The following is a 72,089-nucleotide window of genomic DNA, read 5'->3' on the forward strand; positions in this document are numbered from 1 at the left end:
GCTGTTCCATCACATAAGGGATGCTGCTATTTCGCATGACGTACGCGTCATGCACTGACCCTGGGAACTTGGCATTTAAATGGGAGATGTACTGGTCAGCCAAACAGACCACCTGGACATTCATCGAATGATAACTTTTTCGGTTCCTGTACACCTGCTCATTGTCTTTTGGGGGGACCAAAGCCACATGGGTACCATCAATGGCACCAATGATATTGGGAATGTGTTCAAGGGCATAGAAATCACCCTTCATTGTAGGCAAGTCACCCACCTCAGGGAAAATGATGTAGCTCCGCATGTATTTCATCAGGGCAGACAACACTCTGGACATTACCCTTGAAAACATAGGCTGAGACATCCCAGATGAAATGGCCACTGTAGTTTGAAATGATCCACTAGCCAAAAAATGGAGTACTGACAGCACCTGCACTAGAGGCGGAATCCCTGTGGGTTGGCGGATGGGTGACATCAGGTCTGGCTCCAGCTGGGCACACAGTTCCTGTATAGTGGCACTGTTGAGTCTGTAGGTGAGTATGACATGTCGTTCTTCCATTGTCGACAGGTCCACCAGCGGTCTGTACACGGGAACATTCCTCCATCTCCTCGCAAGTCCCAGCGGACGGTGCCTAGGAAGGACAACATGGAGCACAGAGTCAATCAACCCACAGGTAAGTTCCCACAGCCTGCACAGTACACGAATCTCTCTGGATTGAATGGCTTGTATGAGTGTCGATGCAAGGCCTAGCCATGTGTGACGCAGTAGGAATTAAGCCATGTGGGCCCTTGAAATGGCGGCTGCCTGACCTGTGAAGTGTGACAATGTGAAGGGAGGTCATTGCGCTGGCGTGGCACGCCGTGGCGGTAGGCGGTCGGAGACCGCGGCGCAAAGCAGCATTGGTTAACATTGAACCCTATGGGTTTCAAGAGCCAATGACGATGTGCGCCAGCGGTCGCGGTACGCACCGCTGCGGTACGCACCGCCGCGGGCGTGACCGCCATTTTCTCTCTGCTTAATCACACGAGACCTGAGCATCCACAGGAGAGGACCTATACTGCAAGTGCTGCTGTGACCTCGGTCTGGAAGTGACAATGGCTGCTGCGACTGGGGAAAGGCCCCGCCTTCAGTTCCGAAGAGTTGGAGAAGCTCGTGGACGGGGTCCTCCCCCAGTATGCGCTACTCTACGGTCCTCCAGACCAACAGGTGAGTACACGGGGGCCAATGCATAGTGGGCAATGCCTGTGATGAGTGGGGTGGATGTACGATGGAGGGGAGCGAATTACGAATGCATGGCACGACAGATGAGAGCATGTGCCACATGGCAAGTTTGGGGAGGGGGGGCCACTCACATCGAGCATGCAGAAAAGTGATGATGTTTCTTTTCCCCCCCTGTACATGTCACATAGGTCAGCGCCCATCAGAAGATCGATATTTGGCGTGCCATCGCCAAGGACGTCCGGGCCCTGGGGGTCCACAACAGACGGGGCACCCACTGCCGCAAGAGGTGGGAGGACATCCGCCGCGGGAGCAGGAAGACCGCCGAGGCTCTGCTGGGGATGGCCTCCCAACCTAGGAGGGGTGCCAGTCGTACCTTGACCCCCCTGATGTCCCGGATCCTGGCGGTGGCCTACCCCGATTTAGATGGGCGCTTGAGGACATCACAGCAGACACAAGGGGGTGAGTACCAGCACATTCAGCTATATTTGCGCGCAGTGGAGGTGCCTGGGTGGGGGAGGAGGGCTGTGGGTATCCCTAGGCCAGGGCGATTTCTGTAGGCTAGGCCCCTCTGTGAGGTATGGTCCTGTGCCCCCGCCCCCCACCTCTGTAGGGTGCCTAGTAACGCTATTCATGGACCTGTGTATTCTGTGTGGGCAGTTGTCGACCATAGGCTTGTAGGGCATGTCCCAGTGAATGAGTAGTGTACCCCAAGTGCGCAGCGTAGTGCAGGGGGCTTCTGTGTCTGTCCTCTCCGCCAACGGTGTCCCCAATGCATGCACTCAACTTGTCTTTATTTCTCCACCCCCCCCCATTTTCTTTGTTTTTCTGTGAATGTGTGCATTAGCATCATCAGGCGGAGGAGAAGTGGCATCGGCGCAAGAGGGAGCTGCATCTCACATGGCCCCGGAGGGCCATGCAACGGACTCCGACATGACCAGTGAGACGGAGGGCGAGGGGGGCTCCACCACGGGGACCCGTGCAAACGTCAGTGACACCGACACGTCCTCGGATGGGAGCTCCCTTGCGGTGGCGGCAACATCCGTGCCCACCGAAACTACAGGTACAGCGCACCAGCTCCGCCCTCCCAGCAGCCCCTCGACCTTCGGCCCGTGCCCGCACGGCCAGGAAGGCGGCCATCTCCTTCGCCCCAGGCACCTCAGGCCCTGCCCCAGTCACCCCTGCTGCCCTCAGTGAGGAGGTCATTGACCTCCTGAGGACCATCATTGTTGGGCAGTCTACCCTTTTGAATGCCATCCAGGGTGTGGAGAGGGAGGTGCATCAAAGCAATGCATACCTGGAGGGCCTTCATTCGGGTCAGGCTGCCCAGCAGCGATCGTTCAACGCTCTGGCCTCAGCACTGACGGCAGCGATTGTCCCTGTCTCCAGCCTCCCTCTTCTAACTCCCTCCACCCACTCCCACTCCCCTGTTCCTCTGCCTAACCCATCCACACCTACAGACCAGCCTGCACACACCTCAACACCCAAGGGAAGCTCATCCAGACATAAGCACCACAGAACACACAAGCATTCACACAAGCAACATACAGATGCAGACATGCCAACAGCCACTACCTCCTCTGTGTCCCCCACCTCCTCGTCTCCCTCCTCCCTCCCTGTGACGTCTACACTCACACCTGCATGCACACCACCATCAGCCAGTACACCCATCACCAGCACACCCTCCAGCCCAGTCCGCACACGTGCAGTCACCACCCCCACTGCCATGTACACGTCCCCTGTGTCCTCTCCCAGTGTGTCTGTCACCCCCGCTTCCAAACCACACAAACGCAGGCAGGCACCCAACCAACAGCCATCCACCTCACGTCAGCCTCCAGCCCAAGCACCTGCACCCAAAGACACCAGACTTGACTCTCTTACAACCACATCCTCTTCCTCCACTCCCATACCCACTCCAGGTACCCTTCCCATTGCTCCTAAAAAACTATTCCTCTCTAAAGTGAACCTCTTTTCCTCACCTGACCCACCCCCTCCATCTCGTAAGAGTTCCAAAAACACCTCAGCCACCACCAGCCCAGCAACTCCCAAGAACGTCGTGCCTGGTTTTTGGAGTCCGCCCTTTCCTTGGGCAGGGACATCGGTCAGCAGCAAAGGCACAGCCAGCCCCCCCCCCCCGGGAAGAGGAGCAAAAAACTGAAGGGCAGGTGCGAGAGGCCTGATACGCCTGCCCCCAAGGAGGGTAGCCTTGCACCGTCACCTGCCACATCGGGTAAGGGAGCCAAGGGCCACGGAGAGTCTGCCAAGGAGGGCAAGGGCAGCAAAGCGCAAAAGGCAGGGAGCAGCCGACCTGGCCATGAGGGCCCCACCAGCCCCATTCCGGGGGTATCGGAGGAGACCCAGGGCCCCAGGACTCCATCACAGGAGGGCCCGCAACGGAAAGGTCCAATGCTGACTGAGCAGGAAGTATTGGCCAGGTGTGGTTCACTCGAAACACAAGACAGGCACTGCTGAACAGGGCCCCGCCGTGAGGAGCACCGCTGAACAGGGCCCCGCCAAGACAGGCACCGCTGAACAGGGCCCGCCGTGAGAAGCACCGCTGAACAGGGCCCGCCGTGAGGAGCACCGCTGAACAGGGCCCGCCGTGAGGAGCACCGCTGAACAGGGCCCGCCGTGAGAAGCACCGCTGAACAGGGCCCGCCGTGAGAAGCACCGCTGAACAGGGCCCCGCCAAGACAGGCACCGCTGAACAGGGCCCTCCTGTCAAGCACCGCTCCGCTGGGCCCTCCTGTCAAGCACCGCTCCGCTGGGCCCTCATCTCAAGCACCGCTCCGCTGGGCCCTCCTGTCAAGCACCGCTCCGCTGGGCCCTCATCTCAAGCACCGCTCCGCTGGGCCCTCATCTCAAGCACCGCTCCGCTGGGCCCTCCTGTCAAGCACCGCTCCGCTGGGCCCTCATCTCAAGCACCGCTCCGCTGGGCCCTCCTGTCAAGCACCGCTCCGCTGGGCCCTCATCTCAAGCACCACTCCGCTGGGCCCTCCTGTCAAGCACCGCTCCGCTGGGCCCTCCTGTCAAGCACCGCTCCGCTGGGCCCTCCTGTCAAGCACCGCTCCGCTGGGCCCTCATCTCAAGCACCGCTCTGCTGGGCCCTCCTGTCAAGCACCGCTGGACCACTGGCAGGCCCAGTTCTGTGTCGGGCAGGGCTTCACAAGGCACTCTGCCCACCATGCCTCCTCCATGACCAGTGGACTCTGTAATCCACCTGATGGACTGTGGCTTTCACTCCCCAGGATGGCACAGTGGGCAATCCACCCACTGTAGAGACTTGAGAGACTGTGGCTTTGCACTCCCCAGGATGGCACAGTGGGCAATCCACCCACTGTAGAGACTTGAGAGACTGTGGCTTTGCACTCCCCAGGATGGCACAGTGGGCATGGAGGCTCTTCGTGGATCTGGCGTCGTGGACTCATGTGGCTGAGGTGCCCCCCTTCCCTTCCACCTGAGGTGCCAGTATTTTATTTTTGTGATGCCCCAGCAGTGTTCTCTCCAATGGACTCGATCTCGTGTGTGGGCTTTGCCCATGTGTTGCTGCACATTGGCCCACGGACATTTGAACTTTGCAAAACTGTGCCGGACTTTTGCTACTTGTATATATATAGTTCTAGATGTGTAATAATTCTTTATATATTGCTAAGTTCGCTATACTTAATTATTGCTATAATATAGTTCTATTTTTACAATCATTGCCTTTTGTCTTTGCATTTTTGTTTTGGGGGTTTGGGGGTGTCACTCTGACTTTTTAATCTGCATTGGTGTGTAGGTATTTCGGTGGGGGTGAGGGTGGGGGTGGGGGTGGGTGTGTGGCGTATGTGTGTGCCCGTAACCTTTCCTCCTCCCCCCTCCCCTGTGTCGTAGGTGCAGTACTCACCGTTGTCGTCTGCGGCGACGTTCGTGATCCTGGAAGAAGAGCAGGAAGGCAATGGCTGGGAGGATGTGGAGTTCCGGTTCCATGCTGTTCTGATTCCGCGTGGAGTGTGTCGAGGTGAGCGTTTTCCATTGGAAATGTCTGTTTCCGCTGTGTTTTTATCGGCGGGGCTCCCGCCCCGGAAAAGGTGGGGGATTGGTGAGTCGTGATAGGGTGGGTGGTACATTGTCTGCCGCCTGGCTGTTGGCGGTGACCGCCACGCTGTTTGTTTGTGCCGCCGTGGCGGTCGGAGTGTTAAAGCGGCGGCCTGTGTTGGCGGTTCCCGCCAGGGTCAGAATTCCATTTTTTGGACCACCAGCCTGTTGGCGGGTTGGCCGCCGCTTTAACACTGACCGCCAGGGTCGGAATGACCCCCTATATCTCCACTGTGGAGCAGTCCCCGCCAGAGGGCTTTAGGATGGTAAATATTTGTATTGGTTAAGCACGACCCAAAATATTTTGATTGGTTCTTTGTATATGACTTTTTATTTATTATTGCAAGCAGTATTGTACAAACTAGGCCGTTTTAAAATTTACAAATGGTGCCTTTCCGCGCACCACTATTCAGCAACTGTTGACCATCTTTCTGATTTGATCAACTAGTTGTATAACTGCCCTAAAATAATTTCAGGTGACTGCAACACACAAGTACAGGCAGGGGCCCCTCTGTCAACTATTTTGGATGAGGCATATGTGTTTCGGGCGGCAAATTCTGCTGATGTGGATACACCCCATAAACAGTCTATGGTTGAGGAATAAATTGCTGATCTGACGACATCGCAGGGGCTTAGACCCACGAATGACTGCACTCCTTCCGACTATGCCCCCTGCCCACTGCACCCCGACCCCCTCCCTCCAAGCCAACTTTCAAATGAGGCCTTTACAGAAGTAGCATTGATTTATACCTTTTTGGATGCTAAAGGTTGGCCTTACATGGCTGATATAGAGGTGCTCCCTAGGATGGATGGTGACCACGATGTGCTTAGTGCCCAACTGCAAGCCAGGCTTTTCATAAACTCATGGCAGCTGCTGAATGCTAATCTACATATCGTCGTAACGACTAACAGCAAAAGAAACGTCAAATGGTCCTCAATTGCAGAGAACACTTTGATATTATCCCAAATTAATCATCCATTTGTGGAAATATTGAGCCCATATGAGCTCATATATAGGAAGCTGACTGATTTTGAAGGTACCCATTGTGAATTGATGAACCAGTTGAAAACAGTACTTTACTAGAGAAGTTTGAACAGGTCAGGCACAGCGGAGTAACCCTAGATGGTACACGGGCGAATGTAGATCACCCTAAACAGCTCTTCTCGAAGCAGTGAACAATGGCGAACGAAGTGATATCCTTGAGGCGAGAAGCGGCAATAAAGAAATTATGATTAAATGTAAATGTCATTGGGAGGAGGCACAGTGGGATGAGCTCACAGAATCTCTATCTAATAGGAACATGAAGGTCTTCTGGAGAACGTAGCTAGCGGGAACTGCCTTATTGATAATCATTTAGAGGCGATGGGACAACCCAAAGCATGGTTTGCCCACTTTTCTGAATTATACGGCCAGTGGCCCAATGATTCTCCCTACTGTAATGGCGCCTCTAAAGCCCTATGTGTAGAATCTGCTCTGAAGCTGAAGTTAGCATCAACTTATAATTTGGACTGGCAAAAATAGCTCAAGCCCTCCACATAGTGAAGAGGGAGAAAGCACCAGGCCCAGATGGGGTCCCAGGTGGTTTATTTTTATCCCAACCTGAAATATGGATTCCTTATTTTAACAAACTGAACAATGCTGTCATGAGCGGGTAGGACATCCCATCTTCCTGGTGACGTTCCATCATAGTTCCATCCTATACGAAGGGAAGGCGGGATGTCCCTGCCAATTACAGACCGATCAGCTTGAGCAATATTAGCCAAAAATTACAATAGTGGTAGTAAGTGGCATTCATTAGTCAATTAAAGCCATATACTTTGCTGAAAACATAGAAATAAAAAACACAATGATGTACAATAAATCATGAGAAAGTCAGTCATCAGGTTTTACCACGTGCAAATTGTGCTAAAGTGCAAATGGCTTCATGTCTAATATACTTGGGTGGCACCCACCTATGTAATGTGCAAATACGCAAAACATGCAACAAATACTAGCATACCATCCTATAAAGCATAAAAAAACAACTATAACAAATATAATATTTAAGTGGCAGGATAGAGAGCCAGACAATTTCAGGGTCCCTAGCAGCCCACTGTAACTAACGGTCTATACAACAGAGAACAATTGTGTAAAAATGCTAACATTGTTATCCTTAACGTACAAAAGCTGGCACAACCTATATAGTGGGAAAAGGGACCCACACCAGTCAACTGATGCTGATATTTAATCAGGTGAATGATCCAAGATAGGCAAACTAAATACAAAAAATGGGTGGATAGGGTTCCAACCAAGCTACAAAGCCCCTGTCAGCCCACCATAACCTAATATGTGTTTCAGAAAGGTCAAAATCTTAACATTCAACTCAATCTGCCCTATGATAATGGTTCTACTTTAATCAGGGATTTAAAAATGTCCATAAACTGTATCAATCGAATATTAAGCAGTATATTTCTTGGATCTAAGGACTCAGTTTTAGCTGATCTACAGGACCTGACCCCCAGTGCATTAAATTCCTTTTTCAACAAGCTTCTTCATTGTTGACCGAGAACAGGACAGATGCAAATTATATGCTGCAATGTCTCGTCTACTTGATGACATAAATGACATTTCCAGTCATCTCTTGGTTTGTCCTTTCTCTACTTTGGCAGAAATTCTAAAGCTGGAATATCACCAAGCTTAAAACTAGAAATGTCTGTTTCATCTTCAGAGGCTATGTGGCTCCCATGGCAATATCCTCTCCGACTGTCAGAGGGGATTCACCGGTAAGGTTAGTACTGTGGACCAGGTGTTACACTTCAGGACGATATGCTGGAAGTATGTCATCCTGACGCGTGAACTCCGGTTTGTGGCCTACATGGACTTGATGTCTGCTTTTGACCTGGTCCCTAGGGACAGTCTATGAAAAGTGCTGGAGAGTTATAACATCCCTGGAGATCTTGTAAGAATACTGAGCATTGCATTGTGAGACCTTTGCACAAGTTAGATGGCACATGGAGGGGGACCTTGCGCCTAGGTTACCAATGAATCACGGCCTGAGGCAAGGATGTGTGCTCGGCCCGCACTATTCAGCCTATACATTTTTGGGGTTGCAGAGTGGTTTGCAGACTGCAAGCATGATGCACCAAAATCCACAGCTCTTAGTACTCCAATCCTCATGTTTACTGATGACACACTCCTCTCTAGAACCCCGATGGCACTCCAATCCTTATAAGATCAGTTTTCCTCTATAAAATCAAAATTCATGGCATGAGATTCACTCTGTTCCTTTAGAGGTAAGATGATGGTGCAAGGGGCATATCTGGAACAAGTGATAAACTTTGATTACTTGGGTGTCAGATTGACAGATAATCTTGGACCCCTCAGTTAGAAAAAAGCAGAGTTCTATTGCACTAAAGGGCATCCGTTGTGGTAAAGAAACATACTCTTACCTCTAGCAGAGCAGTTTTCCTGGCCCTTGAAGTCTACAGAGTCACTGCAGTGGCAGGGACTACATACGGGGCTGAAATCTGGGGCTGTGCTAATCCGTCTCAGCTAGTTCAAGCTGAAAACTAATTTAATAAGTCTCTGCTCTGCTTGCCTATAAATACACCTCTTATATCAATATGTATGGGTCCGGCAATAAAAGGGGGGCACTCAGTAGCTTTGTTGAAATCTCTGACATACTGAATACTCCTATGGTCCACTCCAGAATTGGCGATCTATAGAAATGCCCTAGAGGAACTCCTCATTTTAGGCAAAAATTTATGCATACTGTGAATCAATAAGATTAAATCTTTCTGTGTTGTGCTTAAATCAGAGGAATTATGGAACTCACAATCAGAAGTGTGCAAAAATACAGCTAATAAGTTAAACTAACTGCCTGAAACTCGATTCCAAAAAGACAGAAGTCCTGATCTTCCAGAAAAACACCTCCACATGGGACCATAGCTGGTGACCAGCTGAACTCGAAACCATGCCTACAGACCACGCTTGCAACCTTGGAATCATTTTCAACAGTAAGCTGACCATGAATCAGCAGATCAATGCAGTCGCCTCCTCCTGCTTCCACACCATCCACATGCTCAGCAGAATCTTCAGATTGATCCCAGCCAGGAACCTTCACCCAGATCCTCATCACAAGCCAACTCGACTACGGTAACATTCTCTATGCCGGCATGTCCTCCCAGCTCCTAAAGAGACTCCAGACAATACAGAACACTGCCACTAGACTCCTAGACTCATCCTGGACATTCCCAAGCACACTCACATCATCCCCAACTCAGAAACCTCCACTGGCTCCTCGTCCAGAAGAAATGCCATTTCAAGCTCCTCACGCACACCTACAAAGCCCTATACGATCAAGGAGCGGACTCCATTGACCACTTTCTACACTTCCCCCAACACACCAGACACCTGCACTCTTCTTCTCTGGCCCTCGCTCACACACCCAGAATCTGGTGCTACTGCAGCAGAAGCCGATGTTTTTCCTACATCGCTGCCAAGGCCTGGAACGACCTCCCCCTCCCCCTCCCCCTCTGAACTGCACCCCCACTGGCAGACTTCAGGAAGAGACTCAAGATGTGGCTCTTCGACAGAGACATCACACCCCAGTGCCCAGATAACCCTAGGAGTGACAGTGACACACTCTACAAATGACTGACTGATTGAAGGAGGCTCTTTGGGAATTCATACTACTCAAAACATGAAATGACCAAAAAAGAATGGGAGCATTAATGAAAATGTCTTACAAGTTAAATATGGCCCCTCCTTTGAGCCCTGTTTGGACAGGATTAGGCCTTGGCAAGCAAAAAGCTTGTACATCAAATATAGAATAAGTAGCCTTCCCTTAAGGTCTTTCACAAGCCAGTGGGACAAAACTCTTCCTCAAAAACACCCAGTTGCCCTTTTTGTCCGCTGCTAATTGAGTCTGCAGAACATTTTCTTTTCTTCTGCCCTGGCTACACCTTACCTCGCAATAGGTGAATTATAGTAGTGTGTAAACTGATGGGCACATCCTACTACTGGGAGGCATATGCACTCCTCAGTTGGGATACAACAGTATTAATTGTTTTCTCCACCTTCAGGTTTATTTTATGGGTCATGAAGACTCAAATTTAAAAAGATTATACCCGATGTCTACAGGACTCGCTGATGAGGATTTTCTGCGTTAAAGGCTTTATATCTTTTGATATAGTTTTGATTTGCTATTAAGTTATTTTAAACTTACTTACTTAAACTTGCTTACTTAAACTTATTTAAAGTACAATGTATGCTTACCCCTAATCTTAGTGCTGGAATTTTTGCTCATCACTTTTTTTTGGGCCAAACATTTGGACACCATCGGAGCAATCCTAACATGCTTTAAATTATAACAGTGGAATACTGGTACAGCACTGATCTTGAGGAATGAGATTTATGATTTCCATTCGGTAACCAAACATAAAATTATGAAAGAGTAGGATTGCTTTGCAGTTATTTAGCTATGATAACAGAGTAGGATCTAATAGTGAGTGTCTTAGTGGGCAGGCAAATATTTTAATGGTCCAAGTTGCATTGCAATTGCACTTATGCACTTTGTAGTCTCAGTACTTCATTCTCAGCAATGTTCTTCCAGGTGAATGTTTAATGAATGCATCTGTAAATGTAAGGCACTGCTGGAAGTAGGTATTTAAAATGTCTTTCTAACTATATTTACATACTCTGCAGCTTTAGTCACTTAGGTTTGTTTCAATCTTATGGACTGTAATACTTGGGAAATTCTAAAGTACTCTTTTATATATTTTTAACTTATTTGTATTCCATCATGTTCAGTAGTGACAACAAGTAATGAGTTTTATCATCTTACTGTTACATTTATGTGTGACTAATGGTGGAGATAATTTGGACAAAAGATCTTGAACAACATTTCCCCCAGATATGGCAGACCATTTTAGGTTTTTGTCTATGGTAATGTTCTTTTGTGCTTAAATGCTGAACCGATTTGGCAGTAAAGAGTCACTTTTGGTCATTTTACCATAAGCAATTACAGTGTCTTGTACAATATGAAGATAATGAATGTGTACTTTTTAACCTATTTGTTGTGTAAACTGTTATGGTCTATGGCTGAAATAAAGTTTAATTTGAGCTTGAACTGCCCTGTCGACCTGGCAAAATAAACCCTCTGCCAGGTCTAGTCCTTCCCTTTTTATACATATGTCACCCCTAGGGTAGGCCCTGATCCGCCATGAGGGCAGGGTGCAAGGAGGGACAGGTACCTTTAAATAAACCTTCTGCTAAGTCCAATCCGTCCCTTTTTATACGCATGTCACCCCTTTTGGAGGTCCTGAACCGTCCAGAGGGCAGGGTGTAATGTATTTAAAAGGTAGGACAGGTAACATTTAATATGTGCTGGTAGTGAAAAACTCTTAAATTCGTTTTTTACTTCTGCAAGACCAACCTCTCTGATATACTAACACTGGAATTACCTTATTGCATTTAATATGCTGTAATTTCCAAATAGGACCAAGCGACCATCTCATATTTGGTATCTTTGGAATTGTAATCAAAAATCAAAAATCCTAACTCATAAGCAGGATTTTAAATTGCAATTCTGAAAATGCCACTTTTAGAATGTTGGCATTTTCCTGCCTTGGCCATTTAGTGTTTGTAGGCTGTACGTGAGTCACATGATTGGGTGCAATTGACACTTGAGCTTTATGTATTCCTCCCAGACAGCCACACACAATAGAAAGCTTTGGATGGGCCATCACTGACAGGATGGGCGGGAGGAGCTGGGCACAGCCCCAATTACACTTGAAAAGGCTGACTCCTGCCTGTACACAAAGAGCTACACACCCCGGTAGTTAGTCTGGACCTAGGGCAGGGGAGGCAGGATGCTTGGTGACTTCAAAGGGAAACCTCTAAAAGGTTTCCCCCCACTTCTGAGGCACAACTGGGTATAAATGCTAGACCTCAGGCATGAGAACTTAAGGATTCTTCTGGACCTGTGGATACTCAGCCAGGAAGAAGGACTGCTGTCCTCTTAAAGGACTGCCACTGTGCTAGACTGCTCTCTGCTGGACTACTGCCTTGCTGTTCTGCCGCCTTGCTATGCTGCCCTTCTGCTTGGGTGAGAAGGGCTGGACCTGCATCTCTTGAACACAGGGTAGCCTCATAGTGACTGCAAGTTATAGTTGGCTGGCCTTATGACTTGAGCCTTAGGGACAGATAGCTCCAACAACCTTGCACCTGCACCTGGACTCTGCCATCTGTGAGTCTACCTAGCCAAATGGGGCTGTTCCAGTCCTGGACCCTTGGAAGTAGGCCTAAGGTGCTCTGCCAGCCTTTGTGGATGGAGCATAACCAACATACCTTCTCTTCTGCGTTTGGCAACCCAGAGGAGAACCACCGCTTCACCTCTGCTGGATGGATTGGAGCCACTGCAAACATTGCATCATAGTTTGTCAACGCATCAGCACCACATCCTTGGAGCAGGTCCTCGCATCCCTCATTGACAGCAGCTTCAACAACAACGCCGGACTCCGCATTGTAGCTTCCCAGCTTCTTGGGACCAATGCAATGCCCCGACCGTGCGACGCATCCAACAATGTGGACTTCACATTACAATTTTTCATCGACTGGATCTTCAGTGACAGTATAACAGGACCTCGCAATACAGTTGCACCTCATCTCGGAACAGTGGCATCGCTTTGGCGGTGCAACACATCTTCAGCACAGATCCTCTCAATGCTCTGCAAACCAGGATTGAAGTAACTTTGTTCAACAGGCCATAATGGGTCCCTGTAAGTGGCCTGCGCTCCATCGGCCTGCACTAAAGCTTTGTCCCAGTCCGGCATGACCAGATATCCACATTGGAGGCTTTGCACCTTTTGGCACTATTTATATTTAAAGTTGAATAACTCCAGTACTATTAATTGGATTTTTGTCATTTTGCTCTTGTTTTATGTATTAAAAAATATTATATTTTTCTAATTTGGTTAGGGTCTTCTTTTGTGGTGATTTTCCACTTTGCTACTGTTTGAAGTGTTGCACACATACTTCACACATTACCACTGAGTTAAACCTCACTGCTTTGTACCAAGCTGTCCGAGGGTGGAGCACAGGTTAACTTAGGGTTTGTTTGTGTTTCCACTCTAAGAAGAATTGTGCCTGCTTGAGAATGGTTTCACCCCCTCAACCAGTAAACCAATTTTTATTTAGAGTTTACCTCTTCACTATGCTTTTCCTCTCACACCCTGGATTCTCTTAGTTCCATGGAAGACGTATCAGGACTGGGTTCAACACATTTTTAGCAGCCAGGTCTGTCCAGAAAGGTGTGTTTTGTAGCCCTTACCTATCTATCAGGTTGGACCTTCTTGCCCAATTGGAGGGGCAGGACCAGCAACTTAACCTTTAGAACCTCCGCATTCATGTCTGGAGCTTGAGAGGGGCATTAAAGCTCCTTCCAGCTGACACTGGAAGTGGTCAATGTTATTTTGTTGCCTGTGCATATAGTTGGTCTACTTTGAAAGGTGACACACATTTGTTGTCTAGTGTACGTAGCAGAATATAGATTCTTTGAAAGGCATACCTATCAGACGTCCTCCATTTTGCTTTGGTGCTGGACCAGCAGAGTTGTGCAGTGGGTACCTGTGAAGAGCGACAAGGGGGAAAAAAAGCGTACCTGATGAAAACATAATTGATCCCACAACATCATTCCTCATGCAAAGAGACGACCTGAAAATGAAAAAAAAAATCTTATTCTGACAGGAGCAGGGAGGAGCTTCAGACAGAAAAGATGGGGAGGAACCAGGAAGAGGGAGAAAGGAAGAGGACAGCTTGAGGAGAAAGTAGAATCCAATGTGATGAAAGCAAGGGTAAGAAATACCAAGCAGAGAAAAAGAATTGGAGAAACTATCCCCACAAAGTACAGCATTGTAGCAGTAGAGGAAGACACAGGAGGCGAGGAGGGAGACACCTGGCTGAAGAGTAATGAATGCCACTAACGGTGCCATATGTCTCGACACAGCCCAGGAGGGTTGTAGCAACTGGTTGAGTTATTATATGTTGCGAGATGGCCCTGGAACGACGCATAGTCACAGCTGTTATAAATGGAGTCTCTAGTTGGCAGTGGTTTGCATCCTGTCCAAGAAGGGACCCTCACCCTAGTCAGTGTAGAGGGATCACATAGCTAAGATAACCCCTGCTCACCCCCTTGGTAGCTTGGCTTGAGCAGTCAGGCTCATCTTAGAGGCAATGTGTAAACTATTGGTACACACACAATAACACAATGAAAACACCACAAAAGTACTCAACACCAGTTTAGGAAAATAGCTGATATTTATCTGCGTAAAACAAGACCAAAACAACAAAAATCCAACATACACATGTAAAGATACGAATTTTCAAAGATTAAATGTTAGTAAAGCGCTTAGAAATACAATAGCTCCAACTGGGCTTGAGTTGTTCCCAAAAGAGCAACGCCACTCGTGAGGGAGTGCGGGCCAGTCCTGGAGTCACATGGACCCCAGGTACAGTACCTCAGAAAATGATGATGAATCAACGGCATTGCAGTCGGGGAGGTGAGGCGTCGCTGGAGCCGGTTTGGGGTTGGTTCCTTACTGTTACCAGGGAGGTGAGGCATTGGTTCCTTGCTGCTAGGCAGGGGAGGTGAGGAGTTGGTTCCTCATGGTTGCAGGGGAAGTGATGTGGCATCGGTGGCGAGGCGTCAGTTCCTTCCGGCAAGGCGGGGTCAATGAATCCAGCAGGTCAAGATGCAAGGTGTGGACTTTGCAGTGTTGCAATCACACTACGGTGCCTCAAGTGCTGCAGCGGAGTCACAGTTGATTGTCACAGATGTTGGTGACATGGCACTCAGGACTCACGCAGAGGGGCTGCGGCGGCATCGGGACTGTGTTGCAGGTCACAGTCGTTGGCACCCAGGGGGACCACAGCTCCGTTGCAGGTGGCAGGTGTGGCGTCAGAGAGAGGTGCCAGTTTCGAAGTCGCTCTGGAGTAGATGTGCTTAGTTTCTTCTTAGTTGCACCAGAGCTCACTTCCAAGGGCCCAGGAACTGGATGTGGCGGCACCACTTAGCAGGTCAGGACTCTCAGCAAGATTCCAGGCACTGGCAAATAAAGACTTTGATGTCCCTGAGACTTCTCAGCAGGAGGCAAGCTCAGTTCAATCCCTTGGAGAACCTTAGAAAGCAGGGTGTAGAAAGCAAAGTCCAGTCCTTTCACTCCCAGGACAGAATCAGCAAGCAGCAGGCCAGCACAACAAAGCAACAGGCAGAGTGGCTGTCCTTCCTACAGTGTCCTGCTCTTCTTCCTGGCAGAATGTCCTCAGTCCAGGAGTGTTCTTACTATTTGGGGGTCAGGGGTCCAGAACTTATACCCATTTCAGTCTTTGAAGTAAGCAAACTACAAAGAGAAGTCTTTGTAGTGCACACAATCCTGCCTTTCCTCACCCTGGCCACAGACACACTCCAGGGGGTTGGAGACTGCTTTTTGTGGGGACAGACAGAGCCCTATTCAGGTGCATCAGCTCTTACCTCCACTCTAGCTCAGGAAGGCGCATCAGCCTGGTGATGGGCCATCAGGATATGCAGGGCACACCTCAGCCCCCTTTGTGTGACTGTCTAGAGCAGGGGTCTTCTAATTGGGGGGTGGCCCGCCTGGGGAGGGGGGCGCCAGGTTCTGGCCAAAAGAAGCATTATGAAGATAAAAGTGCTTTGTTTTAAGCAGAAAAACATTTATTGCATTTTTAAAAAGGTAACAGAATTGAACTGCAATGTTTAAATAGGTCTAGACATATTTAAACATTGGCAACTTAACATAATAATTGTGAAACAATCTGGGTGGGGGGCGATGAATTTGTTCTTCCACTGGGGGGCGCAGCATTAAAATGTTTGAAAACCACTGGTCTAGAGTGAATTCAGAAACAACCCAATTGTCATCCTGTCCCAGACATGTATTTAGCAGACTGGCAGAGGAATAGAATGGTTAAGCAAGAAAATGTTCACTTTCTAAAAGTGGCATTTTCAAACTTAAAATTCAAAAAACAACTTCACCAAAAGATGTTTTTTTTAAATTGTCATTTCAGAGACCCCCCAAACTCCATGTCCCTATCTGCTCCCAATGGGAAATGCCACTTAAAGATATTTCAATGCAATCCCTAGGTAAGCCTATGGGAGAGCAGGGCCTTGCAATAGTGAAAAACAAAGTTAGCCATATTTAACTATCAGGACATGTAAAACACATCATTACATTACGTCCTACCTTTTAAAAACCCTGAACCCTGCCCATGGGGCCACCTTGGGCCTACCTTTGTGGTAACTTACATGCAATAAAAGGGAAGACCTGCACCTGGCAAGTGGATGCATTTGCCAGGTCGACATTGCAATAAAAAACTGCACACATGCACTGCACTGGCAGGTCTGAGACATGCTTGCAGGGCTACTCATGTGGGTGGCACAAACAGTGCTGCAGGCCCACTAATAGCATTTGATTTATAGGCCTTGGATACATATGGTGCACTATAATAAGGACTTGCTAGTAAATCAAATATGCCAATAATGGATAAACAAATACAATTTAGACAAAGAGCACTTGCACTTTAGCATTGGTCAGCAATGGCAACGTACCCAGAGTCCTAAAGCCAGCAAAAATGAAATTCAGCATAGAATCAAAAATAGGAAGTCAAAAGCAAAAAACACAGGGGAAACCACACAAATAGCTGACTTGTCTAGCAACAGTTTTATGTTATTCCCCTCACTTTCTTTCGCAAACAGGCTAGAAAAAGGTTCACTAACTCGGAAATGCATGAATGACTTGTCGTGTTTTCCTTTTTGTGGATAAAGAATCTATCCTTTGATGCATAAACTTAAAGATTTTGTGAGAAGGGTTCAGCTCAGCTTATGTTCTCCTTATATAGTGACTTTAGGAAAAAAGGATTTATGTTTTTTCCTATTCCTTTAGAGATACAGGAGTTTTCCTTTTTCTCTCATTTAAATCTCCCTGATTTCCCCCCCCCTCACCTCACAACCTGATTTCCTCTCCACTAAGTTTTAGAGGTTCTCTTGGGAGAGTTAGCGTTTTGACTTACAAGGAGGAAAAGATTATGAAAAAAGTATTGAAAAAGTCAAGGACTTTTGGATGGACGGGATAATCCATGTTTTAGACCTATACTTAACCGGGAACCTCTTTCCTTTTCTTGAGGGACTTTGATGGCAAGACCACAAAGATCCTAGAGAGGATAAAAGGCAAGAGTGTTATGACTGGTTGCAACTCACGAGTGACAACAATTCTGTGGGGAATAACATTTTGTTCTGTGTGACAAAAAGAGAACATAGAATTGTTTTTATAGTTGTAAAAAGATTAAAATCAAAATTGGAAAAACTGCAATAACCAAGCCTCCATAGCCTTATTTCAGCTCATCCGCCCAAAAGAAAACATTGCTGCCCTGTCAATATTTCTTTGCTTTCCACATCAGCCATATATTTTCCAATCACCAATCTATTCAGATTTTGGAAAGGACTAAGAAATATATTTCCATCTGCTCCCTTTACTTTACCACAGTGGGATTTGAACCTTGGTTTTGCATTTCTGATGGGTGGTCATTTTGAGGCCTTTCACAGATGACGGGTATGGTTATTGATATTCAACACTGTTTTCTTGTTGTCATTACTTCAGTGAGGATCATCAGAGAGTTACAGGCACTAAGCGTATGGCCACCCTCTACACGCTTTGTCTGGTCAAATTATTCCTCATAACTAAATCTCCAGTCCTTCCCTTGGTAATGACCCCTTTCACCAGACTCTGTCACCCTTCAACCCACCAAGGGAGAGGACAGATTACACCCGCTAAACCCCCAAAGAGTGCTCGATTTTATTTTTTTATATATTGACCATACAGAGGAGATCGGGTCTGAAGACCACCTATTTGTGGAATGTAGAAGCTGTGAAAAAGAGCACAGCTGCCCATAATAGGACCTTATCACAATGGATCCTTTTGGGCATCAAAAATGAACTAACAGGAAATCTGTTCTCAGTCCCCCAGAGCAGAGTCCTCCACATCTTCACTTGACAGATGTATTCTTTGTCTGGGATTATAGTTGCTATGAAATATTGCATAGATTCAGAGGCAAGGAGGGATGGTCATTTCACATATCCAGTGCTTCAGGGTAACCTCACCTGACCACTTTTTCAGGCCCACCACCTAGAAGAGGTACTGCTTAGGAATGTCTTCAACAGACGAGGAATTAGTAGGATGAGTTATCCATCAGAACAATCGTTCTAATAAACATCTGCAGATTCTTCATTAATCCCACCCACCTCCCTGTTCTGAGGATGGTAATAGATCATAAATGATAAGGTTCCAGTTATATTTCTGTGCTACACTGCCTAAATATGATCTGTCACTTTCTAGTTGCTATTTCTAGGAGCACAGCAAAATGGATGGGGAAAATGATGGCAGTGTGCTGGGATGAATGAATGAATGAATCAATCAATCAGCACATTTGTAGAGCGCGCAACTCACCTGCGAGGGTCTCAAGGTGCTTGGGGGGGTGGGGTAGGGGGAGTGCTACTGCTCGAACAGCCAGGCCTTGAGGTGTCTCTTGAAGGTCAGCAGGTCCTTGGTCTGCCATAAGTGGATGGGGAGGGTGTTCCAGGTCTTGGTGGCGAGGTAGGAGAATGATCTGCCGCCGGTTGTAGTCCTGTGGATGCGTGGAATGGTGGCGAGGGCTAGGTCGGCGGAGCTGTCGGTTCGGGGTGTAGAAGGTGAGCCGTTCATTGAGGTATGCTGGTCCGGCTTTGTGGAGTGCTTTTTGGGCATGGGTGAGGAGCTTGAAGGTGATCCTCTTGTGTAGGTCTCTCAGGTGGGCTGTGATGTGGCTGCAGCGGGGGATGTCGAGGATGAGGCGTGTATGCATTGCCATCTTTCCTGGAGATTGCCCGTGGTTACCGCATAGAAAGCATTGCGTTAGTCCAGTCTGCTGCTGACGAGGGCCTGGGTGACCATCCTTCTGGTTTCGATGGGGATCCACCTGTAGATCTTGTGGAGCATGCAGAGGGTGTTGAAGCAGGAGGATGAGACGGCGTTGACTTGTTGGGTCATGGAGAGCGATGAGTCTAGGATGAAACCCAGATTGCATGCGTAATTGGTGGGGATCCGTGCGGCTCCCAGTGTTGTTGGCCACCAGGAGTCGTCCCAGGCGGAGGGAGTGGGGCCTAGGATGAGAACCTCTGTCTTGGCCAAGTTCAGTTTTAGGCGACTGTTCTCCATCCAGTTGGCGACAGCCTTCATTCCTTCATGGAGGTTGGTTTTAGTGGTGGCGGGTCCTTGGTGAGAGAGAAGATCAGCTGGGTGTTGTCGGCGTATGAGACGATGTTGAGGTTGTGAGATCGGACGATGTTGGCGAGCGGTGCCATGTAGACGTTGAAGAGGGTCGGGCTGAGGGAAGATCCTTGGGGTACACCGCAGATGGTCTTGGTGGCTTCAGAACGGAAAGGAGAGAGGCGGACTCTCTGGCTTCTGCCGGTGAGGAAGGAAGTGATCCAGTCCAGGGCTTTGTCGCGGATCCCTCCTTCGTGGAGGCGTGTGTGTAAGGTGTGGTGGCGGACGGTGTCAAAGGCGGCTGAGAGGTGCAGGAAGATGAGGGCCACGGTTTCACCTTTGTCCAGTAGGGTCCTGATGTCATCAGTGGGCGGTCTCTGTGCTGTGGTTGCTGCGAAAACCGGATTGGGACGGGTCCAGAGTGTTGTTTTCCTCAAGGAGGTGGGTCAGTTGCCCTATATTCCTCCTGTGACATCATGCCAGCTTTGCTTCTGGCATGAGATGAAACCAGCACCCCCTACCATTGCAGAAGAGCTGTGTAAATGATTCCAGATCCAGCCAGGTGCCAGGGGACATTCAACAAGTCAGTAATCCGCAGGTAGGTTCCACCGGAGAGATCATTAACAAAGGTAAGTAGGGCAATTCTTCTCATGGAAGGCTCCTTGTGTTAAAGAATTACCTTTTAAACCATCACCGTATGCCAGATTGAAGTATGTAGAGAAGTCTCATCCATACACTTTTCACCCTTCGTGACACTCCTGACATCCTGAGGAAATACATGCTGGCTGAGTTGTTTGAAATCTGAATACAAGCTCAGCCAGTAGTAATTTTGCAGAGCAGCGGGGTGACACACTGAGTGAAGGAATCAATGCCCAGTGCCCCATCTGTTGCCCTGTCTTTCGGTTCTGTGGTGTAAGTGCTCTTGCTCAATCCTATAAAGTTTCCCTGGCGTAACAGGACTTCAGTGTTCATGTAATGCTTTCTTTCCATCCTCTTAGTCACTGACAGCATATTTCAAATAGTAACTTTGCCTTTGTTCATAAACTCTTAGCATTTTACAGACAACAGTATTCCTGGGTGATCAGTGGAGCCAGGTTAGGTGTGCAGACACAATATTCACGAAAAGGGGCTTGGTATATTGATTTCTAGAGCAGGAACCTGTTGTATTCTATGCTCTAGTCTGAGAGAGGCAGTTGGCCGACAGTAGCAGTTGGCCACGAGTGGCTAATTTTAGATTACCACAGAGGACCAAGTTAAGCACTGAGAACCTCATTATGAGTATGGCGGTGTGATGCTATTAATTGTGTTTGACCAATGACTTTGTGCTTCACCACTGCGCATATTAGTTGCTCAATGTTCACCAGTAGCACATTATACGTTTTGTTCAGTTTAGCTGCCTATTGGCTTTAACATGGAGTTAGCCATTACATTTTGTATTCAGATCAGTTGCCTATTGGCTTTAACATGGCATTAGACATTACATTTTGTATTCAATTTAGTTGCCTATTGGCTTTGACATCAGTAGCACATTATACGTTTTGTTCAGTTTAGCTGCCTATTGGCTTTAACATGGAGTTAGCCATTACATTTTGTATTCAGATTAGTTGCCTATTGGCTTTGACATGGCATTAGACATTCAGTTTAGCTGCCTATTGGCTTTGACATGGCATTAGCCATTCATTATATTCTGTATTCAGTTTAGCTGCCTATTGGCTTTGACATGACATTAGACATTACATTTGATATTTAGGTTAGCTCCCTATTGGCTTAAACGTGGGGTTAGACATTGCAGATGAGCTGTGTTTTTCCAAAGCTGTGTTTTCCCACATGGTAGACCAAGCAGTGTTCTTCACACCAGAACTTAGCTGATAAGAGCACATAGATTTTGATTTTACCTCGCAATCCAGTCTGAGAGCGAGTGAGCTCGGGAGAATTGGCCACTCTCCAGGGTTCTTCGGTTCTCACATTGAGTTTGCTTTTAAGGATGACTCTGGGCTACAGCAGAGGTAGATTGAATCTGCTTGACTTCAGACAGGAACGTAGACGTCAGTTGCCTGTCTCCCGTTTGGGTAGAAAATCTCTTTCTCGCAGTTGACCGGAGTCATCAACTTGCAGACCCCAGAAATATGAAGCTGAGCTATAGGCCCTACAGTGATGAATTTTGACTTTTATGCTTTGCTTTGAAGTTATGCTATAATATAATCACATATATTTGCTGTGTACATTGCAACTGAGAAGTACTTTGATATATTTTGCTTTCATTGCTGCGACTACTTTTGAACGTGTGCTTCCAATCTACTAATTTCGTCTCTCAAGAACCTTGCGGTGAAGAAATAATAACAATAAATGTCTTCTTTAAACTCAGAAGTGCATTCCAGAGAGGTTCTGTAAGCTTGGTTATGAGATAAGGGCAGGAAAGCAGAACAGGCGGTCTGTGGACTGCCGCGGTGAAGGTGGCGGTTGGACCATCACGTGCCCGGTGGTTAACGCAGCCATATTACAAGTTGGGGGAAGGTAACTGTAGAACACAGCCAGGTTTCCGTCCAAATCACCAGTGTGAACGGACCGACGCAGCTGGCAGTTGCCCACATCCTTATTACGAGGCTGCACACCGCCAGGATTTCTGGGGCAGTCTCAGTGCAACGAAAAGCATGGCAGAAACAAACAACATAGAAGGGAACACTCACCTTCAGGAACACAGGCACGTCTGTAGGCGCCATGGCACACGAACTGCATGTCTTCCCAATGCTCCTGCTGGCCATTGACTTCAACGACCAGCGACGCTGACCAAGATACCAACCATAAGTACACCAGCCTAGCACACACTGGAGGGAAGGACATTAGTACACACACAAAACATACACACGGCAAGCCAAACCCACACACACAAACACCCATCCCAACTCACACACACACGCCAAATTGCATAACCACAACACAGACATGTGGAAGGAAAGCCAGGACAAGGTTGTCTCCATCAACACCAATAGTGCAGTGGTGCAGATATAATAAATAACTTAAAACAAATATAAACTATGAACAATGAGGCCCAAGGGCCAGTCCAAAATTGTCCATTGTGCCCCAGCAACACGTGCTCACTGCACCACTGGATTTAAGGTAGCCTAGCTGATGAAGGGTGATACCCTGAAATTGGTCCTAGGATGCTTGTTTCCGGTCCAGGGAGGACCTGGCTTGGCAGTTCGGGCTGGACTGTTCCCATGACGAACATGGTCAAGACTGATTTGCATATGGCTGGGTCCAAACTGGGGTGGCTTGGTGAGGAAAAAACGATGGATTAAACCCAGATCTTTGTGACTGGGGGTGAATGTTTGCACTGTTCAGCATTCCGTTCATCATCTCTTCTTTTTGCATTTGTCACCAACAACACAGGGCACCGAATGAGGCCCCAACTTGAGTCCTGACTGCAAAGTGCTGGCCTCCACAGGGCAGGGGCATCAATGGGGCATACAGGCACCTCAGGGGTGAGGGGGTTTGGGCTTGGAGCGGGGGTCCTTTGTGCTGGACTTGAAGGACTGGTACTTTGGGCTGGGCTTGGAGGTGGGGTCCTTTGTGCTAGGTTTGGAGGGGGGTCCTTAGGCTTGCCCCTGGACGGTGGTGGTTTAGCCTGGAGTGGGGTGGTTTGGGCTTGGCCTTGGAAGTGGAGGGAGTGGGCTTGGCCTTGCCAGTGGGAGGGGTAACTGTGGACTTGGGGGGGGTGGAAGTCTTAAGGCGGAGGAGGGGCATGGAGACGACCACTGCTGGCCTGGGAGGTGGAAGACAGGGGTCTTGGAAGGGTAGCAGGGCGCATGGGGAACAAGGAATGGGCCAGTGGTAGGGAACAGGGAAAACTCTGTCAGGAAATGTTTCTTAGGGGCAGAAGGTAGGTTGGGGGAAGGACCTTTGGGAGTGGAGGAAGAAGGTATAGTTGAGAGGTGTGTACGTGGAGGTGCCTTGGGTGCAGGGGTGTGCCATGTGTCCTCTTGGTGAGTGTTGGGTGGGTGAGTGTGGGCGTTTAGGTGTACTGGGAGGAGGGATGGAGGAGATGCAGGGAGATGGCAGGGGGGATGTGTGAGTGAATGTTGGGGTGGTGTCTGCAGGTAGGGTAGATGTGCTGCATGTGGGAGTGTTGATTGTCGTGGTGTGTGTGCATGTGGTGCATGGGGTGCATGTATGGGGGTCTGATATTGTGGTAATGGTGGCAGTGAGGGCACATGTGGCAGGATCTGAGACTGATGAGGTGCTGACTGCAGGTGTGATTGGTGTTGTGACTGTGAGGGTGGAGGTGGAGAGGGAGTCGGTGAAGGGAGTGAACTTTGGCATACCTGCATCTGAATGTGGTTTGTGTGCATGGCGGTGGTGGCGTTTGTGGTGCTTGTGTCTGTCCTTGCGTACCATGTCTATTGATGTGGATGCGTGTGAGTCAGTAAGTGTGCCTTAGATGGGTGAGGGGAGAGGGATGTGAGTTTGGAAATAGGTAGCTGGAGGGGGGACAGAAGAAGAAGGGACACTGGCTGCCGTCAACGAGGAGGCCAGAGCCTGAAACGATCTCTGCAGGCCAGACAGGGCACCGTGAGTGCCTTCCAGGAGCACAATGGTCTGCTTCATCTGGGATGACAGTTCCTGGATGGCATTCACGATGGTTGACTGCCCCACAGAGATGGAGCTCAGGAGGTCAATAGCCTCCTCATTGAGGACAGCTGGGCTTATTTGGGCAGGGGCAGAGGTGCCTGCGGCGAAGGAGACGCTCGCCCTCCTGGGTGTGCGGGCAACTGGGTGGGGAGCTAAAGGGAGAGCGTCGCTGTTCAGAGGGGTGACCGACAAGGACGGTGCTGGGATGGTCCCAGATGGGTCTGCCACTGCCAAGAAGAAATCATCAGAGGAGGAATCTGAAGATGGTGTCATCAATCCTGTCTCCACTGTAGCACTCCCCTCGCCCTCTGTCCCACTGGTCCCCTTGGCTCCGCTGGTATCAGCCTCCTGGTTCCCATGGGCTGCAGCATCCCACTTACCAGTGCCCCTTCACCAGATGATGCTGATGCACACAAACACAGAGGAGGAGAGGGAGGGTGGGTGGGAGAGAGAGAGACAGGGTACAATCGGTCAATGCCAGCACAACAGTCATACAGAGTAACTACATCATCTTCTGATGCCATGCCATGACACGCCATGCCCTTACCTACACATGCTACAACAATACAACACCATGGGTGATGCTGATACAGATGCAATTGTGTACCTGATGAGAGGCATACCCGCCACCTCTGCCCAGGACATGCCCTCTTCACATGACCGTAGAGACACACTATTCCTGGACTACTAAACCAACAAAATCCTGCATAGCTAGTTGGCATGCCAACAAGGCCATTGTCAAATTGCACAGTGACATCTTGGCCCATACTACCACACTACACATACAGTACCTGGCAGCAGACTGAGGACTCAACAGTAACCCCTGGCACAGTGGTTGGCATCAACTGATTACAATGGGCTGACACCACAGATGCTATGATCAGGGTCCGACGGTAACCCCTCCCACCTTGGGAGGACGTCCCCAGCTGGTCCTCCACAATCTTCTGGGCCCAGCGTCTCAGGTCCTCCCACCTCTTTCTGCAGTGGGTGCTCCGCCGGATATGGACCACCTGGTCTGCATTTGTTTGGCGATGGCACGCCATATCCCCTTCATCTGATGGGTGACACAGGCAGAAGGACAAATTAATGTAGAGTGCATTAAATGGACAACAGTGGACAGCACACATCTCACGACCACACTCACATTTCATCAATCCACGTAGGCTCAGACTCCTCACCCATGTCCATTCTCCAGTCACACTGACACATCCGAAGGCCCCATCCCCATACGCACCACTTAAAGACAGGACGGTTACACTGGACTCCACTGCTGCTCTAGTGCCCCATACAACTGTCCATACAGGGGTAGGACCCCCTCCACAAGCTTCTCCAATTCCTCGTGGGTGAAGGCTGGGGTCCTATCTCCTACAGGACGTGGCATCTTGGCTACCAGAGTCAGAATACAGCAGCTCACGCAGTGGATGTCTTCTGTGCACCACTGTCAGGAGTCAAGTGAGCATGAGCACATGAAATGGCAGTCATGGCCGCCACGGACATCACTGTCAACACCGGCATTGATCACCATTGGCTTCTGTCTCCCATAAGCAACCATGTTAACCAATGAGGAGTTGCACGGCGGTTTAGACTGCCTACCGCCATGACGTGTTACGCCAGTGGGATGAGCACACTTCCATCTGTCCAGTGCATGCAGGACAGGCAGCCGCCATTTTCCATGTGCAATGTGTATTAATGGTGCATTTAAGGTAAGGTGCGTCATGGGTGAAATTTGGTGACCTGTGCACAGCTGAAATACGTTCACCCTGTCAATGCTGCACATCATGACTTCTACTCCCTCCCATTTGCAGGTACAGTGGAAGGTTGAGGATGAGGAATGCTCTGGTGTACAGGCCCCTAGTCGACCTTGCCACCCTGGAAGAGCAACACGTCATACAGACCTATCGTCTGAACCGTCAGACCATCATGGAGCTGGTGACCCAGTTAAAGCCAGAACTATTGCCTGCCGTTCATCATCCCAATGCTATCCCTCCCACAGTACAGGTGTTGTCAGTCCTCCACTTCATTGCCTCAAGGTCCTTCCAGATGATAGTGGGTTTGGCAGCAGGGATGTCACAGCCCATGTTCATCAACGTCCTGAAGGACGTCCTATGTGCCTTGCTAAAACATATGCACAGCTACACCAGGTTCCCACATCATGCTGATTTGCCCACTGTGAAAGCCTTCTACGATCTGGCACATATCCCTCATGTGACCACATTGCCCTGGTGCCACCGAGGAGGAGTGAACAAGTGTATTTCACCAATGTGCAAGTGGTGTGTCTCACTGACAAACATATCACCCAAGTGACGGCCAGGTACATTCTGTGGAACAGCACTGTCCCACACATGATGGCACCACTACAGAGGGACCGGGCCTGCCTCATCTGTATATATCCTTTCATATGTGTGCCCCTCTACTCTCAACTCCCTGGTCCTGACATGGTTCTTACCTTTGTGCACACAGGTGACAGCTTCTGAAGGGTGGTTGAGTGGACCATTGGCATGCTGAAGGCCAGATTCCGGTGCCTGCACCTCTCCGGAGGTGCCCTACTCTACACACCACAGAAAGTGTGCCAGATCATTGTTGCTTGCTGCATGCTACACAACCTGCCCTGAGACGTCACATCCCATTGCTGGATGCAGAGGAGGTGGCAGCTGTACCAGTGGCTGATAAAGGGGACGTGGGGAGTGATGGAGTGATGAGGAGGAAGATGATGAGGATGCAGCTGACTCTAGAGCAGAGCTGATATGACAACACTTTCACTGAGATACAGGTATGTGTCATATGTATGGTATATGTCCTGTTCCACTGTCTGTCTTGTGCCATGCTACCACCTGCTCTCTGTAATAACTGAAGATATTGGAGCTCTGACTCTGGGTGGTTTGGGGCGGGGGGGATTACATGTGGCCACAAGTTGGGTTGTTACTGTGCACAGGTCAGTGCTATTCTCATCCTGCTGTTGTGTTGCTGCACTTGTGACATCTGTGCAGGACTATTGTTCCCTGAACTATCAGTTCCAGTGCAATATGTGTGCTACACCAGATGGTTTCCTCTGTATTGCATCCTGTCCTGGGATTTGACATTGGGAGGCAGGGCAACATTACTGTTCCTGGCAGTGTGAACTGCCTAACTTGTGGCTCTGTTTGCTGTGAGGGAGGGACAATTCGGGAGGTATGTCTTGTGAATGTGGGATTGTTATGGCCATATGTGTTTGCACTCGACTTACCATCTCAACCTTGGCTTTCTGTAGTTACAATGCATGTGTGTTAATTTGGCTTATGTGACACCTATAGTGATTGATCTCCCTGTCTTGTTTTACTTTCAGGACATTGTTGTGGTGCACTCTGGTCCCTGCCTCACCTGTTGTCTCCCTTGACCCATCTCTCCAGCCACTGCCTGCTCCACTGTAATCCTTCCTACATATCGCTTCCCCTCTGTCACTCGCACATACATTGGCAGGACATTGAGTTAACTGTTGCACATGTAATGGCAGTATCTTTCGTACTAATGACAATAAAGATGTGGTGGTGTGTGCACAATGTGCAGGTGTTTGTTGTGTATGGGGTGTGTTTCTTGGCTCGTGACTCTCTGGCTGGTGGTGGTAATCGTGAGGGATTATGGGTGTGTGGAGGGGGTGTTATATGGTCCCGTGAGCAGGTGTGTGTGGTGTGTGTAGGTGTACATGTGTTTTAAGTGTGGGGAATTCGAACTGTCCAATGGGGTGGTGGCTACTATTGGCGTTGCGGACCGCCGTGCATGTATCGCTGTGCTGAAAAAGGACTCGTAATAGGGCAGTCAGAATGGGGATGGTGTGGCTGGGCCGGCGGTAGAGCAGTCAGCATTTCACCGTCGGATGGTCTGGTGATGTTGGTTTTGTGGCTGTATTTGGGCGGTTTGTTCTTTGTGACTCATAATACGGCAGTCACTGTACCACCACCACTGGCGGTATGGTGGCAGCATTTCACATGGAGGTCTTGCCCGAAAACCACCAAAGTCGTAATGAGGGCCTGAGTGCCTTGGAAGTCTTGTACCTTTTGAGCGCACTGTGCCCCAGGTGAAACTGTCTGGTGGATTTGTGCCGTTCTGAACTTCTGTACTGGTGAGGCCATTTAGGCACTCATTACAACCCTGGCGGTCGATGTTAAAGTGGCGGTAACACCGCCAACAGGCCGGCGGTAAGAAAATGGAATCATGACAACGGCGGAAACCGCCAACACAGACAGCCTCTTTAACACTCCAACCGCCATGGCGGTAGCAACAAACACCGCAGCAGTAACCGCCAACAGACAGGCAGAAGACAAGGTTCCGCCCACTGTAGTACAAGAGGCCTATCCACCACCTTTTCCGGGGCGGTACCAACGCCATCTAAAGCACGGCGGAAACAGTGTTGTGAAGGGAAACTACTCACCTCTCGACACTCAAGGAAGAACCAGGACGCCATGGAGCCCGAGCTGCAGGTCTTCCCCATGCTGGTGTATCTGCTCATATACGAGGAGTACCAACACCGGCGGCGATGACCATGGTGAGTACTGCACCTAGCACACAGGGGAGGGGGGAGGAAAAAGAGAGTGACACATGCATGCAACACCCCCACCTATAACACCATACACACAAACACATGCAACAACATTACATATACACCTCGTAACCCTCTGGAATAACGCAAGGACAAAAGGAATGGATTAAAATGAGTGTTATATTAGAAATATTTAGAAATACGTTTAGAATTCAAAAACAGTATTTACAAAATATACAATATTTACAAAAGGCGGGACAATGTCCACTCAAAATGTCTGTGGTCCACAGGCCCAAAACACATAGGCCAAGGCCACACTTGACTCCTGTCTCAATACGGAGAGAACACTGCAGGGGCATCAGGTCGAAAACACACAGGCACCTCAGGTGGATGGGGAAGGGGGGAGCACCTCAGCCGGAAGATGGTACAACGCCACTGCTCCTGGAGAGGGCCCCATGTCCACTGCTTGGTCCTGGGGAGTGCAAAGCCACAGTCTCTCAAGTGGGTGGTATGCCCACTGCCTGGTCCTGGGGAGTGAAAAGCCACAGTCTCTCAAGTGGGTGTTTGCCCACTGCCTGGTCCTGGGGAGTGCAAAGCCACAGTCTCTCAAGTGGGTGGTTTGCCCACTGCCTGGTCCTGGGGAGTGCAAAGCCAAAGTCTCTCAAGTGGGTGGTTTGCCCACTGCCTGATCCTGGGGAGTGCAAGGCCACAGTCTTTCAAGTGGGTGGTTTACCCACTACTTGGTCCTGGGGAGTGCAAGGCCACAGTCTCTCAAGTGGATGCCTTCTTCCACTTTTTCTGGAGGGGGCTTTGTGCCCAGTGTGCTTCATCCTGTCAAGGATAGGGTGAGTGGATGCCTTCTTCCACTTGTTCTGGAGGGGGCTTTGTGCCCAGTGATGGAGCACTTGGGGAGTGCCAGGTCACAGTCCCTCACCTGGGTGTCAGACCCACAGGATTTGCAGTGGGCATGGTGCATGACACTCCATGGAGGCAGGACTACAGTCCATATGCCGGCAGCTATGGCTTCACAGTGGTGGTAGAGCCAGTGCTGGTAGGGGTGCTGCCAGTGGTGTGGGGGAGGCTCCAGCCCTTCCCCTGCAGCCTTGCACGCCTGCCCACTGGGGCTGCTGCTGCTGGCAGTAGTGCTACTTGCGGCGGTGCAGGTGGTGGTGCTGGCCGCGGTGTAGGTATTGCCAGTGTTGAGGGGAGGCTCCAGCCCTTCCGCTGCAGCCTCGGACGGCTGCCCACTGGGGCTGCTGCTGCTGGCAGTGGTGCTACTTGCGACGGTGCAGGTGGCGGTGCTGGCCACGGTGCAGGTGCTGGCGGTTGTGCTGGTAGCCACCAGGCCTTCACCTGCAGGCTCGGACGGCTGGAGTACCATGGCTGGTGTTCTGTGCCCCTTCCTGCCCTTGGCAGATGGTGGTGCCTGCTTTCGTCTGCCGGCTGGAGTCTTTGACGTGGCCTTGCTTGGTGGGTGTGGCTCCTTCTCCTTGCTGGATGCTGTCCCCTTCTTGGCCTTGCCAGGTGGTGGAACCTTCTTGGCCTTGACAGGTGTTTGTGGCACAGTGGCTGGACTGACAGGTGACCCCTTAGAGCCTCTGACAGCTGCAGAAACCACACCTGACGTGGACTTGGTGGCTGAGGTGCTGGGCTGGGTTCTGGCCACCCTGGCCCGATGTGAAGGACGGGGAGGGGAGGGGTAGGGAAGAGGTCAATGTTGGCTAGGAAAAGCTTCTTAGGGACATTGGGGCAGAAAGAGGGTGAAGGTTTGGAAGTGGAGGAAGAGGAAGTGGTTGTAGGAGGTGTCAGCCTGCTGTGTTTGGGTGCAGGTGCATGAGCTGGATGCTGTTGTGAGGTGGATGGCTGTTGGGTGTGTGTGTGTGCTTGCATTTGTGTATTCTGGGAGGAGGGGTCACACAGACACAGTGGGAGAAGACACAGGGGACGTGTGCATGGATGTGGGGGTGGTGACTGCCAGTGAGGGGCGTGTGGTGATAGGCGTGCTGGTGATGGAGGTAGTGGATGAGGATGTTGTGCATGCAGCTGTGAGTGGAGACGCTACTGGGAGGGGGTGGACGAGGAGGAGGAGGGGGACACAGTGGAGGCAGTGGATGTTGATGTGTCTGAATGGGGATGGTGCTTGTGTGAGTGCCTGTGAGATGAAGTGTGGTGCTTGTGTTTGCCTGAGCAACTTCTGTGTGTTGATTTGGGTGATTGCTGGTCTGAAGGTGTGCTTGGGATAGGTTGGGTTTGAGGGGATTGGGACTGGTAGAGGACGTTGGAGGGGGAGACTGGAGATAGGGACAATAGCTGCCATCAGTGCTCTCTGTTGGGCCGCCAAGCCAGAGTGAATGCCCTCCAGGTATGCATTTGTTTGTTGCAAATGCCTCTCGACACCCTGGATGGCATTCAGGCCCTCATTATGACCCTGGCGGATGGGGGAGAAGTTGCGGTATTATCGCCAACAGGCCGGCGTAAAACAAAATGGAATTATGACCATGGCGGTTACCGCCATGGTCATCTGCCACTTCTCCATTCCGACCGCCAGGACGGAGACGACTGCTGGGGTGGAGAGTTCGGTCTCCATCCCGTGGCCGTCACAAGACCGCCGGTGGGATCACGACCCTGCTGACCGCCATGGATTTCGTGGGGTTGGGAACCGCCATGAATTACATGGCGGTAGGCACTATCAGTGCCATGGAATTCCTTCCCTGGCACTGATAGGGGTCTCCCCCACCACCCACACCCACCCCGAGTCCTCCCCCCACACCCTCCACCCTCCTGCCACCCCCAAAGGTGGCAGGACCCCCCCTCCCCACCCCTACCCCCATCATTGGAACACACCCCCACCCTACACGCATACAGACACCACCAATCCACATACCCGCACACATACCAACAAACATGCCAACAGACACACACACAGTCATACACGCACACCTACATACAGACATACACACACACATACAGACAGACATACAAACAGACAGACACGCACACAGTTTCTAACACACAACACCTCCTGCATGCATACACGCACTCACACACCCCCTCTACATACTCACACGCACACCCCCATGCACGCACACAACACACAACACCCCCCCAGCCCCCTCCCCTAACGGACGATCAACTTACCTTGTCCGTTGATCCCCGGGAGGGGCAGGATCCATGGGGGCCGCTCCGCCGCCAGCACCCCATCACCAGAACACCGCCACGCCGAATCATAGAACGTATGGCTGCTAGTGGCTCTCCGTCTGATAAAGGACAGAGGGCTGCCAGCAGTAATAATTCGCAGAGCGGAAAACCGCCTGCACTGGCGGTCTTCAGCACGGCGGTCGAGGTCGTAAAGACTTCCTCAGAATGGTTGACTGCCCAACAATGAGGGATCTCAGGAGGTCAAAAGCCTCCTCACTGAGGGTAGCAGGGCTGACTGGGGCAGGGCCTGAGGTGCCTGGGGCGAAGGATATACCCACCCTCCTGGGTGAGCGGGCACGGGAAACACACTGAGGGGCTTCTGGGAGGACGGTGCTGGTACGGGGATGGCGGCTGTACCTGTTGTTGGGGTGGGCACAGAGGTGTCCGCCACCACCAGGGAGCTTCCATCAGAGGAGGAGTCACTGTCTGTAGTGTCTCCTCCTGTCTCCGTCGTGGTGCTCCCCTCGCCCTCCATCCAACTGGTGCCCTCACCCTCGGTGGATTCGGCCCCCAGGCCCATGTGGGATGCAGCTCCCTCCGTCGCTGGTGCCTCTGCTCCTCTGCCAGATGATGCTAATGCACACAAGGACAGGGTGACAAAACAAGAAGGGGGGGGAGAGACAGAGGATACACTTGCCAGCAACAACACTACCGTTGGTGTACACAACACACAGGGAGCAGCCCTATGCACTAGGCCACTCACTACTAGTTACAATGCTAGTCACCAGCCCATGGGGTACATTGACCAACGCCATTGGCTGCACACCTGAAACCAACAGGACCCTACCCAGTAGTAGATGCCCATTAACACTATTGGGGTTGGAGTGCTTCAGAGCCTGACCAACAAGGGACCTAACCCTGCCAGTTCACCCTGCCTAGGGGCACCCACAGCTCACATCCCCCACCCAGGTACAACCTTAATGCACCCAAAGTAATGAATCTGAATCTGTACTCACCCCCTTGTGGCTGCTGTGATGTCTTCAAGAGCCCATCCAACTCTGCATAGGCCACCACCAGGATGCGGAACATCGGTGGGGGTCAGGGTACGACGGGCACCCCTTCCTCATTGAGAGGCCAGCCCCAGCTGGGCCTCCGCCGTCTTCCTTGCCCAGCGGCGCAGATCCTCCCACCGTTTGAGGCAGTGGGTGCTCCGCTGTCAAAGACACCCAGGGTTTGCACCTCCTTGGCGATGGCATGCCAAATACCCTTTTTCTGATGGGCGCTGACCTGCAGGAAAATATGCATAGAAAAAAGGGAGTAGTCATACCGTCCGGACTGTTACACTTATGGCCCACAATATCCCTCCCATCCCCTTACGCACATACATTGACCGCCAGACATGCAGCACTCTGCCCAGGACCCCTCAGCCCCCCCTACACGAGGCTTACACAAACAGCAATCCATACATTCATGGCCCACGCATCATGCTCACAGTGTACCCACCTGTTTCTCTGGAGCACTGTAGAGTAAAGTATACTGGGGTAAGACCCATCCACCAGTCTCTCCAACTCCTCCGAAGTGAAGGCGGGAGCCCTTTCCCCAGACACTCGATCCATTGTTGCTTCCAGACACAGGTCACAGCAGCACTTGAAGTGTAGGTCCTCTCCTGTTGAAGGTCAGGTAACAAGTGATTGAACAGATAGAAAATGGCGGTCACGTCCGCGGCGGTGCGTACCATCACCGCCAGCGTACATTGCCATTGGCTCCTGGAAACCATAGGGCCCAATGATAACCAATGAGAATTTGTGCGGCAGTCATCGACCGCCGACCGCAACGGCACACAACGCCAGCGGAACTACCTAATTTCCACTTGTCTCTCCTCACAGGTCAGGCAGCCGCCATTTCAGGGGGGCACAGGCCATGGCACCTAACTGCGTCACAGCAGACATTGGTACATCAACTGACTTTTGAATTCACATACTGTTTCTGTAAAGGAAGAAATGCATTTTTAATTTCCATATGTGTGAATATGACCCTCTGCTCACCGTTTGCCACCCTAGATTACAACCGCTGAGGATGAATAGGAGATGGAGACATCCCCCCGTGTACAGACCCCTGGTGGACCTGGCGACTATGGAGGACAGGCACATTGGCCCTCATTCTGACCTTGGCGGTCTTTTCGCAAGACCGCCGAGTTACCGCCGCGGTGAAGACCGCTGACCGCGGCGGTATGCCGCTGTGCGCATTCTGACCGCTGGGAGCGTTCCGCCGGAAAACCGCCAGCAGCCACACTGGCGGTCGGCGGGAAAGTGGAGACTGGTCAACCTCCACCGCCACGCCAGCAGAACACCGCCCACAGAATTACGACCCACATTTCTGTGTGGCGGTCTTCTGTTGGCGGTCTTCTGTTGGCGGTCACCTCCCCATGGCTCCCGTCGCCTCCCGGAGGACCAACGCACAAGGTAAGTTGACCGTCCGTGAGGGGAGGGGGAGGGGGGGTGTTGTGTGATGTGGGCGTGCATGGGGGTGTGCGTGTGAGTGTGTAGAGGGGGTGTGTGAGTGCGTGTATGCGGGCGGGGGGTGCTGCTGTGTCTATGGGTAATGTGTGCTGTTCGGCAGGTGCGCATGTCTGCATGTATGTGTGCGGGTATGTGTCCCCGTTGTGTATGTGTGTGTAGGGGGTGTGTATATGTGCATGTTGGGGGTGTGTGCATGTCGGGGTGCATGTATGTGCATGTCGGGGTGGGGGTGGGGAGGGGGTTCGTACCACCTCTGGGGGGTAGCAGGGGGGTGGAGGGTGTGGGGGGAGGACTCGGGTGGGTAGTGGGGGGTGGGGGAGACCCCTATCAGTGCCAGGGAAGGAATTCCCTGGCCCCGATAGTGCTTACCGCCATGGTTCGCATGGCGGTTCCCGCCCGCAAGAAACTGCGGCGGTAGGCAGGGTCATGATACCGTTGGCGGTCTTGGGACGACCGCCGGGCCGGAGTGCGCAAACTCCAGCCCGGCGGTCATGACCGCGTGGCGGTCGGAGTGGGGAAGTGGCGGTCGGTCGCGGCGGTGACCGCCGCGGTCAGAATGCCATTTTTAATACCGCCGGTCTGTTCGCGGTCCGACCGCCGTCTCTCCGCCGACCGCCAAGGTCAGAATGAGGGCCATTATCCTTACCTACAGACTTGATCGGGCCACAATCCAAGAGCTGTGTGCCCAATTGGAGCCAGACCTGGTTTCAGCCAGCCCACAGGTATCCCCGCTCTAGTGCAGGTCCTGTCAGTGCTCCATTTCCTGGCAAGTGGTTCCTTCCAAGCAACAGTGGCCATGGCATCAGGGATGTCTCAGCCAATGTCCTCCAACATGTTGACCAGAGTGTTGTCTGCCCCGCTAAAACACATGCGCAGCTACATCGTATTCCCCCAGGTGGAGGATTTGGCCACAGTGAAGGCTGACTTTTATGCCCTGGGACATATCCCCAACATCATTGGTGCCATTTATGGTACACATATAACATTTGTCCCCCCCCCACCGGAAAAATGAACAAGTGTGTTTGGCGGACCAGTACATCTTCCATGTGAATGCCAAGTATCCTGGCTCTTTGCATGATGCCTTTATCTTGAGGAATAGCAGCATCCCATATGTGATGGCTCAACTCCAGAGGCACTGGGGGTGGATAATAGGTGAGCCCATGGTCCCCACCCAGTATATGTTGGTGTATGGGTATGGGGTTGGCCCCAAGGGTGAGTGTGTGGCTAACAGGTATGCCTTGATATTTGCAGGTGACTCTGGTTACCCCAACCTCTCATGGCTACTGACCCCAGTGAGGAATGCCAGGACAAGGGCAGAGGAACGTTACAATGAGGCACCTGGGCGAACAAGGAGGATAATTGAAAGAACCTTTGGCCTCCTGAAGGCCAGGTTCAGGTGCCTCGATCTGACAGGTGGATCCCTGTACTACTCACCCTAAGAAGGTGTGCCAGATCATCGTTGTATGTTGCATGTTGCACAACCTGGCTATGAGACGCCAGGTGCCTTTTCTGCAGGAGGATGAGCCTGGAGATGGTCTTGTGGCAGCGGTGGAGCCTGTGGACAGTGACGAAGAGGTGGCAGAGGATGAAGATGTGGACAACAGATGTTCTCTCATTCAATAGTACTTCCAGTGACACACAGGGAAGACAATGTAACTTCACTTTCCATTGCAGTTTTGTGTTAGACATTGGACATGGCAGCCTGATTTCCCTATGTCTATGGCCACTTACTGTACCCTTTGGCATCTCTATTTTCAGATCTCTGTGGCCCACTCTGGCTCCTGGTGTGTTTACTGCTGGCCACTACTAAATTAATACATATTTCAATCAATTGACAGACTCCATAGTTGTATTTGTTCCAAGGGTGTTTATTTAAGTGCTAAGAGGTGGAGGGGGATGTGCAATGGGCTGGGGTGATGGTGGAGGAATGTCTAGATAGAGTCCAGTCTCTTTGTATCACAGGTGCATTGTCCAAGGGGGCATAGGAAGGGGACCAATGGCAGTTCAAGGTGGACAGGGTCACATAGTGGGACACAAGGGTGACATTCAGGAGAGTCTTATTTCCTGACGGGGCCCTTGGCAATTTTCTCTGGCTTCTGCCTGGATAGCAGGGACCGTTTGCGGGGTGGTTCTCCCTCTGCAGGGGGTGGGGTGCTGGTGGCCTGTTGGTCCTGTGGCGGGGCCTCCTGTCCACTAGCTCCGGCGGAGGTGGAGGGCTGATCTTCGGTGTGGCTAGTGTCAGGGGCCCCTTGGTGTGCCACTGCCTCCCTCATGGTGTTAGACATGTCAGCCAGCACCCCTGCAATGGTGACCAGGATGGTGTGGGTGTGTTTGAGGTCCTCCCTGATCCCCAGGTACTGTCCTTTCTGCAGCCGCTGGGTCTCCTGCAACTTGGCCAGTATCTGGCCCAAGGTCTCCTGGGAATGGTGGTATGCTCCCAGGATCCCTGCAAGTGCCTCGTGGATAGTGGGTTCCCTGGGCCTGTCCTCCCCCTGTCACACAGCAGTCCTCCCAGCTTCCCTGTTGTCCTGTGCCTCTGTCCCCTGAACCGTGTGCCCACTTCCACTGACCCCAGGTCCCTGATCGTCCTGTGTTTGTGGGGTTGCCTGGGGTCCCTGTAGTGGTGAACACACTGCTGATTGACGTGTCCTGGGTACAGTGGTATGAGCCCGCTGGGTGGGTGCTGTGCTGTTGTTTCCTGAGGGGGGAGGCTCTGTGGTGGTATGGGACTGTGGCAGGGTAACCGACTGTCCAGAGGTCCCTGATGGGCCAGGTTGGTCATCGTGATCCAGGCGTGCAGAGCTGCTGTCATCACTGTGGGCCTCTTCTGGGTAGGGACTGGATGTTGGTGGTACCTCCTCTCAGGTGACATTGAGAGGGGGTCCTGTGGGGATGTAAATGCAGTGTTATTGTATCTGCATGTGCCAGCTTGTGCATGGGTGTGTTCCCCTGTACGGTTGTGATTGCCCAGTCAGATTTGCCTTGTGTGAGTGGTGATTTTGTGGGCTAGGTGATTCTCTCTAATGTGCATGCTTTAGTGATGGGTGTCCATGCAGGTCTGTGATGGGTGTCCATGCATTGGTGTGGCATTCAGGGCTTGGTTTTGGGATGGGTGGGTTATGATAGTGGGGTATATGTGAGGTGGTGGAGTGATGGGGGTGTGGGGAGGGGTAGGAGTTTGTGATGGCATGCAGGTAGGGTGGGGGATATAATAGTAAAGATTTGACTTACCAGAGACCAGTCCTCCTGCTACTCCTGCGAGGCCCTCAGGATGCATTATTGCCAAGACTTGCTCCTCCCATGTTGTTAGTTGTGGGGGAGTAGGTGGGGGTCCACCGCCAGTCCTCTGTACGGCTACCTAGTGTCTTGCAACCACGGAATGCACCTTCCCCCGTAGGTCGTTCCACCTCTTCCTGTCATCTCTTGTTCTGGGGTGCTTTCCCACGGCGTTGACCCTGTCCACGGCTCTCCGCCATAGCTCCATCTTCCTAGCAATGGACGTCTGCTGCACCTGTGATCCGAATAGCTGTGGCTCTACCCGGATGATTTCCTCCACCATGACCCTTAGCTCCTCTGAAAACCTGGGGTGTCTTTGGGGTGCCATGGATGTGGTGTGAGTGGTATGTGTGAGGGTGTGTAGGTTGCTGTGTTGGGGTGTGTGCTGTGAGGAGTGTAGATGGTGTATGGGTGATGGTGTTCTGTGGCTCAGATTGAGTGGTGCTCCTGGCTTGTCTCTCTCTCAGTTAGCAGTCTTTTTTTTCGTTGAAGGGTTGTGGGTATTGTGGGTGTGTGTTTTATAGTGTTGTGGGTGTGTGGGTGTGGTGTGTGTATGTGTGTCAGGTGTGTGTAGTTTGAATTGTCCAATGTGGTGTAGTTTTGTTAGTGTGTGTGTATTTTGATTGCAGCGATGTGTGCCGCCAATGGTTTACCGCGGTTGAAAGGCCGCCGCTGTGATTCGTGGATCCTGATACTGTGGGCGTATTTCTGTTGGCGTAACGGTGTGGGTTTTGGTACTGCCAGTTTATCTCTGACCTTTGGTCTGGTGGACTTGTGTGGGTGTCTGTATAGTGGCGTATTTCTCTGTGTGGGTCATAATACCCGTAACGGTATACCGCCTCGGTCAGAGAATCTTGGCAGCCGTCAGCACGGCGGTAGGTGGCATTTACCGCCAATGTTGTAATGAGGGCCTTAGTGTTTTAAAATTTTGACAAAATACCGTTTTCACTTCATCTGTGATTATTAACAGACCGGACTGACATCACTGACATCCCTCACCCAGCTAATGAGTATGTAAACCAGCCCTTACAAATAACTGCATCAATGTGATGACACAACACTCTGCATCATGTGTTTACCAAATGTGGAAGTGTAACCAAGCAACACCCAGCACATACCTCAGTGGTAACTGTGGGGCACGACAGAAAGAGGAAAACAAATGAGAAAAGAAATGCAGATGCATCAGTGTGTCTAAGAATTGATGGTGGCATATGTACTAACAATTAACCGGTTCTGTGCTCAGGACGTAATGGTTACGTCCTGAGGCACAGTGCTGCTGTGCCCAGGACGTAACCATTACGTCCTGGTCACAGAGCCCAGAGGGAGCGCTAGCGCTCCCTCTCTGGGGTTCCCTCCCACCCCCCCAAGTCATGGATGGAAGGGGAAGCCCTTCCCCTTCCACCCCCGACCCCCTGCCCCCGCCTGAGAAGTCAGTGCGCGAGCGCGCGCTGATTTGTCACAGGGTCTTCCCCATCGCGCTGGAAGCATTGAAAGAGAAATGCTCAGCATTTCTCTTTCAATCACGTGGGGGAGGCCCGGAGAGGCTTCAAAGGGAAGGAAATGTATTTCCTTCCCTTTGAAGTCTCTCCCAGCGTTACAAAAGCCAGATTACTTGCAATCCGGCTTTTGAAACCGCACTAGACACCAGGTTTTTTTTTTTTTTTTTAAATGAACATAAGGGAGCGACCCCTTGGGCAAGGGTCGCTCCAGGGGGGGGGCATTTTTTTGGGAACAGAAACCTCTAGGCACCAGGGATCATTTTTTTTGGTTCTTTTTTAGGTGGGGAGCGACCCCTTAGGCAAGGGTCGCTCCCCTAGGGGGCAAATTATATTTAGGCCATTTCTGCACCCCTTGGGAGCAGAAACCACTAGACACCAGGGATTTTTTTTTTTTTTTTAAATGGACATAAGGGAGCGACCCCTTGGGCAAGGGTCGCTCCTAGGGGGGGCATTTTTTGGGAAGGCCTTTTCGGCCTACAAGGGGGACAGAAACCACTAGACACCAGGGAGTTTTTTTTTTTTTACGTGAATTTCACGCAAGGGGAGCGACCCCTTAGGCATAGGCAAGGGTCGCTCCCTGGGGGGGGAATTATTTTAGGCCATTTCTGCCCCCCTGGGGGGTAGATCAGCCTATTTTGATTAGGCTGATCTGCCCCCAAGGGGGGCAGAAACCACTAGGTACCAGGGATTTTTTTGGACAAGGGTTGCTCCCCTGGAGGGGAAAATTGTATTTAGGCCATTTCTGCCCCCTTTGGGGGCAGATCGGACGATTTTTGCTACGCCAATCTACCCCCAAGGGGGGCAGAAACCACTAGGCACCGGGGATTTCTTTTTTTTGGCGCCAATGTCACGCAGGGAGAGCGACCCCATAGGCAAGGGTCGCTCCCGGGGGGGGGGGGTTGGGGGTGCAAATTTATTTTAGGCCATTTCTGCTCCCCCTGGGGGCAGATTGGCCTATTGTTATTAAGCCGATCTGCCCCCAGGGGGGGCAGAAACCTCTAGGCGCCAGGGCAAGTTTTTTTTTTGTTTGTTTGTTTTTTCAGAGATGGGGAGCGACCCATTAGGCAAGGGTCGCTCCCCTGTGGGGCAAATTGTATTTAGACCATTTCTGCCCCCCTTGGGGGCAGATTGGCCAATTTTAGGTCAACCTGCCCCCAAGGGGGCAGAAACCACTAGGCACTGGGGATTTTTTGGGGGGCGCCAATGTCACGCAGGGGGAGCGACCCTGTAGGCAAGGGTCGCTCCCGGGGGGGGGGGTTGGGATGGTGGGGGACAAATTTATTTTAGCCCATTTCTGCCTCCCCTGGGGCCGGCTGAGCTAGAGGCCAAAATCCACAGGTAGGCACTGTTTTCTATGAAAAAATGTGATGTGTCCATGTTGTGTTTTGGGCTATTTCCTGTCGCGGGCGCTAAGCCTACCCACACAAGTGAGGTATCATTTTTATCGGAAGACTTGGGGGAATGCTGGGTGGAAGTAAATTTGTCGCTCCTCTCAGATTCCAGAACTTTCTGTCACCGAAATGTGAGAAAAATTTGTTTTTTAGCCAAATTTTGAGGTTTGCAAAGTATTCTGGGTAACAGAACCTGGTCAGAGCCCTACAAGTCACCCCATCTTGGATTCCCCTGGGTTTCTAGTTTTCAAAAATGCGCTGGTTTGCTAGGTTTTCCCAGGTGCCGGCTGAGCTAGAGGCCAAAATCCACAGGTAGGCACTGTTTTCTATGAAAAAATGTGATGTGTCCACGTTGTGTTTTGGGCCATTTCCTGTGGCGGGCGCTAGACCTACCCACACAAGTGAGGTATCATTTTTATTGGAAGTCTTGGGGGAACGCTGGTGGAAGGAAATTTGTGGCTCCTCTCAGATTCCAGAACTTTCTGTCACCGAAATGTGAGGAAAATTTTTTTTTTAGACAAATTTTGAGGTTTGCAAAGGATTCTGGGTAACAGAACCTGGTCAGAGCCCCACAAGTCACCCCATCTTGGATTCCCCTAGGTCTCTAGTTTTAAAAAATGCACAGGTTTGGTAGGTTTCCCTAGGTGCTGGCTGAGCTAGAGGCCAAAATCTACAGGTACGCACTTTGCAAAAAACACCTCTATTTTCTTTAAAAAAATGTGATGTGTCCACGTTGCGTTTTGGGGCATTTCCTGTCGCGGGCGCTAGGCCTACCCACACAAGTGAGGTATCATTTTTATCGGGAGACTTTGGGGAACGCTGGGTGGAAGGAAATTTGTGGCTCCTCTCTGATTCCAGAACTTTCTGTCACCAAAATGTGAGGAAAACGTGTTTTTTTAGCCAAATTTTGAGGTTTGCAAAGGATTCTGGGTAACAGAACCTGGTCAGAGCCCCACAAGTCACCCCATCTTGGATTCCCCTAGGTCTCTAGTTTAAAAAAATGCACAGGTTTGGTAGGTTTCCCTAGGTGCCGGCTGAGCTAGAGGCCAAAATCTAAAGGTACGCACTTTGCAAAAAACACCTCTGTTTTCTTTCAAAAAATGTGATGTGTCCACGTTGTGTTTTGGGGCATTTCCTGACACGGGCGCTAGGCCTACCCACACAAGTGAGGTATCATTTTTATCGGGAGACTTGGGGGAACGCTGGGTGGAAGGAAATTTGTGGCTCCTCTCAGATTCCAGAACTTTCTGTCACCGAAATGTGAGGAAAATGTGTTTTCTTAGCCAAATTTTGAGGTTTGCAAAGGATTCTGGGTAACAGAACCTGGTCAGAGCCCCACAAGTCACCCCATCTTGGATTCCCCTAGGTCTCTAGTTTTAAAAAATGCACAGGTTTGGTAGGTTTCCCTAGGTGCCGGCTGAGCTAGAGGCCAAAATCTACAGGTAGGCACTTTGCAAAAAACACCTCTGTTTTCTTTAAAAAAATGTGATGTGTCCACGTTGCGTTTTGGGGCATTTCCTGTCGCGGGCGCTAGGCCTACCCACACAAGTGAGGTATCGTTTTTATCGGGAGACTTTGGGGAACGCTGGGTGGAAGGAAATTTGTGGCTCCTCTCTGATTCCAGAACTTTCTGTCACCAAAATGTGAGGAAAACGTGTTTTTTTAGACAAATTTTGAGGTTTGCAAAGGATTCTGGGTAACAGAACCTGGTCAGAGCCCCACAAGTCACCCCATCTTGGATTCCCCTAGGTCTCTAGTTTTCAAAAATGCACAGGTGTGGTAGATTTCCCTAGGTGCCGGCTGAGCTAGAGGCCAAAGTCTACAGGTAGGCACTTTGCAAAAAACACCTCTGTTTTCTTTAAAAAAAATGTGCTGTGTCCACGTTGCGTTTTGGGGCATTTCCTGTCGCGGGCGCTAGGCCTACCCGCACAAGTGAGGTATAATTTTTATCGGGAGACTTGGGGGAAGGCTGGGTGGAAGGAAATTTGTGGCTCCTCTCTGATCCCAGAACTTTCTGTCAACAGAATTTGAGGAAAATGTGTTTTTTTAGCCAAAGTTTGAGGTTTGCAAAGGATTCTGGGTAACAGAACCTGGTCAGAGCCCCACAAGTCACCCCATCTTGGGTTTCCCTAGGTCTCTAGTTTTTTAAAAATGCACAGGGTTGGTAGGTTTCCCTAGGTGCCGGCTGAGCCAGAGGCCAAAATCTACAGGTAGGCACTTTGCAAAAAACACCTCTGTTTTCTTTAAAAAAATGTGATGTGTCCACGTTGCGATTGGGGCGTTTCCTGTCGCGGGCGCTAGGCCTACCCACACAAGTGAGGTATCATTTTTATCGGGAGACTTGGGGGAACATAGATTAGTAAAACAAGTGTTATTGCCCCTTGTCTTTCTCTACATTTTTTCCTTCCTAATATAAGAGAGTGTGTAAAAAAGACATCTATTTGAGAAATGCCCTGTAATTCACATGCTAGTATGGTCACCCCGGAATTCAGAGATGTGCAAATAACCACTGCTCCTCAACACCTTATCTTGTGCCCTTTTTGGAAATACAAAGGTTTTCTTGATAGTTATTTTTCACTCTTTATATTTCAGCAAATGAATTGCTGTATACCCGGTATAGAGTGAAAACGCACTGCAGGGTGCAGCTCATTTATTGGCTCTGGGATCCTAGGGTTCTTGATGAACCTACAAGCCCAATATATCCCCGCAACCAGAGGAGTCCAGCAGACGTAATGGTATATTGCTTTCGAAAATCTGACATTGCAGGAAAAAGTTACAGAGTAAAACGTAGAGAAAAAGTGATGTTTTTTTCACCTCAATTTCAATATGTTTCTTTTTCAGTTGTTATTTTCTGTAGGAAACCCTTGTAGAATCTACACAAATGACCCCTTGCTGAATTCAGAATTTTGTCTACTTTTCAGAAATGTTTAGGTTTCTGGGATCCAGCATTAGTTTCATGCCCATTTCTGTCACTTGACTGGAAGGAGGCTGAACGCACAAAAAATTGTAAAAATGGGGTACGTCCCAGTAAAAGGCCAAATTTGTGTTGAAAAATTGGGTTTTCTGATTCAAGTCTGCCTGTTCCTGAAAGCTGGGAAGCTGGTGATTTTAGCACCGCAAACCCTTTGTTGATGCCTCTAGAATCCCTAGGATGTTGGAAAAAAAGGACGCAAATTTGGCTTTGCTAGCTTATGTGGACAAAAAGTTATGAGGGCCTAAGCGCGAACTGCCCCAAATAGCCAAAAAAAGGCTCGGCACAGGAGGGGGAAAAGGCCTGGCAGCGAAGGGGTTAAAGGTAACTTTGTGTTTATTTCGAGCCTGTCCAAAGATTTACGGTGACATGCACACCATTTGTGAAATCTGCAAATAATTTATTAACTTATGTTTCAATGTATTTATGATATGAATGTGGAGCTCTCACTCTCTCTCCTGTATTTTCACAAGTGCCTGGTCAGCCTTAACAAGAGTGGCAGAAATGGAAAAAAGCTTTGAAGCATAAATTGAATCTGTAGGGGAAGATGTGTTCACTGGTAAACACAAATTGTCATTATGGCACTGAAGAAGAGAAATTCTCAAACATCTTATCACACCTTCGTTAGAGGAGGTTGGAGACACCATAAAATTAGAACTAAATACATGAGAAAGAAAAATGAATTGGTAGAAATACATTGTTTTTATGGTAAAGGGCAATTATCAGGGGAGATGTTTTTTGACTATGTGACAGTGTTGAGAGAATTGGCAGCTATGTGCAATTATAGATCTTTCATGACTCGATCTTAAGAAACAAGTAGTACAAATAAATATCCACCAAAAAGTCTCAAGGAAAGAAAGACCTTGCTTTAGATAAGGCTGTAGAAATCACAAACATCTGAATATAAGTCTCAAGGCATAAAACAGCAATAATCAGTGCCAAGGATTTTGATTCAGTGCAGGTTGTGAAAATGAAAGAAAATGAAGTTCAAGCAGATACTTGAAGAAACACTAGAAGCTACAGAAAGATAGTAATGTAAATGCAGGGGGAAGAGACAATATGGGCCTGATTATGACCTTGGTGGATGGGATACTCCGTCACCAATGTGACGGATATCCTGCCCGCCGTATTACAAGTCCCATTATATCCTGCGGAACTTGTTAAACGGCAGGTGGGATATCCGTCACATTTGGAAAGACTATCCCATCCGCCAAGGTCGTAATCAGATCCTATGTATTTTGGATGCAGGATAAAGGATCATTTAACAACAAAGAAGACTACCAAAGTTATGCATTAAGGGGCATATTTACTGACATTCCATGCATTACAGCAAGTCAAGTTGCTGCAAGAGTACAGAACAGCACCATATTTACAAAGATATGGTGCAGTTCTGCTCTCTCCTAAGGTTGAGGCACTTGTGGCTGTCTAGCACCCACGTAGGCACCACTGAGTGCCCTCCCAGCCTAAAACCATAGCCATACGTGGGTGACTGATGAGGAGGAAGAGGTAGACGGCTCATCAAGGATCATCGCCATCATCTAACACATTTCTAGGTAGCAATTGAAAAGGTGGAAAGACTCTCTTCAAACACGGCAAAAAAGCCTGAAACCCCCCACATCATTGCATTGACAATGGGTTCCATGTTCCAAACAACCTCAGACAAACAAACACACTATGCCCCGGGCTGGTGGGAAACTCTCCAAACTACGCTACAAAACATCAATTGAACTTCCAAACCTCCAATCGAATAATCTAGATGTGCAGATAGATCTAATGAGCTTCATGGCCACCCACGTCTCCAACACATCTCTCTGTCATTAATCTAAAAACTAGAAACCTTAACATCCCTAATGTCAAGTGTACAAGAGGTCTTTTTTCACATCAACATCAAAGATCACATGTGGCTCAATAATAGATCATCTGTCCTCCCTTCCTGAAGTTTTATCAGGTATTCTGACAGAGAAAAGGACAGCTTTAAGAAATAACATAGCTAAGGACAGCCAAATCCAAACTGGCTCTTCAAAACAAGAATTAGCAAGGGTGAAATTAGAACCTCCCCAAGGACAACAGGCTTAATTAATACCCAAGAATATAGAAGATCAAAAGTGTCCCAAGTCTCCTCCACCAAGTTCAGTGCAAGTTCATAATTTGATAAAGGTCTCAAATCCTCAAATCAAGCAAAAGGCAGTGGAAATGGGCAAGGAATGTGAGAAATAAAACTCAACACCCAAAGGATCTAGACACCATTACAATATAACCCATTTGGGGACAAGGCAATACCAGAGGTGCTGGCAGAGCTCCCACTGATGCATTGGTCTGTCACTTGGATGACACAAGAATCTCAGACACTGCTACATTAGACTATATATTGATATATCACCCCAGTGGTATGAAAATACTTAAAGCCAAGAAAACAGGAAGGAGGAAATTCAAATAGTTAGCTGTATTGCCTTCACTTAAACTACGTGGACACGATGCCAAAAGAATTCAGTCTAAATAATGGTTTTATTAAGGCACTTCACAAATAACAAATAAAAGTCACACAAATATATGAGAATAAGCATATAACTCAAATGCAACAGAACATGTGTATATGCAAAGATAAATGCATATATCAAGTGGTCAAGACTTAAAAAGAAATGTTCAGTATATCAACAGAGCATGTATACATGAGCTAAATAATCAAGCTTTAAAATGCATCACCAAAGGGATTGACATTGTCCTCACCAGGGAGGCTGGGGAACTCTTGATCAGCCAACGCAGGAGACCCCCGATTAGTATCACAAAAATCCTGGGTAGCTCGTCTGCTCCACAGGCAAGTCCCTGTTTTAGCGCCAAGTCTCCCCGTCTTGTATACCTTAAACCACTTCAAGAAGAAGATTCTAGGAACCCCTCCTCTCTGTTATGAAATTAAGCGCCGACTGTACTTCTTCTGCATCAAAAACACTCATAGGAGTCTCAACCTTGTGAACTCGTATCTAGTCCACATCCCACATAAAGAGGGTTATTCTAACTTTGGAGGAGGTGTTAATCCGTCCCAAAAGTGACGGAAAAGTGACGGATTTACCACCAGCCGTATTACGAGTCCATAATATCCTATGGAACTCGTAATACGGCTGGTGGTATATCCGTCACTTTACCGTCACTTTTGGGACGGATTAACACTCCTCCAAAGTTAGAATAACCCCCAAAATGTCTCAGCACAATCCGGCTCTTCGCCGTTAGAGAGCAAAACATGTTTTGTAAGGAAAAATACCTGCCCTGCCCTGCAACTACAGCAGGGCGCAAAATGGAGTCACTTGTACAAAAATGGAGGTCAAAAGATGGTTAAATCTAAATAGCATCACACAAGCACCAGCAATTATAGCTAAAAAATAATTCAATCAATGGGTCTAAAACCTTGTGACATCCACGGCCCAGCAACCCCACCTTTGATGAGTGGACAGAAACATAGAGACAATCTGACTGATGGCTGCATGAATCAGGGAGACAAACCAGGAGTCAGTTCATTCAACATGGCCCTATTCTGGTCAAGTAACCCTTCCATTCAGTTGGCTAAATCAGACAAAATTTACCCTAAAAAACGTGGCAGCACACATCCTGCATCGTAAAACAATCCAATCTCACGTATAGTGAAGCCACATTTAGGCCCTCATTACAACCCTGGCGGTTGGTGTTAAAGCGGCGGTAATACAGCCAACAGGCCGGCAGTAAAAAAAAAAAGGGATTTGGTAACAGGCGCTCAGCTGGAGACTCCGGCGGCCGTCACATTCCCACCCTCAGGATTACGACCCGGCCTACCGCCATAGTTTTCGTGGTTTTTGTATCGCCATGAAAACCATGGCGGTAGGCACTATCAGTGCCAGGGAATCCCTTCCCTGGCACTGACAGGGGTCTCCCCCGCCCCCCCTCCCTAGAATCCTCCCCCACTCGCTCCTGCCCCCAGCACATATACACACCCACATGCGCACCTATATACACACATGCACACATGCGTACCCACCTCCACCCACGCATGCACACATACATACCCACACACCACAACACACACCAACATACCTTGTCACACACATGCATCCACAACACACAACACTCACAATCACTCATTCAGCATGCATCCAACACGACTCACACCTGCATGCACGCATCCCAAAACATACACCCACCCCCCCCCACATACACACAACACCCCCCACCCCTCTCTCCGGTCAGAGAACCCGACTTACCTGCTTGCAGGCGGTCCTCCGGCTGGAGACGGTCCACAGCGCTGCTGTCAGCAGCAGCGTCCGCCAGCAAAACACCGCCAGGCCGTATCATTGCTCATTATATGGTCGGCGGTGTTTTGCTGGCGTGGCGGTGCTGCTGTCATCAGTGCCGCCTTACCGCCATCTGCCGCCATGACCGTTGGCGGTGTTCTGCCAGATTTCTGGCGGAATACCGTCGGCTGTCATAATACACATTGCCGGCTGGTAGCCACTGCGGCGGTATGTTGGCGGCCGTCGCCGTGGCGGTAGGTGGTTAATGCCGCCAATGTTGTAATGAGGGCCTTAATGTCCATCGTAACCAATGGTTGCAAATGCATCATCTCATTAAAACCTGCAGCACAGTTACTGGACACTCAAAACACCTCAAAAGGCAGTCATCTTGTCGGACCTACTACAGGCCCAGTAGGCTGACCTGACAGGTAACCAGAAGGATCCACCAAAAGCCCCAGATGCTCCCATATTAGCTACAACACCAACGAGAAATACTATAAAATTATTCAATCCAAAAGACAGGACTCAAGGACAACATGATATCCTCAACAGAGGAAATATTACTAGGCTACTTGGAGAGATCCCCAAATTAAAAGGTATAACATCAACTGATATGTTATCAGTGGAATTCCTGGCAAATGACAATCCTCCATGACCAGAACTCACATTAACTACTTGGTGATCCTATGGAATGGCAACAAAGCTTATAACCAAGGTTAAGGCCTTCAAAAGCTGGGGGATAACGCTAAATAGATTCCAGCCTCCTGGATACCCATTCCCTTTACTATGAAGAAATGCTCTGCAGCCCCATACAGTAACCACTGGCCAATCGGTACTGCCAGGTGCAAGAAGCATCAACAAATTAAATGGATTCCCAATGGGATTGGATACCTGCATTTTTTAATGCCTCACGCTCCATATGAATCCATCATGCGAATGATCCGGCACCTGAATGCACAGCCCTGTATTTCCTATCTTAGAATATAGCAGGGGTGAAATTGCTGCTGCAGGATGGCTCTCCTCTTCAAAACAAAGCGAATATAGGCATAATTGCGCTTCAAGAAACCTGCTCAGTGGTTGATATCCCAGTAGTTTTACATATCATCAAACGTTGGCTACAAAACGCAATGGAAGTCCGTAAGGGGGCCTAGATGTCTATTTATCATTATTAAGGCCCTCATTTGGACTTCGGCGGTCTTTTTTCAAGACCGCTGAGGTTCCGCGGGGCTGAAGACCGCCAGTGCAGACGGTCTCCTGCTCAGCGTATTATGACTGCTGGCAGCCCTCCGCCCTTTTTCGGATGGAGAGCCGCCAGCAGCCATACTGGTGGTCGGTTGTGAAGTGGAGGCTGCTCCACCGCCACGTAATCAGAACACCGCCCACCGAATCACAACCCAGGATTCGGCGTGGCGGTGTTCTGGTGATGGGGTGCTGGCGGGGGAGCAGCCCCCATGGATCCCGTTCCCTCCCGGAGGATCACCGGACCAGATAAGGTGATCGTCCATTAGGGGAGGGAGGTGAGGGGGTGTTGTGTGCGTGCAGGGGGATGTGCGTGTGAGTGTGTAGAGGGGTTGTGTGAGTGCGTGTATTCATGCGGTGGGTGTATTGTGTGTATGGGAAATGTGAAGAATGTCTGTGTGCATGTATGTGTGCAGGTATGTGCGAGTGTATGTGTATGAGTGGTGTGAGCGTGCCTGTAGGGGGTGTGGGTGTGTGTGTGTGTCTCTGGGGTGTAGGGGGTAGGGGGTCCTACCTACCACCTTTGCGGGGTGGTAGGGGAGTTGTGGGTGTTGGGGGAGGGCTCTGGGAAGGGGGAGACCCCAATCAGTGCCCAGGAACGTATTCCCTGGCACCGATAGTGCCTACCGCCATGGATTTCGTGGTGGTACAAAACCCCACGAAATCCATGGCGGTATGCGGGGTCCTGATACCGCTGGCAGTATAGTGACGGACGCTGGGCTGGAGATCGAAGTCTCTAGCCCAGCGGTCGTTACCACCCTGGCAGTCGGAGTGTTGAAGTGGCATTTTGCCATGGCGGTAATTCCATTTTTTTTTCCGCCGCCCTGTTGCCGGTATTACCGCCACTTTTACTCCGACCGCCAGGGTTGTAATGAGGGCCTAAATGTCACTACGGAAGAAATACCCCATGTAGACCCTGGCCTCCGAATCACCAAACTTAAGGTCTCATTATGAGTTTGGCAGGCAGTGGAGCCTCTCCGCCAAACTCTTTCCGTCTTGGCCTGAACTCCACCAGCCCTATTAGGAGTTCACCGCTGGACCTTCGGTGAACAGGGCCTTAACATTGACGCCGGCTCCTAATGGAGCCGGCGCCAATGTGGCGGTTTGGCAGGTGCAGCAGCACCTGTCACACATTCCACTGCCTATAATTCAGGCAGTGGAATGGGCGACGGGGCTGTGCATGAGGGCCCCTGCACTGCCCATGCCTGCATGGGCAGTGCAGGGGCCCGCAGAACCCCCCCCCCCTCCAATGACCCCAATCTGCCAGCCTTTCCTTGGCAGTGTAAACCACCATGGAAAGGCTGGCAGATGGGGACTCATAGGGCCAGATGTAGCAAGATATGCTTTTGCAATTCTGAAATTGCGAGTCGGTGCGACTCGCAATTTCAGAATCGCAAAAGCATATGCAGAATGGTGTCTCAGACACCTTCTGCGACTCGCTATGGGGTCGCAAAGACCCACCTCATCAATATTCATGAGGTGGGTCGCATTTTGCGACCCCATAGCGAGTCCCTGCACTCACAGGGATGGTGGCCTGCTGAAGTCAGCAGACCTCCATGTCTGTGACTGCTTTTTAAATAAAGCTGTTTTTTTTCATTTTGCAGCCTGTTTTTCTTAAAGGAAAACGAGTTGCAAAATGAAAAAAATAACGAAACCATTTGGTTTCGTTTTTTTCAGAGTAGGCAGTGGTCCATAGGACCACTGCCTGCTCTGAAAAAATATTTTTTGTCGACATTCACAAAGGGGAAGGGGTCCCATGGGGACCCCTTCCCTTTTGCGAATGAGTTACCACCAGTGTGACACTGGTGGTAACTGCGAGTTGCTTTGCGACTGCATTCGCGGTCACAAAGCAATTCTAAATTGCAATGCGAGTCGCAAATAGGAAGGGAACACGCAATTTGTGAATGTGCATCACGGGAGGCCGTTTGCATGGTGCAAACTGCGGTTTTCGCAGTTTGCGACATGCAAACGGCTTGCTACATCTGGCCCTATATCTACATGTTAACATAGTTTTACCCTACACATGATTCTTGATTCTTCATCATGTACCAATAACGTGATTTGGCATAGAAAACTGCTGAGGATGCCGCATTCTTATTGGACACTATGAGCAACACATTTGATTAGTTATTCACTTAAGAGTACAATATAAAATAGCAATCAGTACCAGTACCTAGAAAAATAAACAACGACTTCACCTATGTTTCACAAAAAAGAAACAGAAAATTTGGCGTTGATCCAACCAAGACTCTATGTCAGGAATGAGGTTATAAATTTGGGTAACAATATTCCTACCATCTTAAAACATCCACTTCAGTCAGTTAAAATTGGATTTTGACAGAATCTCTGCTCAACCCGTAGTAGCTATTGTGCAAGGAGCAGGAAATTCCCAGAGAAAAACATGCATGATACGTTTAAGCAGTACCAACACTTTTAAAATAGGGAGTACAACTAAATACAATTCCCCAAATAATTTGGAAAATTAGAGAACACTTTAACAAGTAAAAGAACACCAAGATCATGAAAACTGTTTAAGTAGAACCAAAACCTTCCACTGAGGCTAGGTTGGCTGGTCAGGGTCCTTCAAAACTGTATACATCGTAGTCAAACTCCCACTGAAGCCGGTGGTTTTGGTGCCAAAAGCACTAAATGGGTCAAACCTGGAGTTCAAGAATGTGGTTTTCTTGCACACGCAGGATGTGACCTTCTTGGGATAGCCTCAGTCACAGATGGAGAAAATGTAAAAAGTCCAACTTTTCTCCAACTGCTGAGAAACTGCTGGCCAATCCAGCAGCCCCAGCACATCAGGGCAGGTTTCTATGCACCATAACTTTCTTTCCTCTTTGAGCAGCTGGGCCATCTTGGAGTTACAAGTCCTTCTCCTTTGTAATCTCTGAAACAAGCAAAGAAAAGGTCAACCACTTGACATTTGGGGAGTACTTGCAGTGCCTGGGTGCTAGCAGGGGTCATTGAGACCTTATGTCTTTAAGTAAAGTTCTCAATCTCCTTTCGCAACACTTTCTCTTTGCCTTACTGTAAAATTATCTCAGAGCCCCTGTTTGGCTATGGCAGGATCCAAAAGCTTCCTGGCATGTCTGTTTTAAGCTAGCTGGTCACATTTTCATTTAAATTCACTCTCTTCTAACCAGACAAGGTCCAAACAGGTTCTCTTCCCAACTGTCACTGGAGCATAGTTGCTAAGAGTGTCCTGTGCGAGAATAGAAGAAGCTCCCTCTGCCATCTTTAAGTCAAAAGTGTAGGAGATGATGCTACCTTTTGTTCTGCCAACTGTTCCAGTACACTCCCAGATAGCTTATCCATGCTAAATGCTCAACGGTTAACACCCATCTGGTCTTTCTGGGTTCAGAGGCAGCCGATTGTCCCATGTGGCAGATTCATTAACTCTCCCAGCCAACCAAGGATGTGTATCAGAAGCACAGTAGGGACTAAGGGCCAGATGTAGCAAGATATGCTTTTGCGATTCGCAATTTCAGAATCACAAAAGCATATGCAGAATGGTGTCTCAGACACCTTCTGCGACTCGCTATGGGGTCGCAAAAACCCACCTCATCAATATTCATGAGGTGGGTCGCATTTTGCGACCCCATAGCGAGTCCCTGCACTCACAGGGATGGTGGCCTGCTGAAGTCAGCAGACCTCCATGTCTGTGACTGCTTTTTAAATAAAGCAGTTTTTTTTTTCATTTTGCAGCCCGTTTTCCTTAAAGGAAAACGAGTTGCAAAATGAAAAAAATACCGAAACCATTTGGTTTCGTTTTTTTCAGAGCAGGCAGTGGTCCGTAGAACCACTGCCTGCTCTGAAAAAATATTTTTGTCGACATTCACAAAGGGTATGGGGTCCCCTAGGGACCCCTTCCCTTTTGCGAATGAGTTATCACCAGTGTGACACTGGTGGTAACTGCGAGTTGCTTTGCGACTGCATTCGCGGTCACAAAGCAATTCTGAATTGCGATGCGAGTTGCAAATAGGAAGGGAACACCCCTTCCTATTTGCGAGTCGCATTCACAAATTGCGAGTCGGTACCGACTCGCAATTTGTGAATGTGCTTTGCGGGATGCCATTTGCATGGCGCAAACTTTGATTTTTGCAGTTTGTGACATGCAAACGGCTTGCTACATCTGGCCCATAATCCCCAGGTCAGCGCTGCCCTGGCAGATTACAACCACCGGGACTGCCAGGCTGCAGGCTGGCGATATCCTAGCGGTATCGGCAGTGGGACCATGGCAGCTCCGCCATGGTCATAATGTGGCGGTTGGACCGCCATAACCGCGGTGGTCCAACCGCCACCGTGAGTCTGGCCGTCTGAAGACCGCCAGACTCATAATGAGGCCCTTAGTAACTGGGCCCTAGTCGAGAGTCATCCGATTCTTTCATTTAACATGTATGTTCACCCGAATTCACCTCAGAAAAAAGCACTAATAAAATATTAAGCCATAAGCAAGGAAACCTGTCATGGGACATAAAAATTAAGGGAGATTTCAAATCAAACCTAATTCATGCCATAGATGAGAATGACATTGATAACTCATTCCGTAACGTTCTGATGCAGGCAAACTGAACATCTAAACGGCGAGACCTCAGTGGGGAAAAGCTTGTCTTGACTGTGGAATTCCTCAGGAGGAGGGTCGTATGTGGAAGATTTGCAGATGAAACTTAACCAAATTACACCTACAATGGTCCCAATTCACAATCAATCATTGACTATACAATATTCTCTCTACCACTGATCCCACTGATTAAGCACTTTTCAATAAAATACACAACAGTGACCATTCGTGCCAGCTTCTATGACTAGGAATAATCCCACGTTGACATGCATTGGCCCCAGCAGAAACCGGCCTGTCAAACACAACCAATTTAAAGTGACTACAGGGGTCCAACAAATCCCGTGTGGACCTAGCATTTCTGGTTGAAGACCTAATGACACAGAGCATTAATAATACAGATTATCAAATAGATGCTTTGTCATACTTTGGTGCTGCTTTACTAACGCAAGCTTCCTCAGTGACACCAGGCACGTCTGCTTTACAACGAATCACATCTGGCCCACTAGGCTTTAAAAGTCCAAAACCATGTATTTTGCTCACTCGCAGTTAGTTGACAAGCATTTGCAATGCAATGGGTCTGGTGTTTACTCGAGTTAAAGCTATTAGCGTTGTAAACTCCTAAATGGACTTTTCTTGCCAAATAAACTAAAGAGTAAAACAGTTTCACATAAGCGAGCCGACGGCCATCGTGAGCACACAGCAAACATGCAAAAGGAAACAGAAGTTCACTTGCAGTGAAACGTATCAACAAAAGTGCAATTATACATGTAACCGGCAAAAGTGCAAATATCCATGTAACAGGGTCGATGTTATGTAAAGCGCTCTACTAGTGCCCTCGAAATAAGGAGAAAAATAGTGCAGAAACCATCCAGAAAACATGGAGCCTCATATGTTTTCAGTAGTTGGCTAGTGCGCTCCAGGCGGGCTAAACACCGGAAAACGCATGAGGTGTGCATGCCTTCCACTAATGAAATCAAGCTAATTTTAAAAGGCAAGCCCACTAATCAACCAAACTGATGGGCTTGACATGGGTGTGGTTAAAAGCCCACCGAGCTATTACACCAGGGATGGAGCGTTTTGCGCTCCACCCTAAAAATGGTGAATTTGACAACATAGTTTTTTTACATAGATTGACGGACAATCCAGAGCTTATATATGTGCGCTATTGAAACATTCTAATAATTTTATGTTGTGTGCTAAGCATGGCTATCCCTCCCCAGGAGGTCTTTAAAATATAGTGGCAACACAGCAGGTTTTGCAGTAAAATGTCCATAAAAATTCACTAAAGGACAATATGTTGTTCAGACAGATATTAACATAATGTCATTATACAGTTTCACATGGCCAATCGTTTATCAAAAGTATGTATGCATTTCATTTTCCATCCTTCCCATTCATGCAAATTCCAAGAATCACTGAATGTTGTTGTGTCCCCACCTGCAGCTTTGCCCCTACAGGAGCCACCCCTTGCCGGAATATATTGTTAAAATACATCATATGACAAGTAGATCGCATGAGAGTGGCTTAAGGGGCAGTGGAAAGAGAGGGCAGTGCAGATTGGTATGATTAATAAGTGAGAGGAACATAATATTTTGTAAAATAATTAACATTTTTTGGGCTTGTAAAACAGAGTGTGTGTGCATAAATCCAAGGTGAAACCCGACAGACAACTCACCATACCCAACTGAAAGCACCTGTATCCAACAATTCATCAGAATATACATTTATTAGATGGGGTGTAACACCCCAATTAACCCCCCTGAAGCTACACCCCTGAGTGGGAGTGAGGATGAGTAAGTGAGAGAATGTGACTTAGAGTGAGGGAGAGAGGTACCTGGCAATTTAGAACTGCACAGAGACAGGAAGTGAAGAAGTAAACGCAGCTGTTTTTTCCCAAACACCCTTCATGAAGCAGAAGGAGGTCTAGAACACGCAAGACCCATTTTAAGTGTTCTACCGTAAAAAAAGACAGAGTGAAACAAAGCAGCATCTACTAAAATATCAAAAGGGCTGGTCCACCTAAAGCCTGCGTACATAGACAAAGAACATGGACATACTCAATAAAAATCCTGAAATGCTGGACTTGTTACAGGGTACAAAATATTATTTTATGAAAGTGAAAGTGTGTCTTTGCCTGGGCACAGAATTAACATTAGAATGGATGCAGGAAAATGAAGCACCTCGTGTCCCTGACACTTGAGAATGCTACAGTCATGTCTATGCCTGGGCCAGGGTGGGACTAATGGATAGGGCAGGCCCATGCATTGTAAAGACCAATAGGACCACCATGGGACACAGTGGAAGAGTCCTGGTCCTCCAAAATATGTACTGGTGGGCCCACTGGCACCCCCCAGCGCAATGTAACCACTGGGTTAAGGAAAGGATACTGTATGGCCATAAAGATAGGGTGGTGGGTAGTTATAAAGTAAGGTTTCGTTTTAAGGTGTAGATTAGCATAGGGTCAGTACACTTAGGTGGTCATTACAACCCTGGCGGACGGTGTTAAAGCAGCGGTAAGACAGCCAACAGGCCGGCGGTAACAAATTTGCAATTGCGACCGTGGCAGAAACCGCCAACAAAGACAGCCACTTTAACACTCCGACCGCCATGGCGGTACAAACAAACAGCGCACCACCTTTTCCGGGGCGGATTCACCATGGATAAAAACACGGCGGAAACAGGAATTCCGAAGGGAAAACGCTCACCTCTACACACCCCACGAGGAACGAGGACACCATGGACCCGGAACTCCAAATTCTACCTGCGATAGACTTCCTGCTCCTCTATCAGGAGCACGAACGCCGGCGGCGAAGACCACGGTGAGTACTGCACCTACGACACAGGGGAGGGGGGAGGGAAAAAACAGGGACACACACACGCAACACACCCACCCTACCCTCACCCACTACAACACACACACTAATGCATATTAATACATCACAGTTACACCCCCTAACCCCCCCGGAAGAATGCAAAGACAATAGAAAATGAGTGTAACCATTGTAATATATTAAAATCAAGTAGGCAAAAAAATATATATATATATATACACCATTTACAAAATATATACAAAGCATAGTGGTCCAGGTAGTGCTCCAATTAAGTCTGTGGAACACTGGGCCCACACGGTATGGGCGAGGCCCACACAAGATCCCCGACCATGACGGAGAGAACACTGCAGGGGCATCAGAGAGCAACAAAACAGGCACCTCAGGGGGAGGGAAAGGGGGGGCACCTCAGCCGGTTGAGTGCACGACACCAAATCCACGAGGGGGCCACATGCCAATGTTCAATCCTGGGGAGTGCCAAGCCACAGTCTCTCAAGTCTCTACAGTGGGTGGCTTGCCCACTGTTCCATCCTGGGGAGTGCAAAGCCACAGTCTCTCAAGTCTCTACAGTGGGTGGCTTGCCCACTGTTCCATCCTGGGGAGTGCAAAGCCACAGTCTCTCAAGTCTCTACAGTGGGTGGCTTGCCCACTGTTCCATCCTGGGGAGTGCAAAGCCAAAGTCTCTCAAGTAGATAACAGTCTCCATTGGTTCTGGAGGGGGCATGGTGCCCAGAGTACTTCATCCTGCTAAGGACAGAGGTAGTGGATGGATCTCTCCACTGGTTCTGGAGGGGGCATGGTGCCCAGAGTGCTTCATCCTACTAAGGACAGAGGTAGTGGATGGATCTCTCCACTGGTTCGGGAGGCGGCACGGTGCCCAGAGTGCTTCATCCTGCTAAGGACAGAGGTAGTGGATGGATCTCTCCCGAGGGGGCATGGTGCCCAGAGTACTTCATCCTGCTAAGGACAGAGGTAGTGGATGGATCTCTCCACTGGTTCTGGAGGGGGCATGGTGCCCAGAGTGCTTCATCCTACTAAGGACAGAGGTAGTGGATGGATCTCTCCACTGGTTCGGGAGGGGGCACGGTGCCCAGAGTGCTTCATCCTGCTAAGGACAGAGGTAGTGGATGGATCTCTCCACTGGTTCTGGAGGGGGCACGGTGCCCAGAGTGCTTCATCCTGTTAAGGATAGAGGTAGTGGAAGGATCTCTCCACTGGTTCTGGAGGGGGCATGGTGCCCGGGGTGCTTCATTCTGCCCGTGACGGACTCAGTAACGCCAGTGCCCTTGGTGCTCATGGCCCAGCGGTGCTTGATACGGCGGTGCCCTGTTCAGCGGTGCTTGAGACGATAGTGCCCTGTTCAACGGTGCTTGAGGCGGCGGTGCCCTGTTCAGCGGTGCTTGAGACGGCGGTGCCCTGTTCAGCGGTGCATGAGACGGCGGTGCCCTGTTCAGCGGTGCTTGAGACGGCGGTCTCCATTGCAGGGACTCAGCTGCTGGCGGACCTTTATGGCCCAGCGGGGCTTGTGCTGGCGGTCCTTCATGGCCCAGCGGGTTTTTTGCTGGCGGTCCTTCATGGCCCAGCGGGGCTTTTGCTGGCGGTCCTTCATGGCCCAGCGGGGCTTGTGCTGGCGGTGGACTCCTGGGCAGCTGGGCTTGTGCTGGCGGTGGCCTCCTGGGCAGCTGGGCTTGTGCTGGCGGTGGCCTCCTGGGCAGCTCGGCTTGTGCTGGCAGTGGCCTCCTGGGCAGCTGGGCTGGTGCTGGCGGTGGCCTCCTGGGCAGCTGGGCTGGTGCTGGCGGTGGCCTCCTGGGCAGCTGGGCTGGTGCTGGCGGTGGCCTCCTGGGCAGCTGGGCTTGTGCTGGCGGTGGCCTCTTGGGCAGCTGGGATGATGGCGGTCTTCTCCGCCGTGCTGCTGTTCCCAGACTTGCTGACCTTCTTCTGCCCCTTCCCCACCTTGGAAGGTGTCGCAGCTGACTCCACACTCCCACCTGTACCCCTGGGAGCGGCTTTGGTGGCTGGAGTCTTCCCCCTCTCCCGCCGGGCACTGGCCAACTTCTGATGCTTCACAGGTGGGGGACTGTCTGTACTGTGGCTCCGTGCCACACTGGCTGCCCTGGTGGCCGGTGCACTCCAGATTCCGGTGACTACAGGCACCACTGGTCCCGGAGATGTTGTGGCTGAGGTGCTAGTTCGGGACCTATGAGACAGACGGGGTGGCGGAGGTGTGGAAAAGAGGTCAAGGTTGGACAGGAAAAGTTTTTTTGACACACTGGGATGGGTAGCTGGAGGGAGTTTGGGAGTGGAGGAAGAGGTTGTGGTTGTAGGAGGTGTTCGTTTGCTGACTTTGGGTGAATGTGCATGCGCTGGAGGCTGTCGTGAGGTGGATAGCTGTTGGGTGGGTGTGTGCCTGCGTTTGTGTATCTTCAGAGGGGGCGTCACAGACACACTGGGAGAGGACACAGGGGACGTGTGAATGGTAGTGGGGGTGGTGACTGCACGTGAGCGGGGTGTGGTGGTGGGTGTGCTGGAGAGGGACGTAGTAGCTGTAGAGGTAGTGCATGCAGGTGTGAGTGTAGATGAGACAGGGAGGGAGGAGGGAGACGAGGAGGAGGGGGACACAGTGGAGGCAGTGGATGTTGGTGTGTCTGCATGTGTGTGATGCTTGGGTGAGTGCCTGTGGGATGTGTGGTGCTTATGTTTGCCTGAGCTTCCCTTGTGTGTTGACGTGTGTGCATGCTGGTCTGTAGGTGTGCTTGGGATAGGCTGAGGTACAGGGAATTGGGTCGGGGTGGAGGAAGATGGAGGGGGGAGGCCAGACACAGGGACAATGGCTGCCATCAGTGCTGAGGCCAGAGTCTGAAAAGCTCGCTGAAGGGCCGCCTGACCAGAATGAATGCCCTCCAGGAATGCATTTGTTTGTTGCAACTGCCTTTCTACACCCTGGATGGCATTCAAAATGGTAGACTGCCCACAGTGAGGGACCTGAGGAGGTCAATGGCCTCCTCATTGAGGGCAGCAGGGGTGACTGGGGCAGGGGCTGAGGTGCCTGGGGCGAAGGTGATGCCCACCCTCACGGGCGAGCGGGCACAGGGCGAAGGATGAGGGGTTGCTGGGAGGGCGGTGCTGGAAGGGGGGGTGGCGGCTGTACCTGTAGATGGGGGTGGCACAGATGTTGCCGCCACCACAAGGGAGCTCCCATCAGAGGATGAGTCTGTGTCACTGGTGTCAGCTCCTGTCCCTGCCGTGGAGCTTCCCTCGCCCTCCGTCCCACTGGTGAAGTCCGATTCCGTAGTGTGGCCCGCCATGGCCATGTGGGATGCAGCCCCCTGGTGCTCCGGTGCCACTGCTCCTCCACCTGATGATGCTAATGCACACAAGAACAGGGAGACCACAAAAAGGGGGGGAAACGACAGAAGAAAGACATATTGAGTGCATGCATTACCGCTACCGTTGGCGGACACGACAGACACAGAAGCCCCCTGCACTACGCCGCGGTCTTGGGCTCCACTGTTCAATTCCTGGGAAATGGCCTACAAGGCTATGGATGACATCTGCACACATAGAAGACACAGGGGCATGACTAGGTGTAGTTGTCACTCTACAGAGGTGGGCTGGGGTGCCACATGGCCTGCCTTACGGAGGGACCTTGCCTACGGAACTCGCCCTGGCCTAGGGAAACCCACAGCCCACCTCCCCCACCCAGACCCCTCCACTGCGTGCAAAGTCAGCAGAATGCGAGTGTACTCACCCCCTTGTGGCTGCTGTGATGCCCTCAAGCGCCCATCCTACTCCGGATACGCCACCGCCAGGATCCTGAACATCAGGGGGGTCATGGTGCGACGGGCACCCCTCCCACGTTGGGAGGCCATCCCCAGCTGAGCCTCCGCCGTCTTCTTGCTCCAGCGGCGAATGTCCTCCCATCTTTTCCGGCACTGGGTGCTCCGTCTGTGGTAGACCCCCAGGGTCCGGACGTCCTTGGCGATGGCACGCCAAATATGTTTTTTCTGGTGGGCGCTGACCTACATGATTTGTACAGGGGGAAGAGAAAGTTATTACCAACTGCACCGTCAAAGTGATTGGCCCCCATCCCTAACCTTGCCATGTGGCACATGCACTCACCGTTGTTTCATGCACGCCGCACTCTCCCCCCTTACTTCTTAAAATCCACTCCTCTCCACACAGGCATAGCCCATATATCATGCTCCCAGTGTAGTTACCAGTTTGTCTGGAGGACCGTAGAGTAGCGTGTACTGGGGGAGGACCCCGTCCACGAGTTTCTCCAACTCCTCCGATGTGAAGGCAGGGCCCTTTCCCCAGACACTCGAGCCATTGTCTCTTCCAGACCGAGGTCACAGCAGCACTTGCAGTGTAGGTCCTCTCCTGTCGAAGATCAGGTATTGAGTGATTGTATAGATAGAAAATGGCGGTCACGTCCGCGGCGGTGCGTACCGTCACCGCCGGCGTACATCGTCATTGGCTCCTGGGGCCCATAGGGTCCAATGTTAACCAATGCAGCATTGCGCCACGGTCTTCGACCGCCTACGGCAACGGTGTACAACGCCAGCGCAGTTACCTCACATCCCATTGTCCCACTTTAGAAGTCAGGCAGCCACCATTTCAGGGGCTCACATGGCTTCATTTTCAACTGCATCACACATACCTAGGCCTAGACTCAACACACATACAGGCCACTTTTTGAGTATGAATGGTGTTCTGTGTAAGCTGTGAGTACATACCTCTGAGTTGTTTGACTCTGTGCTCGCTGTTGTCCTTCATAGGCACCGTCCGCTGGGACATGTGAGGAGATGGCGGCATCCTCCGGTGTACCGACCGTTGCTGGACCTGTCGACAATGGAGGAAAGACATGTGATAATCACATACAGACTTGACTGTGCCACAATCCAGGAACTGTGTACCCAGTTGGAGCCAGACCTGATGTCAGCTATCCGCCATCCCATAGGAATCCCCCCTCAAGTGCAGGTGCTGTCAGTGCTCCATTTAACTTGCAAGTGGGTAATTTCAAACAACAGTGGCCATAGCATCAGGGATGTCCCAGCCTATGTTTTCCAACGTGTTGTCCAGAGTGTTGTCTGCCCTGCTGAAAAACATGCAGAGCTACATCGTTTTCCTTCAGGTGGAGGATTTGCCTACAGTGAAAGGTGATTTCTATGCCCTGGGACATATTCCCAACATCATAGGTGCCATTGATGGGACCCATGTGGCTTTGGTACCCCCCCCACAGGAGTGAACAGGTGTACAGAACCCGGAAGAGTTATCATTCGATGAATGTACAGATGGTATGTTTGGCAGACCAGTACATCTCCCATGTGAATGCCATGTTGCCTGGCTCAGTGCATGACGCTTACATCCTGCGGAATAGCAGCATCCCTAATGTGAAGGGTCAACTCCAGAGGCACCGTGTGTGGCTATTAGGTGAGCACCTCGAAGCTAGTCAGTGGGAATGGTTGTCTGGGTCTGGGGATACCCCTCCAGGTTAGTGTGTGTCTAACAGTTGTCCCTCGCCATTTGCAGGTGACTATGGTTACCCCAACCTGTCATGGCTACTGACCCCAGTGAGGAATACCAGGACAACGGCAGAGGAACGCTACAATGAGGCCCATGGGCGAACTAGGAGGGTGATCGAGTGGACCTTCGGCCTCCTGAAGGCCAGGTTCAGGTGCCTCCATATGACAGGTGGTTCCCTATTCTACTCACCAAAGAAGATGTGCCAGATCATCGTGGCCTGCTGTATGCCTCACAACTTAGATTTGCGACGACAGGTGCCCTTTCTGCAGGAGGATGGTCCAGATGGCGGTGTTGTTGCAGCTGTGGAGCCTGTGGACAGTGAAGACGAGGAAGCAGAGGAAGAAGACATGGACAACAGGGACTCAGTGATCCAGCAATATTTCCAGTGAGACACAGGTAGGAATACAAACCTGCCTAATACATGTACTTAAACACTACGACCTCTCTACTGTCTGTCGTTTTCACCCAGTGTATGATCACTGAGTTGTCACTTTCCCTTACGATTTCACAGATGTGGGTCCCACTGTGTGACATCTGCTTTGATTCCTCATGGACTAGAGCTGTGTGACATAGGTATGTTGCTATTACCAATGAAAAAGCTTTTTGCCACAGTTATTGCTAATACAGTACAGTACAGGATTTTTTGTGCTTTAAGGGTGTAAATTTAAGTGCTCAATATTGGAGGGGGTTGTAAAATGGTGAGGGGTGATGGCGGAGGAGTGTCCATGGCAGAGTCCTGTCTATTAGTCTCACAGGTGCATTGCCCAAATGGGCATAGGAAGTGGAGTTGGGGCAGTTTAAGGATGGACAGGGTGACAAAATGGGACTGTAGGATGACTATCAGGGTGGTCTCATTTCTTGGCGGGGGTCTTGGCATCATTCTCTGTCTTTGTCCTGGATCTCAGGGACGGTTTGCAAGGTGGTTCTCCATCTGGAGGAGGTGGGGTGCTGGTGTGGTGGCCCTGTGGCGGTGCCTCCTGTCCACTAGCGCCGGCGGAGGTGGTGGGCAGTTCATCGTCCAGGCTGGTGTCAGGGGCCCCTTGTAGTGCCACAGTGTCCCTCCTGGTGTTGAGTACTTCCTTCAGCACCCCTACGATGGTGTCCAGGGTGGAATTGATGGTTCTGAGTTCCTCCCTGAAGCCCATATACTGTTCATCCTGCAGGCGCTGGGTCTCCTGAAACTTGGCCAGTACCGTTGCCATCGTCTCCTGTGAGTGGTGGTAGGCTCCCATGATGGAGGAGAGGGCCTCGTGGAGAGTGGGTTCCCTAGGCCTGTCCGCCCCGTTGCACAGCAGCCCTCCCAGTTCCCCCGTGTTCCTGGGCCTCCGTCTCCTGGACCGTGTGCCCACTACCACTGCCCCCAGGTCCCTGTTGTTGTTGGGGTGGTGGGTTAGCCTGGGTTCCCTGTAGTGGTGGACACACTGCTGATTGACGTGTCCTGGGGACGGAGGTATGGGCCCGCTGGGTGGGTGCTGTGCTGGTGTTTCCTAAGGGGGAAAGCTCTGTAGTGGCCTGTGACTGTGTGATGGGAACCGACAGTCCTGAGGTCCCCGATGGGCCGGGCTGGTCATCTAGATCCAGTTGGACAGAGGTGCTGTCATCACTGTGGGCCTCTTCTGTTGGTGGTGTGGACATGTGTGGACCCTCTTGTCCAGTGACGTTGGGTAGAGGTCCTGCAGGGGTATAAAAGCATGATTATTGCATCTGTGTGTGTCAAGGTGTGCAATGGGTGGGTGACCATGTACCCCAGTGCTAGCATTCCTATGTGGGACCTTGTGTGATGATGGTTTAGGGGGTGTATGGGTATGTGCAGTGGGCATGCTTTAGTGATGGGTGTCCATGCTTTGTTGTTGCATGCAGGGCTTGGTGTTAGGATGTTTGGGTTGTGATAGTGGGACATTTGTGAGGAGTAGGAGTGATGGGGGTGAGGGTGGGGGTATGTGCTGGCATGCAGGTAGGGTGGGTGATGTAATAGTAAAGCTTTGACTTTCCATTCCTCCACCTACTCCTGCGAGGCCCTCAGGATGCAGAAGCGCCAAGACCTGCTCCTCCCATGTTGTTAGTTGTGGGGGAGGAGGTGGGGGTACGCCGCCAGTCCGCTGAACCGCCAGGTGGTGTCTGGAGACCACAGAACGCACCTTCCCCCGTAGGTCGTTCCACCTCTTCCTGATACCCTCCCGATTTCTGGGGTGTTGTCCCACTGCGTTGACCCTGTCCACTATTCTTCGCCATTGCTCCATCTTCCTTGCAATTGAGGTGTGCTGCACCTGTGATCCGAATAGCTGTGGCTCTACCTAGACGATTTCCTCCATCATGAACCTGAGCTCCTCCTCCGAGAACCTGGGGTGTCTTTGCCGTGCCATGGGGTGGTGTCGGTGATGTGTGGGGTGGTGTGTGGGGTGATAAGTGTGCTGATATGTAGTGGGGTGTTGTGTGAGGTGGATGGAAGTTATGTGGGTGATGGTGTTGTGTGCCTGTGGATGCTAGTGATGTTGATGGTGGTGTCTCCCTCTGGCTTTCGTTTGTGATTTGTGGTCGTAAGGGTTTGTGGGTGACGTGGGTGTGTGTTTTATATTGTATTGAGTGTGTGGGAGTGGTGTGTGTATGTGTATCAGGTGTGTGTATTTCAAATTGTCCACTGTGGCTGTGTTTTGGAGATGTGCGTGTATTTTGAGTGCGGCAGTGTGTACCGCCAATGGAATACCGCGGTTAAAAGTCCGCCGCGTGGATTTGTGGGTCGTGATAGTGTGGGCGTATTTCTGTTGGCGTGACGGTGGAGGTTTTGTTTTCGCCAGTTTATCACTGACCTTTGGTGTGGCAGACTTGTGCGGATGTCTGAATTTCGGCGGATTCCGAGCTGTGGGTCATAATAGCTGTGGAGGAATTCTGCGGCCGTCGCAGTGTGGTGGCGGTCTTCTGCACGGCGGTAAGCGGCTTTTACCGCCAGTGTCATAATGAGGGCCTTATTCTTGAATCAATTTTCTCAATCTAGTGGTAATCTCAACAGTGGTAATCCCTGCAGTTGTAATCTCAGCTGTAGTAATCACAGTAGTGGTAATCACAGTAGTGGTAATCTCAGCAGTGGTAATCCCTGCAGTGGTAATTTCAACTGTGGTAATCTCGCTGCAGTGGTACTCTCGGAGGTAGTAATCACAGTAGTGGTAATGTCAGCGGAGATAATCCCTGCAGGGGTCTTGTCAGAGGTGGTAATCACAGTAGTGGTAACCTAAGCAGTGGTAACCCCTGCAGGGGTAAACTCAGAGTTAGTAATCACAGTAGTGGTAATCTCAGCAGTGGTAATCCCTGCAGTGGTAGTCTCAGAGGTAGTAATCACAATAGTGGTAATTCAGCAGTGGTAATCCCTGCAGTGGTAATATCAGAGGTAGTAATCACAGTGGAGGCAATCTCAGCAGTGATAATCGCTGCAGGGGTAAAATCAGAGGTAGTAATCACAACAGTGGCAATTCAGCAGTGGTAACCTCAGAGACAGTAATCACAGTAGTGATAATCTCAGCAGTGGTAATCGCTGCAGTGGTAATTTCAAAAGTGGTAATCTCAGCAGAGGTAGTTTTTGCACTGGTAATCTTAGAGGTAGTAATCACAATAGTGGTAATCTCAGCAGTGGTAATTGCTGCAGTGGTAATTTTAAAGGTGGTAACCTCAGCAGAGGTAATCTTTGCACTGGTAATCTCAGAGATAGTAATTTTAACAGTGGTAATCTCAGCACTGGCAATCCCTGTTGTGGGTAATCTCAAAGGTAATAATCACAGTAGAGATAATCTCAGCAGTGGTAACCGCTGTTGTGGTAATCTCAGTGGTAGTAATCACAGCAGTGTTAATCCCTGCAGTGGTAATCTCAGAGGTATTAATCACAGTAGTGGTAATTCAGCAGTGGTAATCCCTGCAGTGGTAATCTCAAAGGTAGTAATCACAGTAGAAGTAATCTCAGCAGTGGTAATCCCTGAAGGGTAATCTCAGAGATAGTAATCACAGCAGTGGTAATCTCAGCAGTGGTAATTCCTGCACTGATACTCTCAGAGGTAGTAATCACAATAGTGGTAATTCAGAAGTGGTAACCTCAGAGACAGTAATCACAGCAGTGATAATCTCAGCAGTGGTAATCGCTGCAGTGGTAATTTCAGATGTGGTAATCTCAGCAGAGGTAGTCTTTGCACTGGTAATCTCAGAGGTAGTGATCACAGTAGTGGTAACCTCAGGAGTGGTAATTCCTGAAGTGGTAATCTCAGAGGGGCTCCTTTAAATTTAGTAGATTCTATGTAGCGGTATATGGACTCTGTTGTAGTTTAGGTGGTGACATACAACCCTTCTTGCTGGGTCCTCGGTCTAATATGTTCATTGCATTTGCGTGTGAATAACGCTCAAACATGTTCTGTTTATAACACGCTTCCCTATAGAACATGTTTTAAACCACTTCCTCCTCAACGAGAAAAATGACCTCTGAACTGAATACAGCACAGCACCTTCCTGAGGGGCACCAAACTCATCTAAAGCACCTTCCTGAGGGGCACCATCCTCATCTAAAGATAAACATCTTCATTCGTTTAGTTTTTTCTTAGCAGTCTAGGGCCTTATAAAACAATGGGACTCATATAGAATCTATTTCACAAGCATTTGCAATGCAATGGGTCTCGCGTTTACTCAAGTTAAAGCTATTAGGGTTGTAAACTCCTAACCAGACTTTTCTTGCCACATAAAGTGAAAAGTAAAACAGTTTCACATAAGCGAGCCAACGGCCACCATGAGTGCAAAGCAAACACACAAAAGGAAGTCCCCTCGCAGTGAAATTTATCAGCAAAAGTGCAATTATCCATGTTACCAGCAAAAGTCCAATTATCCATGTAACCGCAAAAGGGCAATTACCCATTTAACCAGCAAAAGTGCAATTATCCATGTAACAGGGTTGATGTTATGCAAGGTGCTCGACTTCTGCCCTGCGAGATTGAGCTGCCTACGAAATAAAAAGAAAAAACAGTGCAGAAACCATACAGAAAACATGTGGCGTCGTATGTTTTCAGTAGTTGGCTGTAGGGTGACCACCTGGCATTGAGGCAAATTCTGGACAGGACTGTAAAAAATTAAGGACAAAGGGTCAAAATTCAGGACAAAAATTCAGGACAAAGTGTCAAAATTCAGGACAAAAATTCACAAACAAATGTCAGTTTTACAGACACACGCAAGAGAGGCCATGCCTCACTATGTTGTCAGTGCATTTATGTACTATTTTTTAACATAGCACTATTTATTCACTGTGGACCTTTTGTGATTGCCTCCTGGTGTGCTACATTCAGGTGTCACATTACGTCCTTGTTCAGTAGTAAATTAATGCCCTTCACTGCAAGGCCATCACCCCTACACAAATCTACCCGATCTTTCCTGAAGAGAAAGTAACAGCAAAATTTTGATTATGTTTCTGAACGTTTCAAAACCCCTGGCAAACAGTTTGGGAAACATTAAGGTAATTAACCTTATGCTAGTTTAAACAAATTGAACAAAAACATCTGGCTTACCCCAACCGCCCATGGACTTTCAACCTAATTTTTTTTAAAGAGGCAGGGCAGATGGTGTGGGTGACAGTCTCACACCTAATGACAGGATGTGATGTACCCATAACTTGTCTGTATTCTCACTGCACTAGAGTGTATGTTTGGGACTCTACATTTATGTCAGAAATGGGAGCCCGGACTACCAATCAAAGATAATAAAAGAGTAGGATGAAATTTAGATCAAATGGGAGATCCACAGCCAGTAATTCGAGGGGTTGTTGCTAACAACTGGATAAGTAAAGAAGAGAAGAACAAGGTGGGACAATTCCTAAAATCAGACAAGATGGGTCCACCAAGACTATTCGAAGGTATTGGGTACCTGGAGAGTTGTCTGCACACAGGAGCGAAACAGAAGGGGCACTGTCAAGTGGTTGAACAATCAACACCCATCCACCTTGGCAAACTCTTCTGGTGCAATGGTTCGCTGTTAGTGCTTGTGAAGGGTGAGCAGGGGCCAGACCCCTTGCAAGGTTGTTCAAGGCAATTGCCCACTTAGTCCATGTCTTTATATGGTTTTGAAATTGAGCAAAAGCCAAACTAGAGCTCTGGGTTATCCCTAAGTGTCAAGTACACATAGAATCTTCAAAATATTTGGGATGTAAATTGCACAAACAAAATTTACAAATTTTAAAATTTAATTAGTGTTTCTTTAACATATGGCACTGTTTTCGCCTTCATACACAATTAGATCTCAGATTGAACGGGGAACCAGTTACCTTTTGATACCTAGTGATTAATATCTACCATTCTTACACTGATTTCCAGGATGAAAATCTCGGCAGAGTGAACGGTCCCTTCAAGCCCAGTTTGCTTTTTGGTCTTCTCTTCTGCTTTCTTTAGAGGCCATGTGGCACTAGCGAAGATGGTGTGCCACCCCAATGATAGTATTATTTTGCAAACTTTCCCCTGCTCGTCCTTCATTCCTTCTTCAGACAGGCCACACATCTGATTTGGTCGCTGCGGCGCCATCGGGAGCTCTTTCCACTCTAAAGCTAACTGTGACTGCGGGTGGATTAGATCTTCTGGACTTAGAATGCTTTTATTCAGCTGCAGATGTCCAATGGGTGGCTCACTGGCTTTCTGCCCACCTCCCTGCATGAGATGGGGTTTACCAGTAAAGACTTTTAAGGAAGGCTTAATGCACTGCTCATTGTTTCCTACTGACCATTCTATGGATCACCATCGGGGTTATCATGCATGGCTTTCTCTTGCCTTGCCAGAACCTGTAAACTCACTGACACGAAGAAACCCTATGCTCCTGCACTACCTTTGCTAAGCCTTCCCACTCGCACAGGATGGCTGTGCTCAGAGCAACTCCATCAGTGGCATGTTGCAGGTGTCTTAAAATTGGGGACTTAGTTTCTGAACAGTGAGCAACTAAATTTCCAAACCCTTGTGGCAGACTACCATCTTCACCCCGGTCAACTCCTTACTTACAACCACCTTAAATAATCATTAAATGCCCTATTTCATGTCTGCTACCTAGCGCTAACCCTACAAGAGTTGTGCCAGAAGCTCTGTACCATAGGAAATGGTGGCAAACTGATAGAATGGGTGAACAGAACTATCCTGCAACATGGAAACCACTCCAGGTCTCTTGTCATACTACCTGGGTGATTGATGTAGCCAAACCTCTACAAGATATGGACTAAAATACTGGACTTTCCCCACAAAGTATCCCACAGCTGTCAATTTAAGTAAATTCATAGTGCTTCCTTGTGAATGCATTCTGCCCGTTGCTTGCCATTGGCCTTGTGGTTTGTAACTCACAATTTGTTGCTTTCAATTTGCTGGCTTTATTTGTTTTAGGCTATGCAGCTTGAATTCGTCCCTTCCCTTGCCAAAACCTTATTTACAGTATCCTGCCGAGTGCTCCCTTTCTGTAAACAGGCCTGTAAATGTTGTTCTTATCTTATCATATTTGCTGTGCATTAAAAGAACAAAGTCATATGTCAGGCTCTGTCTTCGGTGGGAACTTATTGTTTCCTTTCCTTTCTCTGACTTCAAAGTGAGAGGATTTATGCAACAATCTTGCTGGATACTGGGGTTAGGAAAGAGTTTTTTCTATCACATGACAACATTTAAATAGACTTCAGAATATATCAGAATTGCACCCTACTCTGTATCACTCCACTTTACGCCACTCCATGCCACTGTTCTCTTCTCCATTTGGAACCACTCCACATTATACCACTGCTCTCTATGCTACTTCACACTATGCCTCTCTACTCTACTCTGTACTACTCTACTCTAAGCCACCGCACTTTGCGCCTCTCTACACCACTGCGCTCTGCTCGTCTGCACGCCAAACAAACCACTCCAGTCTAGGCAACACCAATCTAATCCGCACAACTCCACTCTCTGCCACTCTGCAACGCTGCACTGTACGCCACTGCACTCTTAGCTAATACACTCTATGCTAATGCACTTTACTCTGTAACACTCAACTCTATGCCCCTGCACTCTACATCAATACACTGTACATCATTCTAATCTACTCTGCACCTCTGCACTCTATGCCACGGCACTCTACACTACTTTACTCTATGCCATCACACTCTATGCCACTTTATGCAACTCCACTCTAACCTGCACTTCTCCACTCTACTGTGAAATAATCTACTTTATGCCACTGCACTCTGTGCCACTGCATTCTATGCCACTGCACTCTACCCTGCACCTCTCCACTCTATGCAACTGCACTCTACTCTGAAACAATCTATTCTACGCCACTGTACTCTATACCACTCTGACCACTGCACTCTAGTTCAATGCACTCTACACCACTGCAAGCTGACACTCTGCAACACTGCTCTGGCCGCCACAATACTCTACACCACTCTGCCCTGTACTACTGCATTTTGCACCAATATACTCTATTCCACTGCATTCTATGACACTCTACTCTGCCCAATGCCACTCTATGCAACTGCACTCTACACCAGTGCACTCTAAACAACTGCACTGCCCTTTACTCTGCACCACTGTACTCTATGCCACTGCTCTCTGTACCACTCTACACCACTGCACTGACACTCTACTCTGCAACTCTGCACTCTACACCACTCTACTTTATGCCACTGCACTCTAGGCACTATACTCTACACCACTCTACAATACTCCACTCTACACCACTACACTCTATGCCACATGAGTCTACTCTGCACTCTATGACACTGCACCACTCTGCATTACTGCACTCTCTGCTACTCTATTGTATGCCACTCTACTCCACTGCAGTCTATGTAACTCTACCCCATGCCACTCTATGCCACTGCACTCTGCGCCAATGCACTCTAAACAACTGCACTGTACGCCACTGCCCTCTACTCTGTACCACTGTACTCTACGCCACTGCTCTGTGCCACTCTACTCCACTCTACATCACTGCACTGGCACTCTACTCTGCAGTGTTGCACTCTCCACCACCGTACTATACACCAATGTACTATGTACTACTACATTCTATGCCACTGCACTCTATGCCACTCTACTCTGCATCACTCCACTCTACAGCACTTTGCCCTACTCTGCACCACTCTACACTACACCACTGCACTCCCTGCAATGTGAGTCTACTCTGCAATCTATGCCATTGCACCACTCTACACTACTGCTCTCTCTGCTACTCTATTGTATGCCACTGCACTCTATGCCACTCTACTCTGTCCCATGCCACTCCAAGCCACTGCACTCTAAACCACTGCACTCTACGCTAACGCACTCTAAACAAATGCACTGTACCCCACTGCACTGTACTTTGCACCACTGGGCTCTACGCCACTGCTCCTATGCTACTCTACTCCACTCCACACCACTATGCCACTAGCTTTAAGCCATGCTGAACAGCAGCTACTCTGGTGTATAACATGGCTAATGGCTAAAACACATTAGCAAAGCCAATAACTCTTTCGTAGATGAGACCTATTGGCTTTGCCAATGTTTGTTAGTACTATGAGGTACCGAGGTACCTGAAAGAACTGTGAGAAATACAATTACATCATAATAAAGGATACTACAAAATGCGCAAATACATTTCGGTTAAATGAAAAAAAAGTGCTACTCAAATACAGATTTGAATAATATACAGTTTATACCTAGTGATAAAAAATGTATAACACTCCATTAAAACCACACTCTCCACAGCTCACCTTGGAACACCATTACAATACCTCTCTGAAAGAAATATCTTTGCCACCAGAAAACTTCAAGTGACTCCTTTTAGTAAAGTCAATGCAGGTTTTCAAGCCCCTTTGTATTTGCAGATTTACCAGATGCCCACATTTGCATGTCTTTAGGGAAGGAGACCCCCTGGCAAGAAGGCCTTTTCTTATCTGTCTGCCCCTCCCTCCCTCAGAGCACAGGAGACCCCCTGCCTTCCAGCCCAGCTGCGGAAACTCCTCTGCCCTAATTTCTACCTGGGAGAAGGAAAAAGTAACCAATATGCAGAGTTGTACAATGTGTGTCAGACTTTAAAGCAAGAGCTGCTTGAGACATATCATTTTTACACTGATTCTTGGTTCACTGCCAATGGATTAGCTGTTTGGTTCTCCACATGGCTTGTACATAACTGGTTCAAATCCCTTGA

Source organism: Pleurodeles waltl, chromosome 6 (assembly GCF_031143425.1).
Source record: "Pleurodeles waltl isolate 20211129_DDA chromosome 6, aPleWal1.hap1.20221129, whole genome shotgun sequence".
Classification (NCBI taxonomy): domain Eukaryota; kingdom Metazoa; phylum Chordata; class Amphibia; order Caudata; family Salamandridae; genus Pleurodeles; species Pleurodeles waltl.